Genomic DNA, 72,089 nt, shown 5'->3' with positions numbered 1-72,089 from the left:
CGCCGCGTATTGCATCTGTGTTCGATCCCCGATTTAAAAAAAGGTGAATTTGATCGCTCAATAAGGCTAAGCATGCAGTCAAAGTTGGAAATTTAATGCTGGAGCCTTCTAACGTTATTGGGAATGATCCGAGGAACAAATCCATACCTCCTTTGAAACCTGCACCAACAAAGCGTTTCTCTCTTTTGGAAACAAAATTTGAGGATAACAAAGGAAAGGTCTTGAGAAGCAAAAAGGCGTCCAAAGAGTGCCCGCTTAATTTTTTTAAGGTAAATGTTTTATTTTAGTCTATGTTCGGCCTGAAAAGGGGATAGATCAAGGAGTGGGGAATATTGCGGAAATCGAAAATATGTTAGAATGCACAAAAATTGTTTCCATTTTTAAATAAACAAATTGCACGTCAAACTTGGTGAAGTAATGTACTTATTACAGACGCCAAAAATGCAAAAAGAAATTCCAATGATTCTTCACCATTTACTTAGTTTCTTAGCACCCAAATAAAAACCAAATTAATGAAGCTGCCACAAAATGTTCAGTTAAAAACTGTCGTCCTTTTAAAATTACGCAGGAAAGGGCTAAAACAATTGTTACTTTATTCGCCAGTGTGGAGAACAATATTCCAAATATTTCAGAATATTACAGAGCAATTACAGACAACCTATTACCCCATCTTTCGACATTATCGAGAAATAAGGAAAACTAATCCAGACGAAAAACGATATCCGGAAGAAAGATGATGAATCCAACAAACTCTGGCTATTCCTTTCCATCAAAGTTCCACTAAAAGTTTAATTTCACGTTTTGAAGAGATTGAATTAAAATAAAGACCACTTTCCATTGCTTTTTAAGGTTATTTGTAGACCTTTAGATTTTCCAGACAGTGCCACTTCAGAGAGTTCTTTCTCTCCAGTCGGAATTTTACTTTCTGAAACAAGCAATATTGCCGCAAATAAGAACATGATAAATGAAACAGTGTTTCTTAATTGAAATAAAGAAAAAAAGTGTAATAATTTGAATTTGCTTATTTATTTTCTCCTTCATTAAACTTTTACATTTGTACTGTTTTATTTTAATACAACCGAGACATTAAAATGGGTATCGACCTGGGTTTTTCTTAGTACTTAAAGAATAAAGACTCGAACATCGATGTGTATCCATCTCTATAAGAAAAGTCAATCAACAGTTATAGGAACCCCCTCAAGGAGATTAAACAATTTGTTTAGTCTATCGCGATAGTTTTATATTATAAAATTTATAATAATCGACGGCGAACCTTTAACCAAGGTTTCAAATAATAACTTTACAATTCATTCGGTAAAACTGATATTTTCAATGCCATAAATAATGGCGAAAATACCTTAACGTAACCGAGTCCCAGGCTGAGTATTTGTCGACATCAGCTGTTTATTCTTATTTGCCGCTGATGTCGCTTCATTAAATGGTAGAGTTATTAAATTACCGCAGCCATCGAACCAGCCAACAGTTGGCTGCAATTTGTACAATGTGAAATATGTAATTGTCGAGGCGTTGTCCCGGTCTAACCGTCTGTCGCTCCGTCCATCTGTCTGTCCGGCAGCCCGTCCCTTGGGCATCATGTTTAATCACACAAACCAACAACAGAGCAACAGCGTGAAAAGAGGGCAGAAGAAGAAGCAACCCAAAAACCACATTCGGCAAAAGCCAGCAATGAAAATCGATGCCCGAAATGACAGTGACAATTTCATTTAATTGGTTTTAATTAAATTAATGAGTGAATTTTACAAATTGCAGCAAAATGATAAATAAGTAATTTAATATGTATTCCGAGTGCCCACTCCCCTTTATTTTAATTTAATTTTATATTCATCGAAACTGGCGCTAAAGCCTATATTTTGTTCTGAAATTTCATTATGTGAGCGGCATCAAATGTAGTTTATTTAAATGCATTAATTAGTTTAAAAAACCGTTTTTAAATCTATGCAATTCTTCAGGGGCTATATATGTATTTTTAAACTAAGCTCTGATCTGATGAGCTAAGAAGGCCGCCATACTACTCGCCGGAGACAACAAATTATTGACGGCTGAAAAATTGGATTCTAGTAGTCCTGGCAGGAAAAATATGCTGATCTACTTTCCGCAAAAAAAGGGACTAGTTTAATCTACCTAAACAGAAAATCAATGATGAAAGCAAAAAATATGAACGGATGAGTCCAAGAATTTGAAGGAAGCTACGGCAAAGTACATTTCCATTTGAACACATAAATTTTCACAACAAATTCAATTTCCTCTTTGATTTTTAGCAAACGAGCAGTGGGAAGGCTGTCGGAGCCAATGGCTGTGGCAAAGGCAGTGCCAGTGGCAGTGGCAGCAGCAGCAGGGCAGGGAAAATAAAATAAATAACTTCCCCGAGAGCGCAACAGTTGCCAATAAAGCGAACCGAACGAGGGATGAGGCTCGTCTAACAAAACGGAAGCGGAAATGCAGCGTGTGTTTGTATACGTGCTAGTGGGTGTGGGCGTGGATGGGTATGGGTATGGGTGTGTGCTAGAACAAATAGCAAATAAGTGCAAAGCAACCAATTGATAAAGTAAAAAACACTTCAAACTGCACCAGCCCCAAGCATCGCTCTTGTAACAAAAGCCCACCAACTGCGGCGATTCGGTTGCGAGTCGAGCCGAGCTGATTCGAGGTGTAGAGTGGGTGTAGAGCGGGTGTAGAGTGCTAAGTGTTCCACAACAACAGCGGCAAGGCACTGGGACTACGTATCGCAGGCACCCGCAGTTGCCAGTCGGAGGAGAAAAACCAGAGCAAGGCAACCACTTCATAAATAATTCATTTCCCGCCTGCTAACTTAACTTGAACAGCCTTTTTTGAACGGGATATCCATTGCGCTAAAAGTTGCTGAGGTGTGCTCGACGGCTGAGGGACGATGACCGTTCATGTTTCTTTTTTAGTTATTTTCCTTTATCGCCAAACCCACCTTATTAATTTAAATGTAAGCACTCAATTATTTATGAATGAGAGGAAAAAATTGCAAAAGCTATCCTTCATACTTGTTCCAGGCTTTCTGTCGTCGGGAGCATACGATCGCGGATTGGCCAACCTAATGAAATTGAAATATGTAGGTAGCTCCATGTCCAGAGAAGTACCCTGCTGGTTTTTTCATATGCACAGCATATGCAACAGTCAGGAGCATCCAGTGCCAGCGGGAATGAAAGAAGGGAGGAGAGTCGCCGCCGTAGACGCCAAACTAACGTGAAATAGACACGAACAAAGGCTTTTCATGCCTTTGCAAGCATAAAATTGCTTTTTTGCAACAAATATCCTGACAGGCGGAGGCAGGACGGCCAAGAGTCTCGGCATGTTTGTCTAGCATCCGACTCGCCCGTCCTCCAAGGCGAGTCCTCGCGGTCGGCTTCCCCCGCGCCCCCTATTTGTTTGCAATTGCATGCGTATTTGATTCAATTTCTGCAATTTATTTGCAATTTGGCAGACGCCGGCGTCTTCTGCTTTTTATCTCTTTGATGATTGAAAGCACACGCACCAGGATCAGATGCCTCCACCGCCTGCTCCGTCAGTTGATTAAATGCTTTAAATGAAAATGCCAGTTCCCACGAAACAAAAAGGCGAGTTCAGGTGCCAGCCATGGTATCTGCGCCAATTCATATCCCGCACATATGAATACATGTACATTGTTTACATTGTTGTATTGTCATCCATCCGAAATGCATAAATTTAACACCTAGTAAGCAATTCTGCCCGGCATACTGACGGAACCTAAGCGCCACGCACACATGGACACCGCTGCCACAGCCAACAATGTGCAACACCCACACTTCCGCTTCCTGAGCATCCGCCGTCGCCTCCCGCGCTGCCCTGGCCACCGCCTTTAAGTTGCAGTGCCTCTGCCGCCGGAGCGTCATGTGCATATATTAAGTGCACCTAAAGCAACACAAAGCCGCATTATAATTAAATGCAGGGGGTGGCACTTCCCATTAAATTCGAAGCGCCGCCCAGATAGAGAGGACAACGCAAGATGAACTCCTTCGCCACCCAGACGAGCGCTGGGTAAGATCCAAACCACTGAAATCGCAATCATTATAATACGCTCCGAGTTGCACATACAAACGAATGGAGCTTAAAAAAATATGGTTGTTTTCTGGCAGTGCACTCATTTTTCAGGCGCCACCGAAGAGGACAAGTTATGCGTTGACCGGAACTTCGACGACCTTAAGCCCCTCAGCGCCCTCTTCCCACCCACTCGCCCCGAGTGCGCCGGGGGCAAGTGCAGACGAGACGAGGCCAGAAGCCAGAAGCGTCGCCACCGAAGGGAGTAAACAAACCCAAAACCCAAAAGCAGCGGCATGGACTGCAAAAACAACAAAGGCTATGATAATGAAGGCATTCATTATTATTCCAATTGCTATCTCCACTCGCAGGGCCCCACTCTCCCAGTCCATGCTCCATGCCTCATGCTCCATCCTGCAGCATCCCTCCGGCTGGTTAAATCGCTGCCTGGCGCCAAAGAAGCGATTAAATGGAATTGTGTCACAAACAAAAATCGCTTAAAGACGACGCAAATAGAACCGAAATCTGGGAGTTACAAGATGGAAAGTGTTGGAATTTTAGTGCTATTCGAGGAAAAGTTTTATTGGAGTTCTTAAATTTTTCAGCGTCGGCCAAGTCTGTCAACCGAATTCAACTGGCAATCAATTTTTGAGATATGAGGGTAACTAATGTTGCATGCGGCACCTCTGATAGTCTTGTGCGCCGCCCGTGGAAAGCGGAATTGTAATTCTTGTTGTCTCATTCCAGATCCTGTGACACAAACGTCGCATAAATTGCTGCTACCCAATTACGAGGAGCAACAATGAAGGTGGGCCAGCCATTCTCGTATCGCCGCACACCCCCACCCGCTCCCTTGGTCAACACACCCAGGGCATTGTCTGGGCCGGGCGCGTTGTAGTTGCCAATTTTAGGCCAAAATGTTATCATGTCACTCGCAGTCGTCGTCATTGTGCCACTCCACTGGCATTAGCCACTCCTGGGCGGCCCTCCTCTACCCTGCGCCCTGCTACATGCAACTGCAACCGGCTTCAGGTCCAGTTGCGAGGCCCCCGTTTTTGGAGTGCGAATTTGCGTAAATATAATTTATTTACGCAATGGCCAACGAGCCATGACAGGGCTGGAAGGCTTCGCCGGACGGAGGCAGCCATGATTATATAAGCCCGGCTAACACTCACAAAAGCAGGGATTGCAATTCAGTTGCAGTCTGTGGCCATTGTCTGTTTGGTGAAGGCGTGACGTTTAAGACTCTGTCACATTGGTCACACATCCTGCGACGTGTCTAGGCCCTAAGCCAGGGCGTTTAATTACAATGAGATTGGGACTTTGGTCCGGGACCTCCGGAACTAGGGAGCAGTGAGCAGGCAGGGACTTCCGTTTTGATCCTACTGCTGGCTGCGTCAACTGCAGCACGTAAGCTCATGAATTTCGTAAAGCATTTTATATTTTACTGGCAACTGGCAACAAGCAATTGTTGTATGGATCTCTCGATTGGATTTTGCTCCGCTAACTTCAATCAAAATCACAAAATTGAAGCGCACCTCGTGTCTGGGGAATCCGCTCTGCTTACAAACAGCATGTCAACTGCGCTAATAGCAATTGCAATTGCAAAAGCATTTTCCTTTTCCACGTGTATTAACATAATCAAATTGGATTTGTGCACAGGATAATGATGAGCTTCATTATTGGTTGTATTCCTGTATATCTGTATTCCGTCCCGTGGACGTTGTTATTGCCGCCGTTCTCATCCATGTGTCTGCTGGTGTATACATTTTGTCATTTCTGTCGTCCCTGTCATCGTCGTCGCTTATTATAAATTATAATGAATTTTCTCCTTCTTTCACCAGCCACTTGTTGTCAGTGGCAACTCCACTCCGAAGCAGCTTCCCCATCCAGTCTTCGGCGCAGTCCCCTGGAAAATGAAGGCACATGGGGACGCAGTTAGTCAGCCATAATCGAAGAACTCGCCTGGCTGGGCCAGACTTCTTGCGAGGACCTGTACTGCTCCATGTGTCGCTATTTGGGAAATATTTCAGGACGTTCACTGCCGCGACATGCCTGGCAGCCACTTTTTCGGCGCCTTTGCTTATTATGCAAATTCCAGCAGCGCTCCAGCAGAAAAATACAAAACTGGCGATGATAGCCGAGGGACAATTTGCATCGTCTACAATTAAAATTTAAATCGCAAGTAATTTAATTGGGATAAACTCCTCCGGCCACTTCAATTTCGTAATGATTTCAAGGGCTGGGCCGGAGAGCAGCGCAATTAACCAGCAATTTTCGCATAAACGTCTCTTTCATAATTGAGACTGGCCGCAAAAAGGCTAAGGATAAAGAAAAATATACAGGAGGAGACTTTTCAATTGGCAGCGTCATAGTCGTCTGCTCCAGCTAAGAGCAGCATTATCTCCACCATCATTATCCTCATGATTGCCTTCATCAGCTGCCGCATTACCGTCGGTTCCACATTTTTTTGTTCGCTTTTGTTGGCAGTCGTTGCAATCATTGCAATTGTTACCGCCGGGCTGAAGACCCAGACCCAGTCAAATGTCAAGGTGGGTGGCCAACCACACAGGAATCCAAATCGTTCGCAGAAATGGCTGCCGTTTTGGCAACCTCGGAGTATCCAAAACTGTTTTTGACAGCCGGAACGGTCCTTAGGCCGTTTTCGGAAGCCCTTAAATGCACCAATTCTGCTTAGTAGCCAGTCGGAGATGTAATAAAATGGGCAATGGCTCTAAACAAGCCACCCCAGGACCAAGCATTCACAGTCATGAGTCCCGATGGGAGGGCAAGACAGTAGCCACGAAAAAACAATGTCAGGAAGGTGGTCGAGTTCGAATCCTTGGCGTAGCATGCCAAACGCCTTAGGGCCAATAAGCGGCGGACGAATAAAAGGGCCAAAGGACCTCCGCCTACCTCTACCCCACTTACGGGGAGTCCTGAAGAAGACACTTGAGGTTGGATATTAAAAATACATGAGAACAGGATGCATGCCGGCCTTGAGCACCGTTTTGGGGTCAGGGGATGTGGTTGTTCGGGTTGCCCAACATGGGATCTACTTGAGTTACAAGTGGCTTATTTACCTTTTGATAAGTGCAGTCTGGAGTGCCATGTCTTGAAAACTCATCCTTATTTTATCTGCCTCCTTAAACAGCTACCTTCTTAAAACACCAATGAGATTTTTCTTATTTGATCATAATTGTCCGAATAGCAACATGATGGCAACGTAAACTAAAAATAGCTTATTTTTTGAATTTAACTAAGATAATATTAATACGAAACCCACTGCTGTCAATGGAAAGGTAAGGCCGAAAACCATTATCTCGGAACCATGCGTACCTTGAATTCGATTCCTTCTCTATCCAGTGGATAGCATCCACCCACTGCAATGGGCCATCATCAATGATGATTTATGCCCTGAGTGCAGTGATAACTCAACCACACGGCCCTGATAAAATGACAAAATGATGAAATGAAACAGCAAGGCTGCAACACTGAGGCAACATGGCGTCCGACTCAAATTAATGGACGTGGCTTGGCCACAGGATGTTTTTTGGAAAGCCAATTTGAGTATGGTTTTCAATTAAAACGTCACTCGAGCTGTAAAACAGGTTGACGTGGCTACATTCGAGGTCCATTTGAGACAGTAATATGAGATATTGACGAAGAGCATCGATAAAATCTTATTTGTGCACTGTTAAAATTTTATTTCGTTTTAAAATGAAAGGGAGAATTTTGTAGTTTTAATTTTATTAGCTGATTTATTTGCCATTTAATGCCGACCAATAATATTTTCAGAATTTAAAAAATACAATACATTTATAGTTTAATTTTCAATTCATATTTTTTATTCGAAATATTTAATCAAAGTCACATGAAATAATGACAAAATTTATGTTGTAATTGATACGACAGTAAGAAACTTAAAAAATTTAAATTATGTCATTGGAGATAGTATTTAAATATGTGAGTAAGATATGAATGTAAGTAATATTTATATGTGTAATTTTTGGACGTTATCAACCCACTGTGTAGGTGAACTTCTTGTGCGTGTGTGCTAAAATGATCGATGTATATTTCCGATTTGATTTGATTTCCGATTTTACTTGAATTTGTTTCAAGCTTAATATATCATTATTTTAAGCTTTCTCAGGCAGCACTTGTTTAACCTCAAGTTTTTTTTTAGAAAGCTAATTAAAAAGGATTATGGTCGCAATCTCCCTCTTACATACATTTACATATTCGTTGGGAATGCATACCCACGTATCTTCATGGTTGTCGACCAAAGGAAATCCGAATTTGAAGTCTTCCCTTGCAGGTTGGGTGCCTGGCAGCTCTGCAGGCTTCGCCAGGATCGCATGCACACATATTATCCTCAATTAGCGCGCTTATTGTTGGCTCAATCCTCTCCACCCGCTTCACAATACGGTGCCATCCTGCTTTTAATTGAGAGGAGGCTTTGGTTTAAGTACCTAAAGTTGAGCTCTTGCCATGAAATACAAACTTTACATTTCGACTGCCACTATCCGCCAGTGCATTAGGGCGGTCCCTATTTTCGGCAACATTTTAGGGTCCTTTTAGTATCCAGTTTAAAAGTGCATGAAGTCGAATCCAATTAAATTTATTTGATGATATTCGGGTTGCAATTTATCACTCACAAAAAATTTTTCAAGGCTTATACAATTTTCATACAGCAACTTTTGTTCAAGAAAAGATTGTTGGACAGATATTCGCTTTCCACAACTTTTAATAAAAATTAAAAGTAATTTATGTTGGCTTAAATATATTAGGTTCACCCTACGTTCATATGCATATATCATAATACAATCGCTTATCTCCTACTCTCATCCTGCATCCCCATTCCTGGTCTCTCTGCGGTGGCTTGCGTGTTGTTGTTTTTATTTGTTATGCATTTTGCCCGGAAATTGGAGATAATAAGCATATTGTTGTGCGAAAACAATGGCAGCGCTAATGACGTACATCTGTGTGGGTAGGCACATGCACATTCGTTGCGCCATGTTTGGACATCTGTGTACGTTAATAACCCTGCACATGGGAAAATCATGGAGTTCAGCACAAAATCCGGAGCCTGTGACTTCAATCTTCAAAATAAAACAAGTACAAATTTATATACCGATTGCATATAGTAACTGCAATAGAAAACAAATTTCTTAAGGTACCTAAATCATAAAGTAAGCTTTCAAAAATCATTAGAATATATCGTATTTTATATGTATTTTTGGTTGCACAGTTTGAATGGAACCTTTAGGACCTAATAAAATTTTGGTTTTCTACACAAGTTTTGGGAAGATCCCATGTTTAGTTTCCTTAAAAAATCGTTGTTCTTTTTAAGACTTTAGCTCATACTATTTTATTCGGTAAATGGCTTCAAGCGTTTTGCATTTCCGTAGAACCCTTTACTTTTAGCATACCTTTGTCCTTAGCGAAATATACAATCGTCCTAATTGAATTAAAAGTAAATGCAACTTTTATTCATAGCAATTATGGAAGTGGAAGTGAATCGGTTTCTAATTTGGAATGAGAAAGTAGATGCATCAAAACATGTATATATGTATGTAAGTACATTTTCATTTCTATTTCATTACAATTTCATTTAAGAGAAGCTTAAAAGCTCACCAAATGGCAAATGGCTGCCATCCGCGCAATTATTTTTGTACATTTTGCCCATTCCCAGGAAGTTTCCACAATTTGTAAACAATGGTTAAAAGTACAAGGTAAAGGCACCTTAAAAACAATAGGCAGAGGAGAGTGCTAAGGATAAAAGCAACTTCAATTTAAGGAATTCCAAGGTAATGAAAATACAAGTTAAGTGCAATGAAAATGGCTGGATTATGTCTGTTAAGAGTTGAAATCTTTGAATTCTTTTTAATTTCTGTATTATTTTAAGCTGAAGTTTTTTGAGGTTGTATTTAAATTTTATCGAGGAGAATCTTACAACAGTTTTTTAACGAATACACTAATCACTAAACACTATAATAAAATCACTAAGATCCCGAAATCAGAACCCAAAATATCCTAAAATTTTAACTCAAATCGGGAGTCGGTTGTTCTTGTTTGTTGGTTAACTTAAAAATTTGGTTGGTATTTAAAATAAAAACAAATCCAAACATTATTTAATTTATAATACATAATTGTATTCAATAATAATTTTCCCGACTGTCATGCTTTAGAATGTTCCGTATTTGTATCATATTTTCTTGCTGAGAACAGTAGACTTTTGTTGCACTGAACTCTGAAAAAGGCATATAAATGGGACAGAAGCTCAATGCACAAGATAAACAACTGCAGCAGAGTATGGGTCCATGGAAATTAAGCCAAAGCCAGTGACTGGACTGCGGTTGCTGCTCGAATGAGTCCTGCAAACGTTAATTGCAACGCTTGTGAATCCTTCATGTACTTCCTTCCATCAGTGGATTCATATGCACATGCATTCACATTTTTTTGGAATGCAGGTTTTGCAGTCTGCTGAAATCCTGTCGTTCTTTAGCTTTTGTATAATAACAAAAAAGTGGCAAAATAACTATGAAGAATGCTCATACTAGATAAAAGACAACACGTTAAAACCAGACAGTAAAGGTACATAAGGGCGGAGCTGAAGTTGATATACCCTTGCAGTTAAAACCGGATATATATCGCAAACATTGGATATAGTTGGCCGATCCTTATGAGAATATAATAATATAACCCAATTTATTATAATATAAAATCTAAAATAAAAGACCCAAACTTCTATCTTCAAAAATACCAAAGTTGGTATTTCTAACCATTTCCAAAAACCATTTCCGATCGTTCAGTTATATGGCAGCTAAAAGATATAGTCAGCTGATCGTTATAAAATTTGGTAGGTCGGATTAACTGACCAAAAATTTAATCTGTACCAAGTTCCTGCTTTCTATCTTCAAAAACACGAAAGTTGGGTCATTTCCGATTTTTCAGTTATATGGCAGCTAAAGGATATAGTCGGCCGATACTTATGAAATTTGGCATGTCGTAATGTTTTGCCAAAAAAAGCTCTCATGTTAAATTTGAACTCTCTAACTCTAAAAACACCAAAGTTATACCATTTCCGATCAATCAGTTATATGGCAGCTATAGGATATAGTCCGCCGATCCGACTTATATACTGCGTGCAAAGGAAAGAAGGGTGTGTGCAAAGTTTCAAGTCGATAGCTTTAAAACTGAGAGACTAGTTCGCGTAGAAACAGACAGACAGACAGACGGACAGACAGACGGACATGCTCATATCAACTCAGGAGGTGATCCTGATCAAGAATATATATACTTTATAGGGTCGGAGATGTCTCCTTCACTGCGTTGCACACTTATGGACAAAATTATAATACCCTCTGCAAGGGTATAAAAATCGGATATAAATAGCTGAGAACTTCAACGAGTATGATTGGGTATGACCAAAGATTATAATCTTTGTACTTTATAATCTTTGGTATGACCCAAACCACATCAACAGTCGCAACAATTAAAGTCGCTTCAAGGACTACCCAACTCCAACATAGTTTTTTTGAGTCGTACCCATACATACCAGACACTGAAGTACGTCTCACCCCCGAAGAAGTGAATGAAAATAAAGCAATCAAGTTAAAAAATGTAAATGTGAAAAAAGACAACGTTAAGAAAAGAGTCGAAACCTTCGAAAAATGAAGTGGTTATCAATGATTGTTTGATAACCTTTCTTATGGCTCGCGACCTCGGCTACGCGCGCTCAGTAGACGGATCAGAAACGATCATACGAGTACAAGTTTGGATGCATTTGGGGTATTGCTTTACCGCATCAAAACAAATCATTCCCAACTGGGTTGAAAATGATTCAAAATTGTTTCAAATCAATTACTCTGAGCGATTAGATCTCTGTGTTCACATGAATCAAATTGAAAAATCCGATGGAGTTACAATAGAATAGAAGTTAGTTGTGTAATAAATAATTGCAGTTACCTATTGTTATATATATATATATTTATATTTTCAATAAAAATTGAATTTATTACAATACAAATTACAAAATGAGGATAATTTGCAACTTCGACGAAACTGTATTTATTTTTAACAGTTATGGTAACTTATATTCTCGTTCAACGGTGATATCTATAAAGTATTATGACACTTAAATTAAAACTATCCTGTGTTTCAATTTTTGCTTGTGTGTTTCTTTTGTATTTTTAATACTTTTCGTCAGTATTGTTGACTCCAGTCGTTTAATGAAATTGAAATATGTAAATACATTGGAGATAACTTATGTATATACATTGTTCACATACTATAGCGTACCATGTACACATATCAGAGAAACAATTAAAACAAAAAACTTAAAACACTCAAAAACTCTCAAGAAATTTTAACTGACATTTTTTTATAATTTAATAAAGTGTAATCATTCATACTGATGTGCACTTTTTAAATTATTTTTTTCTTAATTTCGTATATCTTTAAATTATGTATTTTTTATCATCAGAAATCTCTTGTATTGGATTTAATTTAAAAATTTTAATTCATCATAGCAAATAATAAATGTTTTTTGTTTACCTCCAAAATCGGTGTTATCTGATTTGAAAAATCTGTAATCTGATTTGAAAAAATTTTTTTTCTTCTCAAGCTTTTAACACTAATATGGTTTCAATGAGTTCTGAAATTCCACACAGATTTTTGTGTAAAATTTTAGAATCAATTGGGAAAGGAATCACTACAGCCAGAATTGTATGCCCACCTTTGCAGCAGTATTTCAGCCTTTAAACCACAAAAAGTCAGAGTGCTACAGAACAGGCAAAACTTTACCAATGCAAAACTGGACAAATATTTGCCATTCGACTTTGGCAAGAGAAACAGAAGTACGTGAAGGTCCAAAACTGAGCTCTTCTCCTCGCAGACCGCAACCGCATTTACTTCAAGGTGCGCCAAGGCTTGTCCATGCAACCAGGAGGATGAAGGAGAAATCCGGGCACCAAACAAAAGGTAAAATGCAGAAAATATTTCACTTGGCTTTTGTTATTAAAAAATACCTAAAATTACCAAAGATAAATATTAATAACAAGCCGCAGCTAACAGTTGCTACTTCATCCTGGCAATGGTCCTTGGTCTGGAGTTGTTGTTTTTACCAGCAATTTTTTAATTTGAATTGTGCGGCGAGAAGTACAACACGGGGAGTGGGCGTGCCGGGAAAGCAAACTCAAACAATTTGCGGTTTTCATTAAGTCATCTTTCTCCTTTCCCCCTCTGCCTCTCCGGGCCCCCTCCCACAGACAGCCCGGGAGTTTATTATACAAAATAAATTATCCGAGTCGAATGCCAGGGGCCCAGGCCAAAGCACGGCGAGCGACATGCAGGGACAGCTGTCATTAAGTGCAGGAGCAAGCATTTGAATAAACTTACTATATTCACGCTCTGGCCCGGAAGCGCCTTCGTTTTAATGCTCCGATTCGCCCACGGATAATTTGAAGGCATTCCGCAGGAAGCAGTCTCTAAGGCGTCTGTTGTTTATGGAATTAAATAATTTTGGCAAGCCAAGTCCCAGGGAGGGTATTCTCAGTTCGTTGTCAGCGCATTCCTCCGCCATTTGGACTGATGCATTAGGGCGGGGTGACCCTGCCCACGGAGAATACCTGTGCAAAGGCGTAGATGCGGGACTGTCTTTCAGGCCAGCTGAAAATCTGAGCTCCAGTGCATTTAATAGTTTCCATTTTGTAGAAATTCTGCTACCTGCGGCTTTTGACGTCGCCACATCCGTTTCCGCTTGAATTATCGCGCACAGCAGGCGACGGCAAAGTCGACGGTTTGGGGCAACGGGAAATTGCATTAACTGTGGCAAAAGTCGCTGGCAGCCATTGGGCTGCTGTGTGCATTTAATATGCAACTTTTCACTCCACATACACACCACCAAGAGCACCTTAACCAACACCCACCCTGACACCCCTGGCTGTCTTGAGTCATTTTAAAATATTCGTGGCATCAAATGCAGTCGTCAACTTGATTAAATGTCATACATAAAGCAGCAGCCAGCTGCAGTTCAAAATGGAGATGGCAATGGAATCTGCGGATGGGGCTGCCGCCTGGAAGAAAGAAGCTGCAATGCGTTTGCGTAAAAGGACAGGCAACCGTTAGAAGACTGTATAGTCATCTAAAAGCCACCGCCACATGATTGGAACTAAAGTATAACATGGGGTCGCCCGAACATGACACACATATTTCTGATGCCTCAATGTTTTATATTACCCACGACTTTATAAAACATTTTTTAAATTCTTTTCAGTCCCAAATATAATTATACCAGAGAGGAAAGACTGATTCGTTAAACACGCTTTTTTATCATTTGACTTTTGGTCTTTAAATTTAAATGAATTTACTGATATTTTTTGTTATTTTCAACAGGAATTTAAGCATAAAAACATAAAAAGAAATAAACTGAATATTTTTGTTCATCAATATTGTCCTCAAAAATTATTTAAGCAGCGATGCAAAAAAAAGTAGCGAATTAGAGAATAAAAATGAAAAAGCAAAGCTACGTGGGAGATGCAAACTTTTTATGATTTCAATAAACTTTTTAACTTTATTAAAATTTTTGCTCAGCCGAAGAAAAGTTGTCTAAAAGCCAGCCGACCATAGAATTACTAAGAGAAAATACTTTCGCCGACAAAGTCGTCCATAAATTGACAATTTAAGTTCGAACGCAGACGGGAACACAAAAACTGTGAGAAAGCAAGAGTAACTATGGAAAAAGTTGCAAAGAAAGTGCGCATCAATGGAGCATTAATGCATTATGCCAAAGGCAAGTCGAACTAATAAATGTTCAACAATAAAAGGGCCAAAATTCAGCGGCAGGACAATCGTTTTCGTCCCGAGTGCTTTCGCCATCTTTACATGCTGAATTACACGCCAAATTGCGCACAACCAACCAGCTTACTGGCTTATTGATTTCGAGTAAAATTCTGATTTCGAGCAAATCTAAATCGAAATGAGAACCCAAACAAAATCCAAGCCACTTGTGCCGTAAACAAATCATAACGTGTACATATTTCTGTACAGTTTCACGCATAGCTGCATCAGCAAAGGATTGCAAGCCGTTTTAAGTGACTCCATATGGAAGCCCCCTGGGGGGGTCAGGTGAGCGAAGCCCTGAACTCTTTTTCCGAGTGAAAGTCGAATGCATAGTTAAAGTTTCTTTTTCCATGTCTTTGATGCAAGTTTTTTGGGCTGTACTCATAAATTTATCATTTAATCAGCCGAGAGGGGGAGGCAAAGTCATCGAGCATCGAGAATCGTTTTACGGCTCACTAGCCAGCAGATTTATTGAGAGCGCTTGTAAGTCCTGTATCCTGGATTTGGCGCAAGGATTCTTTTTGCCTCCACCAAAATGTGCTGATGTAAATTGAAAGCACTAGTAAGTGCAATGAACTAGGGAGTAGTGCCAGTGCCAGCGGTAGTACTTGCTCAACAAGAAAATAATTTTCTTTCGAATCCTTACTTGATTAGGGGAAGCCGTGTTGCCTTGCCGTCTTAATTAGCAGGCAAGTTGAATGCACACGGAGTTGCAATCCACTTGGCCATAAATTAAAGACAAGTACCAGTGAAATCTTAAAATAAAAATGTATGAAAATATTTTTTTCTTTTTGTATCCCCAATCACAGCATCCGATTGTTTTGGTTTTCTACAAAAAGTCAAACCGAAATGGAGGCCCTGAGTTCCAGCAATCAACACAAAACGACCTCGTCAACAACTCTTGCCGAAAAGCAAAAACATCAAAAGTGGGTGGATAAATGGGTCTAGCAGCACTGTTCAGAACGGGGCGAGGGCGGTGGCGATGGTGGAGCCGGGGCGTGGCCAGCCTCACCATCAGCCACATCGCCCATGGCAACTTTGTTGCCGCCAGCACAGTTGGCAGCATAAAAAGTTCTTTTCGGATAACTTTGCAGGAGTGGTGAACTGTGAAGGAGGTGGAGAGTGCTTTTTTCCGATTGCTAAGCAACGCAACAGTTTGCCATGGCTATAATACGTTATAATTTGTTATAGAGTTCTTTTCAGAGCAGCTACAAAAATGCAGGAATAGGGAGGGAAAAGGGAAGCTTCCCGTGAAGAGCTGGGCCTGGAAAAGTAATCATCTATTAGAAGCCAAGTGTTTGCGGTCCTTTCCAAAGAACATTACACTCCTAGTTTTAGTTATTAAAAATATATTTTAATTTTAATATTTTACTGTCAAACCTGACTAACTGACAAATTCCTTTCATAATTTCATATTTATACACATAATCCAACTTATGAAATTAATAAAAGAAATATTCCTTTCAGGGTCCATATACATCCATATATGTTTTTTCGTTGCTATTTGCATAAAATATAGTAAATATATAACATAGAAAACTAATTGAAATATTCAAATAAGTTATATAATATTTTCACGTTTTAGAAAAGATCTAACAATAAATGTAAGCGTGCGCTGTGTGATCCATGAATACTAAAAAGAACGAATTTCTAACTCAAATATCTTGAGGGCTTGAATATCTTACCCCATAATTACTTGCATATACAGTGTATATTATACACATTAACATTTTTATGAAAACTAAGATTTTTGTCTGGATCTTTTCATTATTAATAATTAGAGGGTATTATAATTTTGGTCAAAAGTGTGCATCGCAGTTAAGAAGGCATCTCTGTAACGACCCTAAAAAGGGTTTTTACCCAGACAGTACCTGAACATTTTGAATTTCCGGCGTTAGTTTGGCAAATGAGCGTAAGTCGCTCTCTTAAGCCTCACTGCGAACAATGAAAAATGAACTAAAAATTATTGAGTAACAAGAAAGGAAAGCTAACTTCGGGCGGAGCCGAAGTTTATATACCCTTGCAGTTAAAACCGGATATATATCGCAAACATCGGATATAGTTGGCCGATCCTTATGAACACATCATAATAAAACCAATTAACTAAAATAAAAAATGTAAAACAAGTCCCAAGCTTCTATCTTCAAAAATAAGAAAGTCGATATTTCTACCAAATACTATTTCCGATCGTTCAGTTATATGGCAGCTATAGGATATAGTCGGCCGATCCTTATGAGAATATAATAATATAACCCAATTTATTATAATATAAAATCTAAAATAAAAGACCCAAACTTCTATCTTCAAAAATACCAAAGTTGGTATTTCTAACCATTTCCAAAAACCATTTCCGATCGTTCAGTTATATGGCAGCTAAAAGATATAGTCAGCTGATCGTTATAAAATTTGGTAGGTTGGATCAACTGGCCAAAAATATAATCTGTACCAAGTTTCAGCTTTCTATCTTCAAAAACACGAAAGTTGGGTCATTTCCGATCGTTCAGTTATATGGCAGCTATAAGATATAGTCGGCCGATCCTTATGAAATTTGGCATGTCGTAATGGTTTGCCAAAAATAGCTCTCGTGTCAAATTTGAACTTTGTAACTCTAAAAACACCAAAGTTATACCATTTCCAATCAATCAGTTATATGGCAGTTATAGGATATAGTCGGCCGATCCGGCCGTTCCGGCTGGAATTGTGAAGACCTGGCTCGTCTGGAACTGTCCACACGTTGTGGAAACACCAGCACAATCACCAGATTTTGGACTTGGCTATTCGGAATAGAAAGATTTCGAATAAAAACGATTTAAAATCTGCTTTGCTTGAAGAATGGCAAAAATTCCAGTCGAAACTACCAAAAAATTGGTGTCCTCAATAATATAATATTTATAATATTTAATAATATAATATAATATAAGTTTTAATATAAAATTCTTGAATTGCACAAAATAAGCTGCTGCGTGAAAACTTTATATATTTTTGTTTTTCTTCTTTTATTGTGTAAGTTTCATTAATATGAAGTTTGTTTATTAAATATGCTATTAGTAAAAGTTAGAAAATTAAGTTTAAATTTTTGAAATATCTTGATGGTTTAAGAGCAGTGGAGGTTTAAGCTTTTAATTTGCAAATGCACGAAATAGACTGCGATCCACTGTATATAACATTTACCCTACAAACGGCATCAAATTTTCACCGCTTGGATCATGAAGATAAGAGATAGAATTATCCGATTGGAACTTTGAGTTGAACGTTCTCCGCGCAGCACAGTGGATCCAATGAGAAATCTGGCGGAATAAAAGTCGATTTTTAACTTTTGAAAAATACGTTAAGTTTTGATTTTATTTGATTAATAATACTCTGCAAAGCTCAAAAAAGCTTTTTAATGAGCTTTTCAGTGCATCTCTGATCGGCTGCAAGCTTTGATTTGAGGTTATTTGTGATTCGTTTTAAATTATCAAAACAAGTGATATATTTTGAGTATTTTGATATAAATAACTTTTGTTTCCCTTAAAATAAGGTATGTACTAAATATAAATTGTATGTTCATGAACTGTCTTTCCATGTACATCTAAAAAATGTGTAATTTGTAAGTTGCTTTTGCAAGATTTGGCTTTGAGCAGTTTACTAACTTCATTGGACTATAACTAACTTTATTCAATCGTATTCAAGCTAATTTTAGTATTTATGTAAAGTGTGAGTTCTTGTGATGTGAAAATGTCCAAAATGATAACCAACTACGTCCAACTCTTAAGATTATTGCACTTTTTAGGTGAAATGTCAGTCCCGAAGCGTGATCTGTTTTGCAGGTGGCTTGGCGAAAATGACGCATCAAGAAAATTGTTGGAGCTAAATGAATATGTATTTGGCACAATTTTGAAGAACACAAACATATCTGACAACGACATTAAAGAAATTAATAAAAAATTGGCTAATTTTGTAAGCAGGCTTGCACTGAAATGGAAGGATTTCCATTACAACACTAAGTTTTTTGAGAAGAAAAATCAGAAATGGCTTGATATGCCGCTCATTTCATATAATTTCACGTCATCAGATATTGGTTGGCCCAAAAAGGATTTTGGTGATTTGTGCCCTAAGGCGCAGATCAAACAAGTGTCTACTCTTATGGAACAAGCAACTTGTGAACAATTGATGGTGGCTACAAGCTCCAGTTTGTATAAATCTGGAAAGCGAACGGCTTCAAAAATTGTTGCCACACTTAATACAGATGAGAGTGCTGGACAACAAATAAAGAAGTCATTGGACACACCAGTGAAATTACCTGTTCCCTTCTCACCTGATGAAGCGCTTGCACTGTATGTAGATGTTGGGCACACAAAACATACATACCAGCTAACGCGAATAAGTGCCAAGGAGAGGAATGCAGATATATACCCCAACTACCATAGGCTGCAAAAAGCAAAGATTATGTGTTACCCAGACGGACTAAAAGTAACCGATTATTCTGCTGAAATAACTCTACAGAATTTAGTAGACCATACGGTAAGCCGTATCATAAATGCGCACTCGCAGGTTGTTGAAAATCATGTTGCAGGGGAAAATAATAACATAAGTCTGACTGCAATTTACAAATGGGGGTGCGATGGAAGCAGTGGCCACGCGACCTATCGCCAAAAGTTTCAAGATGGTGAAACAAGTATGGTCGATCAGCATTTATTTACTGTTTGCCTTGTACCATTACAAGTTCAGCTTGGTTCGAAAATATTGTGGAAGAACACGCGACCTTCATCAACCCGCTATTGTCGTCCCATAAAACTCATTTGTCAGAAAGAGATAAGTGAATTAATAACTTTGGAGACTGACAATGTTAAAAGCCAAATAACGTCGATCAAGCCAACACTGACAAGCTCATATACCATACACCATGAATTTCATCTGACGATGGTGGATGGTAAAACATTTGGTGTTCTGGCAGAAGCATCCACACAGACATGTGGAATTTGTAGAGCAGTGCCAAAAGACATGAACAATTTTGATCTGGTGAAGCGTTACCCGATTGACTCAGATCTATTAAAATATGGCTTATCTAGTCTTCATGCGTGGATTAGATTCTTTGAATGTGTTTTACATTTTATCATTAAAAAATGGCAAGTTCGCGGCACAGATAAGTCAGAGATGGAAGCTAAAAAATTAAAAATACAGTCTGAACTAAGGAAAGAAATGGGCATTTTAGTGGACATACCAATGGCTGGTAGTGGCAATACCAACAATGGTAATAAAGCTAGACGATTTTTCAGTCAACCTGATTTGGTATCACGCATCACAGGAGTTAGCGAGGCACTCATTTATAATTTTAGTGTTATTCTACGTGCATTAACTTGTGGCTACGAAATCAATATTGATGCATTTAGTTCATATGCCATGAAATCAGCTGAAATGTATGTCGAATTGTATCCATGGTTTTATATGCCATCATCTGTCCATAAGATTTTAATTCATGGTGCAGACATCATAAAGCATGTGGGTCTTCCTATTGGCATGATGTCTGAAGAAGCCCTGGAAGCCAGGAATAAGGATTTCCGGAATATACGGGAGAATCATTCTCGAAAGAATAATAGATCTAATACAATGGAAGATGTTATGCACGTGTCTTCTGATCCACCAATAACATCATTGTCTAAACTGTCAACAAATTCGGTTAAATCTTTTAAATTTGATAAAGTTGTTGCTGGTCTTCTAATAAATTTCCCACATTTAACTAATGATTCTGAATCTTCAGATTCCGAATAACAGTAGCGAATAATGTATAGAAAATAAACTTATTAGTTAAAATGTAAATTTAAAAATAAAACACTTAAAAATTAAAAAAAAAAAAGTGAACATTTATATTGTTGAATATGGTTTTTTTTACATTTGTATGGGAGCTATGATAAATACCTAACGTAGGACATTGAAATTTGGAGAATATACGTAAAATGAATTAAAAACTGTTAGTACAAAGTTTCATTAAAATATCTATTAATTTACTAAAGTTATTAATTTAATTCTGCTCGCAGAGCTATTGGACCCACTGTGCGCAGGTCAGGTTTGTATAAAAACGAGAAATCTCGTTTTAGCGTCAGTTTATTTATGTTTTTGGGTTATAAATTCTTTTAAAATCCTTAAAAATAGACTGGTTAAGGAAAACTTCTCTCGGAGAACATTTTATCGACAAAAGGGAAGCCAAACCTATCAAACAGAGATTTAATTCGATGTATCCTGCCATGGAAAAACTTTTATCTAAAGAAATCTATTAAATGATAACGCTCATCACCAGTAACGCTGTTAGCAAACCCAAAAAAGGTTCCATCAATTTTGAACGCATGGAAGCTCAATTCAGTCACCGTAATAGATGCATATCCGATTCCCATGTTGGAAGGTTACTTGAGTCGACTGGCCAAAACTCATTTTTTGGCGAGTATGTAAATTTCACTTATTTTAATGTAACCATACACGAGAGCGGTTTTTGGCAAAATAATACCACGTGCCAAATTTCATAAGGATCGTCCGACTATATCCTATAGCTGCCATATAACTGAACGATCGGAAATGACCCAACTTTCGTGTTTTTGAAGATAGAAAGCTGGAACTTGGTACAGAGTATATTTTTGGTCAGTTAATCCAACCTACCAAATTACGATCGGTCGACTATATCTTATAGCTGCCATATAACTGAACGATCGGAAATGTTTTTTGGTAGAAATACCAACTTTGGTATTTTTGAAGATAGAAGCTTGGGACTTTTTTTTTAGATATTTTATTGTAATTAATTGGTTATATTATGATATTTTCATAAGGATCGGCCAACTACATATATCCGATGTTTGCGATACATATCCGGTTTTAAATACCCTTGATATAAGGGTATATCAACTTCAGCTCCTCCCGAAGTTAGCTTTCCTTTCTTGTTTAGAAATGTTTCTCTTATTTTTAGTGCATTTTGCCTTAGATTTTAGAAAGGTTTTATGGTGCGGTGCCATTGAAGTCGAAAATGGGGCAAATTTCTAAATCTTAGAGTTAATTTTATTTAGATAGGTATTTTCGGTATTTTTATCATACTAAATGACTTCTTAGTGTAAGAACTTTTGCGCGTTTCGGAGTGCCTGAATCCATTGTAAGCGACCATAGATCCCAATTCTAAAGTCATGATTTCGAAGCGTTTCTTACTAATTATGGCATAAAGCTGGGGCCTAAGGCCTCTAAGCTTAAGTTTTAATCGCTTCAATAAGGCAGCTCTTGGAAGTCAAAGAGAGTGGGATATCATCCTGTCCAGTATAAAATGCGAGTTAAGCAACTCAATGCATAATGGGTCAAAGCTGACTCTTATTGTATTTTCTTTGGTCAACACATCATAATGCATGAAAGTATTATACATTGCTTAGGAACTTGGAATTAGAGACGACGAATATACAAACATTCTTGCTAATATTGGTAAATACTTAGAAAAGGCATTTAAGAAAAATCAAAGGATGTACAATCTGAAAGCAAGACCAAAACAGTTTGAAATAGGCCAACTGACATTTTGTTTACGATACAAGTTTAAATTTAATTTTTAGCGGTGTGAAACGCCAAAAGGCCGATAGTAGCCAATCATCGATAGGGTCGATAGTATTTCTTAAATTTTACTCTGTTCAGATTCTTCTTGAGATATATCGATAGAGTCAAAAAAAATAAAGTCAGTCTTGAGAAGCCCGCATAGCTGGTTCTAAGACTGGATATGTTTCAAAAAGGCTGTACCATTTATTTTAACGAAATGTAGGTTAAGCTTTGGGAAGACCCTCAATGAGCTTACATTCTAAAAAGTAGTATGTGCATAGGGTAAAGATAGTCCTTGTAGAAAGCTGTCAAAAATACATTGGCTAAAAGCTTCAGTCCAGTAAACTAAAACTCTGACTGTGAAGCTTACTTTATACATGAGCTTTCAGGTCACTAGTGCTACAAATAGGCAATAAGCTTTCAAGTGTTCCAAAAAGGTCATTGTCATAGAATATTTTTTTGGCCATTTACTATAACAAATTCAACTTCATACTTTCATTAAAAAATAAATTCATATATTTAAAATCTTTTGAATGTATAAATTTTAACTTGTTTGTATAAAATGTAAAATAAAATAAAATTTTTATAAGATTATAAATGATGTATTCTTTATCATAAGGTAAAAATGAGTATTAAATGCTTCTTTGAGATTATTAATTACTGACTTTGTAATTCGGTGCGTTTAATGTATTCTTTATACTATTGTAGGGGTTTTAATTCGACATATGAATTTTACCAATAGATCGAATGTGAAATTTAAGAATTAATTGCTTGTCAGCTAGTGAATTTAAATTTAACTGCCCTGTATACCACAGACAGCTAACATTGCGATTTCGATTTTGTTGAGCTCGCCATGTCCAGTCGCCGTCAGCGTCCACAAGACCCGATGTGCGTGGGTGTTTCTCCTGAAAGTAAAGGATTTTGGATTTTTCGTAGCTTCCTAGCCCCCATAGTGCAAGGGTGTCTGGGTACCTATGAAAACTGGCCTAGACGGCGGCAATTTGGCTAAAACGGTGAGCGCACGCCTACCTGTGCCCGCAAAAACGCACTACACAAATTGCTATTTATGTGAGCGTCCGACAGGATCCTTCCACTCCTGCCCCTTGTCAGACTAGCGGCCTTCAATTTCGACTACGTCGAAATGAGCAATTTGTATACGATTGCTGCAACCGCAAAAAGAGGGCACAACATCAGAGCCATGTAGTTTACAATTTTAGAATGGTCGTACATAATGAAGTTTGGGCTGCGGTGATAGCCTTGTAACTTGCCATAAATAAGTTGATAATTTAGTTAAACGAAAAATAGCACGAATAATTGAACGTATGGTTGTCCAAAACAAATCTTAGCAGTACAAAAAAATTTAAAAATACTTTGTACTTCCTTTCCTTTTTTACTTCCATACTTCCTTTTTTTTAATATGTAGGTACATACATATGTATATTCATACAAAGCTCGGCAGACAATTTAAAATCTGATATGAACTGAAATGTTTTTTCACTACAGTTTAAGAAAGTTAATTTCGTTTATTGCTTTTAAAAATGAATGGAAACGTTACGATAACTATGAGTAACAAAAATTTAATTAAAGGGCCTCACTAAAGGGTAAATAAAATATAGCTCACGTCGTAACAAAAATCAAAATATTCCTGAAAAATCGCTCACACAAGCAATGACACACAAGTTAAAATGTTCGGATGCAGTTGAACAATCCCAAACCAATGTGTTGGATGCACAAATCCCTCAACTGAAATAGATTTACGTCACTGACAGACATCGGCGCTTTTAGAGGGAATGATTTTCAAGGGACGAAAACTATAAATGCAATTGGGTTGGCTGACCATTTTCAGACGTTCTATTTCTCTCCCCCTTTTGAACTTTAAACTCGACAATTTATTTGCAAATAAGTAAAAGTAAATATAAAACACCATATGGAAAATTTTATATTTTTATTTTTATTTATACTATTTTATACTACTATGTTTCTATATTCATATTTATGCTTGCTTATAATTTTTAGTTTGTTTTCTTAAAGTATTATTAGTAATTGTATATTTATGGGGAAAAGGGGCAAAAAACAATCAGCTTCTGTCAGGCCAAATTTAGGCTGTAGTAATTAAATTTTCTGCGGTCCCCGCTACAATCATGCATGGTAGGAGTCAACCATTAAATCGTTAGAAAAAGCGAGTAACTAAACAACACCCTCATCTAAATTGACGGACTTTATTGACGGATTGTTATGAGTTACGATAATTGACGGATATTATGAATGGATCTGATGAAATAAATACCCACTCATAACATCTTGTCTCGTATTAGTTCTCTTGTCTTCTCTAGAGTGGTTTAGTCGTTTTTTTTTGAAAAACCTTTTTTTGAAATAAAAAAAACTGACCAAAAATGGAATCTGTACGAGAAAGAAAGCTCCAACTTTCTATCTTCAAACACGAAAGTTTAGGTTTGGGAGTGAATGAATCATGGTTTGGGGGTGCATTCATTCAAATTAAGTTGGTCCCTTGGTGTTAATTGTTCAGTTATACGGGCGATCCTTATGAAATTTTGCATTTCAAATTATAGCATTTTTGCACCTCTAACTTAAGTTACATATAAACCAAGTTTTCTGCCACAATATTTAATGGTTGTCCCTGTTGGACAGTTTTAAATAAAACCACACCTGTCATAATAAAAAATAAAAAATATTATAGCATATGGTAACCAAAAATAACATTTATACAAAATTCAAACTCTCTAACTTTAAAAACACTGAAGCATTTCCGATCAATCAGTTATATGGCAACTATAGGATATAGTTCAGACATATATAGTGCGTGCAAAGGAAGGAAGGGTGGATAAAAAGTTTCAAGTCGATAGCTGTAAAACTGAGAGACTAGTTCGCGTAGAAACATACATACAAACGGACATGCTCATATCAACTCAGGAGGTAATCCTGATCAAGAATATGTATACTTTAAACTTTAAAGGGTCGAAGATGTCTCCTTCACTGGGTTGCACACTTTTGACCAAAATTATAATACCCTCTACAAGGGATTAAAAAACGTTTCAACGGATTTTGCAAATTGATCCAATGCACATATAATTACGTTGCTTCGTTTTTCGAAGCTGTACAATTTCCGTTAATCTTGCAACAGGCATATTGAATTAAAAACGCAGTGTACCGTTTTAAACCTTCGTTTTCTTAAAAGAATTCGATTTTATGCTAACTTAAAGGTCAATTTTTTAACATTGTCAATTTTTATACCCTTGCAGAGGGTATCATAATTTTGGTCAAAAGTGTGCAACGCAGTGAAGGAGACATCTCCGACCCTATAAAGTATATATATTCTTGATCAGGATCACCTCCTGAGTTGATATGAGCATGTCCGTCTGTCTGTCCGTTTCTACGCGAACTAGTCTCTCCGTTTTGAAGCTATCGTCTTGAAACTTTGCACACACCCTTCTTTCCTTTGCACGCAGTATATAAGTCGGAACGGCCGGGATCGGCCGACTATATCCTATAGCTGCCATATAACTGATTGATCGGAAATGGTATAACTTTGGTGTTTTTAGAGTTAGAGAGTTCAAATTTGACATGAGAGCTATTTTTGGCAACAAATTACGACATGCCAAATTTTATAAGGATCGGCCGACTATATCTTATAGCTGCCATATAACTGAACGATCGGAAATGACCCAACTTTCGTGTTTTTGAAGATAGAAAGCTGGAATTTAGTACAGATTATATTTTTGGTATTGTTAAAGATAGAAGTTTGGGACTTGTTTTAAATTTTATATTATAATAAATTGGGTTATATTATCATATTCTCATAAGGATCGGCCAACTATATCCGATGTTTGCGATATATATCCGGTTTTAACTGCAAGGGTATATCAACTTCGGTTCCGCCCGAAGTTAGCTTTTCTTTCTTGTTATTAATCTTTTTATTAATTAATCTTTTTTCTGTTTTTCAGTCTTTGAAAGGAGCACCATGAAGATGGTTGGTTTTCGCCTCGGTTGATCTCTGTATGTATGACTGTCACAGATTCACATACACGGGTGCATGTGTGCGCGCGATTTCGTTTCGAAGCCGGCGCACACAATTTTTGATTTTCTGAACATTTTAAGATTGAGAGCCTAAAAAAAATTCGGGTATTTGTTATTGGGTGAAAAATTTTATTATTTGTTTGTTAGAGCACAATACAAAATTATTTTTGTTTGGAATATAACCTTGGAACATGGTCGGATGAAACAAAAATTAATCGCTTCGAGACAGCTGGACGCTCTTGGTATTGGACTTGGAATTGGTATTGGAATTTCAAAACAGAAATTTCAATCTATGAAGTGGCCTTAATCCTTAATCTCCCGACATGAATCCAATAGAAAACTTGTGAAGTCATGTGAAATCGGAACTGGCGAAATATGCAGTTTCTCCAAATGGAATGAATGAGTACAACGGTATACCTAAAATATGCTTTATCGCACGGAAAAGCTGAAAAAGTCCAAAGCTGGAAAAGTCCTTAATGAAAATATTTGTTTAAAAAATAACCGGAGTGCAAAAATGTAACATTTGACTTTTTTAAAGTTTGGTGTGTCATTTTCTTTAACTGCTATCAAATGGCATGTAGCTTTTCTAAATAAACTTGGCCCTTGCTTAATACGGATTCTTTTTTCACGAACTCTGTCTTACACGGTTACAAATTTTCTGCCATCCGGATGGGGATGCATGACTGATTTTTTTTTATAACAAGAAAGAAAAGCTAACTTCGGGCAGAGCCGAAGTGTATATACCCTTGCAGTTAAAACCGGATATATATCGCAAAAATCGGATATAGTTGGCCGCTCCTTATGGGAATATGAATATATAATCCAATTTATTACAATACAAAATCTAAAAAAAGTCCCAAACTTCTATCTTCAAACATACCAAAGTTGGTATTTCTACCAAAATAGAAAAAAATGTTTGGCAAAACATTACGACATGCCAAATTTCATATGGATCGGCCGACTATATCCTATAGCTGCCATATCACTGAACGATCGGAAATGACCCAACTTTCGTGTTTTTGAAGATAGAAAGCTGGAATTTAATACAGATTCTATTTTTGGTCAGTTGATCCAACCTACCAAATTTCATAAGGATCGGCCGACTATATCCTATAGCTGCCATATAACTGAACGATCGGAAATGACCCAACTTTCGTGTTTTTGAAGATAGAAAGCTGGAACTTGGTACAGATTCTATTCTATATTCCGGTTTTAACTGCAAGGGTATATCAACCTCGGCTCCGCCCAAAGTTAGCTTTCCTTTCTTGTTTTTTTCTTCCAATACAACAAAAATTTGTTGCTGAAAATCCGTACCTTTCAACTTTAAAGGTTACATAAAGTGTGGGTGGAAGAGATGAGTACCGGGTATAATATAGTCGGGAAACTCGACTATAGTCCTTTCTTGTTAAAAAGTGTAACCTACAAAAATTTACCAATAAGTCTGCACATACACAAATAAAAAGTTACATACATACATAAGTATGTACATACGTTTTATTTCGCAGCTATGTAAATTCATTCTGGTTTGTTCCTTTTTTTATTCGGAAAAAGGGAAAAAATTACTATTTCCCACGATTTTCTACCTTACTAGAGTTGGGCCAGTTTTAATGCGAAGGTGGTAAAAAAAGTAATCAATCGTTTCCAAAACATTCGGATTTAAAAGTACATAGATACCTACATATGTGCAGAGAAATAGCTCCTTAAACTTTTTTGAGAGATCTATAATAGAATTGGTCAACGCAGTGTTTCCAAAATTCCTTAAAAATAAAGTCTTTGATTTTTGGTATCCCTAAAATTTGAATCTTTTAAGCCTTCCCTCGCTAGCGTATTGCATTCGTACCCTCTTTGGTCGCTTGATTGATATGCCAATGAAGCAAGCGGCATGCTAAACTATACATGAAAAAATTCACAAAAAACGTTCGTTAACTGTTATGCAAAACTGGCTGAGGTACGCTGCGGCGAGTAACCGGCGAAGTAAACAAATGCAGATGGGGGCCAGATAAATTGGCAAAGAAAAGCCCACCCGCTGCTTTGCTCCCTCTTGAATTCCTCAGGGTGCAATTTGAATTGTTTCACTTTTTTAAATTTTTCTGGGAAAAATAGTAATAGTTCGGCGCCAAATAAAATTACCTAAATACTTTGTAAAACTACCTATCAACTTTGGATGAAATCTGACCCCGTAGATTTTTGTACTTTCTGCAAAGGTATAAGAAAATATTCGAATCGGAACATACGAACAGCTTTTCTAATTACATACATCTGACTACTTGTAGAGTGAAGGGATCTATTGTTTCGAATATTTTGTGATAAGCATCACATGCATATATGTATTATTGATCAGGATAACTTTTTGATTGGATATTATTCGCGGTTTTAAGTCTTAAAGACTTGAGCAAACGTCCTTAAACACCGAATAGGAACAAACTCAAACAACAAAGTGCTTAAAAAATAATGTAAATAGTCTTTATTATTGAAAAAAAATGTATTTCTCGTGCGTTGTTCTCAAGATACCACATATTCCGGCTTTTACGCCCAAACTCATGTGGTAACACGGAGCTAGACACTACTGGACAAAGCTATTGGGAAAATCAATTAAGAACGTTAAACTTTTAAAGATCTGTGCTGATTAAATCTAGTGTTTTATATCAACATAAAGTTCAAATGTACTTTATAGGGTCCAACAGTATTTCCTCAAAGCTTTAAGATGGAATTTCCCGCATTTTTAGAAGAAAACCCAAGGTAAAGAATTGGGATTTCTGCAGTTTTTTTTTTTAAATTTGTTTGACTAAATATCAAATTTAGACTTACCCCAGTCAAAAATTGCTTATCATTGTACAGCGATGTATGAGATGTCAACGTGGGAGATATGGCAGGAGTGACAGAACTTTCTGTACTAAAATAAGCAAGAAATGAACTACCTGAAAATACAAAAGTTCTTTCTTTGTTAAAATTTGCACTCAATAATACTTTTTCAGTATATTAATAATATATGTACATGCATATATAAATACAATTATTTCTTACAACACTAATTCACTAAAAATTTTCAAAATAACCTAAAAATTATATTATTTTATATAACATATTTCCATCCAACAGTACTTAAATTCGTGTCACCACCCTTTCAGGGCCATTGCAACACCCCAACAAACTACCGAACCAATTCTCTATGTTACATACATTCGCACGACTACAATATACCCTTGAGTACCGGGTATAATTATGATTTTGAAAAAATTAGAGGGCATTATAAATTTATTCAAAAGTATGCAGCGCAGTGAAGAAGACATCTCCGACCCTATAAAGTATATATATTCTTGATCAGGATCACCTTCTGATGAGCATGTCCGTCGGTCCGTCTGTTTCTACGAGAGTCACAGTCTTAAAGCGTTCCGGAGCAATAGTGTGCCCTTCCCTTGCGTTTATATATTTACACACTGTTACTCCCAAGCGCTGGTAAAATTGCACTGACTTGTTTTGGGAAAAACGTTATGACTTTAACAATTTTCATATAATACCCTTGCAGAGGGTCATATAACTGAACCCATTTTGTTTTTGAAGATAGAAAGCTGGAACTTGGTACAGATTATATTTTTGGTCAGTTAATCCGATCTACCAAATTTCATAACGATCGGTTAACTATATCTTATAACTGAAATATATCTGAATGATCGGAAATGGTTTTTGGTAGAAATACCAACTTTGATATTTTTGAAGATAGAAGCTTGGGACTTTTTTTTATATATTTTATTGTAATTGATTGGTTTTATGATGATATTCTCATAAGGACCGGCAACCTTTATCCGATGTTTGCGATTTATATCGGCTTTTAACTGCAAGGGTATATCAACTTCGGCTCCACCCGAAGTTAGCTTTCCTTTCTTGTTCAGTGCTATTTTTGGCAAAATAATACGCCGTGCCAAATTTCATAAGGATCGGCCAACTATATCCTATATCCCATATAACTGAACCATCGGAAATGACCCATTTTCCGTTTTCGGTTTTAAAGATAGAAAACTGGAACTTAGTACATATTATATTGGTCAATTAATCCGAGCTACCAAATTTCATAACGATCGGCCGACTATATCTTATAGCTGCCAAATTACTGAACGACTGGCCACGATCGTTAGGGCCGAGCATGGCTGATCGTTGGGCCAGAATTGGCAGGCGCAACTCGGCACGGTAGTTGTGGCCGCGGGTGGCTGGGTTCTTCTAACAATTGTCAGGTTGATGGATCCACAAAAATTTTATTGTAATTAGTACCTTACATCGATTTTTTAATAGAAATTCTGAAACGTTAACCACGACTCTTTCACCGGATTGACAAATGAATCACAGCGGAATCATGGAGCTGAAAATTTGAAGGCAGTAACGCAGTTGAATGAAAATAGTAAATTTTGAGCTCATTCGAGCGATTTCTTTGGCACTCCTGATTGTTTAATAATTTCGAAAAATGCCCTACATGGTATGTAGTACATAGACTTCTGCATGAATGTATCCAAAATGACAAATGAATCATTTATTCTAAAAGTGGGCACACTTTTTTTTCAGCACAGTATATTTGGGTATGAATGAGTAGGGTAGTATTTTTTGTTTTATTTGACAGTTTTCACACTCATTCCATAGTTGTACAGCTATTAATGAGTACAGGTAAATTAGTGTGCCGTAGTCAACTCACTGTACAGTGTTTTGGTGTTCAGTTGACTTACTGTACAGTGAGAGAAACTTCATGACTGGAACATACACATAAATATTTCTCGTGTTTATGTAATGTCTGATTAAAAAATTTATTTGTATTTTCGTTTCAAATGTATTTATTATAAAATAGTGTATTTACAAATTATTAATATTAAAATGAATGCTTATTACAATAATTATTTTATGTTATTAAATTATCTTTATTTAAATTATTAATGTTGTAATGAAGAAACATTATTTTATTGACCATGTCCTCAGATGTGGCAATTTTGGCCCGTTTTTCGCAAATTAAATTTTTGGCAACAGAAAATGCCCTTTCCGATGCTGCACTGCTCGCGGGAGCTGCTAGTATCTTGCAGCTAATTTGATAAAGCAGCGGAAAACGGTCTTTATTTATTGACCACCACTGCAGAACATCAAAATCTTCCCTATGCGCTTTATTAACATTTTTATAAGTTTGAAGCTCATCCTGAATATCCGATAAAATATTGGTGCTTTGAATGGGTTCTGAATAGTCTGCAAATATGTTGTCTATGACTTCCGTAGGTTGAATTAATTTTTCAATGTCATCGTTTTGGCTATTAATATGAATATTAATCATCATTTCTTCTACTTGATTAAAAGTTTGGTCCTTTTCTAATTGTGAAAATTTAGCTAATTTGTTGGTGGGTGGAAACAAAAACAGGGCAATGTTGTGAAACTTTTTAAGATTTTGTATAACTATCGAGTCTATGTACTCTATGGTAAAAGCTTTAGTTTGCATTTTTTGACTATTTCCAAATCATTTTGTATTGGTGAGGATATTTTTTTTGAATTATTGATGTGTGGAACAGTTAAGTGCAATGTTGGATAATTGCTTCCCTCCAGCTTTTTGGAACACATTTCAAACGGAGCAAGAAGCTTGACCATTCCGCTAATATTGTTTAAATTTATGTCTTGGATTCTTGAAATTTCATTTTTATCCACCAAAATCTGCGAAATTTTCATCCAGTTTTGCTCAACCGACTTCAAATATTTTATTCCAACGAGTTGGACAGTAGCTTTTTAAGGTGCTTGTTAAGTTTTGTCCAGACTTTTTAAAATATTTAACAAGCTTGCTGCAGCGATTAATCAAATGCAGCAATTCTGGTACTTCATTCGCAATTTTGCAAATCACATTGTGGATTAAGTGATTTGCACAGTGTATTGAGCTCAGTCCGTTGAAAGCTGCTTTCTATACTGCGTGCAAAGGAAAGTATAAAAATGAATTTATTGTTTTACCTATATGTACCAGTTATAGGTTATACCTATGATATGTATAACCAGTTCTGGCTGAAGCTTTATAAAGAGGGCAAGTTGTTTGGAAAATTAAATTTTCTTTTAATTTATAAAACCAAAGATCTCGATCGAACAGTCATTGCGGTTTTCGGAATCGGGTCGACGATACCCTCCGATGCTATGGTATCCGAAGCTCTGGTCACGTGCCCCGTATTCATGGTGGGATTCGGATTACGAACCGGTCCCATCAGAGAGGCATTACGGACTGGGACTATTACATTCCAGATTTTGCGGCGGTGGCTGTAGGGTTCCTGAAGGACGAATACTCCAGTCGCTGTAGTTCTCGGTAAAGGTGCGTCTGATCAAGGGTTCCATTCCCAGACTTTCACGAAAATCGCGTGAAAATCCTCCGGCTTGCGGTAATCTCTACCAAAATTAAATCAGAAATCATTAAAATTCTGAAGTGCCCTTACAGTCAGTCTCAAAGTCAGTAAGAATGTGCAATAAAAGATTTGAGGCACCGTTTTCATTGAAAAATTTTTATAAAAATTACCGACCTTTTTACCGACCATTATCGACCTTAAATGCCTAACAATAGTAGGCGATGAAAACAATTTAAAACCAATCGCCCCAAACTCAACTCCATTTTTAAAAAGAGCTCCTACTGCTCAGTTGTGCTATAAATTTTAGTAAGCTTTTAAACATATCTAATACATTTGATTTTACAAATAATTTAAGGTTCTATCGAGAAGTAAGTAACTTAATATACAAAAAATAATAAGAATAATACATATAGCTATTTTTAGTTGGACAACATGGATGAAGTCTATATCATTGCAATGATGATTTCCCTTTTTTGCCATATGAATAATCTCTTCTACAATCTCACCGAGGGCACCATGGAGTCGATTGTGTTCATATTCCTCACTGTGCTGGCTTTGAAAAAAATCTTTAGCCAAGATGTGGACTACAATCCAAATGTTTTGGAGAAGATTGCGCAAGTCCTGATCCTCTGCATAGTGGTCCAAGTCCTTTTGGTCGTAGCGTGGTTTCCCCTCAGCGTAACTGTTCATTACCTCGTTAAAATGGCATGCCATTATTGGCTCTGGGGACGAGGCTGGATGTTCAAGCGAGTCAAGGATAATGCAGCGTCCCTTATCCTAGTGGCTTTGGAGTTGGTTGCTCTCTTCAGGGGCTTCGAGATCGACGATATGCAGCGACTTTTTGGTTCAAAGGATGACTTAATCTCAAGAAGTGTCATTGCGATAGTGGAAGAACAGAAAAAAAGGGTTTGGAAGCGGATGAAGCGAAATTCGCGCAACGGAAGGAGTACCATCAGATCCAAGATCAGAGATAACCACATACTTGGAGAAATTGAGTCACGTTAGGACTAGTTTACCAGAAACCATTTTGTACAAGCTTTTGAAATAAAAATACATCCGATATATGTAAAACTAATATCGCTGAAAAAGCCACCTTTTAGTTTCAATCTTTTAACATCATAAAGTGGAAATTCTCCAGAAGGAGCTGCAAGGAACGCAATTTCGGTTCCATTTGGATTGGTATCTGCTCCAAATTTTGACAAAATAATAATAGTACCCTCTGCGAGGGTATAAAAACCTCAGGTTTATACTTTGTGGGGTCGGAGATGATTTATTCTCTATGTTACATTGTACATTCACAAGACTACATACCATATGCAGTTCCTTTGTTTAAAATATAAAATATTTTATTATACCTTAATACCTCTCTTACTACTTGGTTACCACATTATAAAACAAGAAAGGAAAGCTAACTTCGGGCGGAGCGAAAGTTGATAGTATACCCTTGCAGATTACTTATTGCATTTTTAAAGTGGTGGTTAGGGTGACTTTTTTGTCGGTAAGTGTGTATGCGAATTTCCAAAAAATATGTTAACCATGACTGGGTGACATCGATTTTTTATTTGTGTGTTTTAGAAGTATAAGTATTACACATAATATAAGTTTTTATACTTGTTGTATTTTGTATTAGTTTAGTTTTTACACAAAATCTATATATAATGTGCCAAAGAAGATACAAGTTATGAAAGAAAATAAATAGCAAAATAAATTATTCAGTTAAAAAATAATTGACATTTTCTATGAATGTACATAGTAATTATACTTTAGTTACATTATACTTTAGTTACATTTAGTTACAGCTAAAAGACAGCTATTAGAAATCGTCCAGTAATCTAAAAGTTAAGAGTTCTTAAGACTCTTCAAAAAATAAGGGTGTAAGCGGAATTCGAAAGCGATAGCTTTTCCTTAATTTGCGCAGAGCAGTCGACTCCACGAGTACAAAATCTCGTAAAAATGGAAGTACATAGTATGTACTTAGACTTCTGCATGAATGTACTCATTTGTGACATAACAGATCTGTACAGTAGTGTAGTGTTTTAAAAACACTGCACTCATTCTATACTGTACAGTGTACTCTATAGGTCGGAACAAAGTAGCACAACATTTTCAGTGTACTCACTTCGAGTGAGTACAGTATATCGTTGTACTTGTCGTTAGTGAGTACTAAATTTGTGCCTTTTCCAACACACTGTACAGTTTTTATGTCGACGTGTACAACTATTTGACGTGTACAAATATTTTTTCAAAAAGTTCATAAATATGGATTTTAAGGAGAACGACGCTCATGCAATGAACTCTCAAGATAGCGTAAGTTTTTGTCCAAATATATATGTTTTGTAACATAGTCTATGTGTTGTTTTATTTGTTTGTGATTGTCTTTTGTATGTTTGTGGCTATTTAGTGCCAGAGAACCAGGTTTTAACACATGTATTAAAACCTAATTATTTGCAATCAGGACAAAACAACGGAATCCTCTTTTAAAGAGTACGCTGCCACGCTAAAATCCAAATTATTAGCTGGTGAGGTTAAGCCTATTGGTTCACGTGGTCGGAGCAAAGTGTGGGACACATTTTCTAGACTAGATGCAGTAGTGTGCAACATATGCAAAAACATTTACAAATTTGAAAAAAGCACATCAAATTTAGTAAAACACAAGTGCTACATTATGGCCAAAAGCCGAAAGCGCAGTAATCCAGTCGTTGATGTACCCACAGACACCAAAAAGAAGTGCACAAATCTGGCAACGGAGTGGACAATAAAGAATTGTCGACCGTTTAATTTAATTTCGGATTCTGGTTTAAAAACTTTGGCACAGTTTTTTATTTCTGTCGGTGCGAAACTAGGAGAAAACGTCAATATTGACTCCTTATTGCCGCATCCCACAACTATATCGCGAAACATTTGTGCGCTTTATGATTTTCACTTTAATGAAGTGAAAATCGAAATTAACGAGCATAAACAATACGGATATAGTATTACTTCGGATATCTGGACGGACGATTTCTTTAAGGAATCTTACATTTCATTAACAATGCATTATGTCAAAGAAGGCACTCTTAAAAACCGCCTGCTAGCAGTAAAATCAATGGGTGGAGCCTCTTGTACCGGTAAGAAGTATAACATTGGAAAATATAATAACAAACTATTTATATATGTATATATGCATATATTCTAAAATACCCAAATTTCTTAGGTAATGAAATAAAAAACAAAATAAAGCGAATCTTACGTGATTTTGGATGTCATTTATTGATGGACGATCCAATAATTGTAACCGACCGAGGAGCTAATATGAAAGCAGCTTTCAACGGACTGAGCTCAATACACTGTGCAAATCACTTAATCCACAATGTGATTTGCAAAATTGCGAATGAAGTACCAGAATTGCTGCATTTGATTAATCGCTGCAGCAAGCTTGTTAAATATTTTAAAAAGTCTGGACAAAACTTAACAAGCACCTTAAAAAGCTACTGTCCAACTCGTTGGAATACAATTGAATACAATCTGCGATGGAAATTTCGCAGATTTCCATCCAGTTTTGCTCAACCGACTTCAAATATTGTATTCCAACGAGTTGGACAGTAGCTTTTTAAGGTGCTTGTTAAGTTTTGTCCAGACTTTTTAAAATATTTAACAAGCTTGCTGCAGCGATTAATCAAATGCAGCAATTCTGGTACTTCATTCGCAATTTTGCAAATCACATTGTGGATTAAGTGATTTGCACAGTGTATTGAGCTCAGTCCGTTGAAAGCTGCTTTCTATACTGCGTGCAAAGGAAAGTATAAAAATGAATTTATTTTTTTACCTATATGTACCAGTTATAGGTTATACCTATGATATGTATAACCAGTTCTGGCTGAAGCTTTATAAAGAGGGCAAGTTGTTTGGAAAATTAAATTTTCTTTTAATTTATAAAACCAAAGATCTCGATCGAACAGTCATTGCGGTTTTCGGAATCGGGTCGACGATACCCTTCGAAGCTATGGTATCCGAAGCTCTGGTCACGAAAATCACGTGAAAATCCTCCGGCTTGAGGTAATCTCTACCAAAATCGAATCCGATCAGAACCAGATAGCCCACCAAAAAAGAACACTTACATGCAGTAGCTGCGGCTTGAAATTAAATAAGAAAACATTAAAATTCCCAAGTGCTCTTACAGTCAGTCTCAAAGTCAGTAAGAATTTGCAATATAAGATTTGAGGCACCGTTTTCATTGAAAAATTAAACTTTTATAAAAATGACCGACCTTTCGACCATTATCGACCTTAAATGCCTAACAATAGTAGGCGATGAAAACAATTTAAAACAAATCGCCCCAAACTCAACTCTATTTTTAAAAAGAGCTCCTACTGCTCAGTTGTGCTATAAATTTTAGTAAGCTTTTAAACATATCTAATACATTTGATTTTACAAATAATTTAAGGTTCTATCGAGAAGTAAGTAACTTAATATACAAAAAATAATAATAATAATACATATAGCTATTTTTAGTTGGACAACATGGATGAAGTCTATATCATTGCAATGATGGTTTCCCTTTTTTGCCATATGAATAATCTCTTCTACAATCTCACCGAGGGCACCATGGAGTCGATTGTGTTCATATTCCTCACTGTGCTGGCTTTGAAAAAAATCTTTAGCCAAGATGTGGACTACAATCCAAATGTTTTGGAGAAGATTGCGCAAGTCCTGATCCTCTGCATAGTGGTCCAAGTCCTTTTGGTCGTAGCGTGGTTTCCCCTCAGCGTAACTGTTCATTACCTCGTTAAAATGGCATGCCATTATTGGCTCTGGGGACGAGGCTGGATGTTCAAGCGAGTCAAGGATAATGCAGCGTCCCTTATCCTAGTGGCTTTGGAGTTGGTTGCTCTCTTCAGGGGCTTCGAGATCGACGATATGCAGCGACTTTTTGGTTCAAAGGATGACTTAATCTCAAGAAGTGTCATTGCGATAGTGGAAGAACAGAAAAAAAGGGTTTGGAAGCGGATGAAGCGAAATTCGCGCAACGGAAGGAGTACCATCAGATCCAAGATCAGAGATAACCACATACTTGGAGAAATTGAGTCACGTTAGGACTAGTTTACCAGAAACCATTTTGTACAAGCTTTTGAAATAAAAATACATCCGATATATGTAAAACTAATATCGCTGAAAAAGCCACCTTTTAGTTTCAATCTTTTAACATCATAAAGTGGAAATTCTCCAGAAGGAGCTGCAAGGAACGCAATTTCGGTTCCATTTGGATTGGTATCTGCTCCAAATTTTGACAAAATAATAATAGTACCCTCTGCGAGGGTATAAAAACCTCAGGTTTATACTTTGTGGGGTCGGAGATGATTTATTCTCTATGTTACATTGTACATTCACAAGACTACATACCATATGCAGTTCCTTTGTTTAAAATATAAAATATTTTATTATACCTTAATACCTCTCTTACTACTTGGTTACCACATTATAAAACAAGAAAGGAAAGCTAACTTCGGGCGGAGCGAAAGTTGATAGTATACCCTTGCAGATTACTTATTGCATTTTTAAAGTGGTGGTTAGGGTGACTTTTTTGTCGGTAAGTGTGTATGCGAATTTCCAAAAAATATGTTAACCATGACTGGGTGACATCGATTTTTTATTTGTGTGTTTTAGAAGTATAAGTATTACACATAATATAAGTTTTTATACTTGTTGTATTTTGTATTAGTTTAGTTTTTACACAAAATCTATATATAATGTGCCAAAGAAGATACAAGTTATGAAAGAAAATAAATAGCAAAATAAATTATTCAGTTAAAAAATAATTGACATTTTCTATGAATGTACATAGTAATTATACTTTAGTTACATTATACTTTAGTTACATTTAGTTACAGCTAAAAGACAGCTATTAGAAATCGTCCAGTAATCTAAAAGTTAAGAGTTCTTAAGACTCTTCAAAAAATAAGGGTGTAAGCGGAATTCGAAAGCGATAGCTTTTCCTTAATTTGCGCAGAGCAGTCGACTCCACGAGTACAAAATCTCGTAAAAATGGAAGTACATAGTATGTACTTAGACTTCTGCATGAATGTACTCATTTGTGACATAACAGATCTGTACAGTAGTGTAGTGTTTTAAAAACACTGCACTCATTCTATACTGTACAGTGTACTCTATAGGTCGGAACAAAGTAGCACAACATTTTCAGTGTACTCACTTCGAGTGAGTACAGTATATCGTTGTACTTGTCGTTAGTGAGTACTAAATTTGTGCCTTTTCCAACACACTGTACAGTTTTTATGTCGACGTGTACAACTATTTGACGTGTACAAATATTTTTTCAAAAAGTTCATAAATATGGATTTTAAGGAGAACGACGCTCATGCAATGAACTCTCAAGATAGCGTAAGTTTTTGTCCAAATATATATGTTTTGTAACATAGTCTATGTGTTGTTTTATTTGTTTGTGATTGTCTTTTGTATGTTTGTGGCTATTTAGTGCCAGAGAACCAGGTTTTAACACATGTATTAAAACCTAATTATTTGCAATCAGGACAAAACAACGGAATCCTCTTTTAAAGAGTACGCTGCCACGCTAAAATCCAAATTATTAGCTGGTGAGGTTAAGCCTATTGGTTCACGTGGTCGGAGCAAAGTGTGGGACACATTTTCTAGACTAGATGCAGTAGTGTGCAACATATGCAAAAACATTTACAAATTTGAAAAAAGCACATCAAATTTAGTAAAACACAAGTGCTACATTATGGCCAAAAGCCGAAAGCGCAGTAATCCAGTCGTTGATGTACCCACAGACACCAAAAAGAAGTGCACAAATCTGGCAACGGAGTGGACAATAAAGAATTGTCGACCGTTTAATTTAATTTCGGATTCTGGTTTAAAAACTTTGGCACAGTTTTTTATTTCTGTCGGTGCGAAACTAGGAGAAAACGTCAATATTGACTCCTTATTGCCGCATCCCACAACTATATCGCGAAACATTTGTGCGCTTTATGATTTTCACTTTAATGAAGTGAAAATCGAAATTAACGAGCATAAACAATACGGATATAGTATTACTTCGGATATCTGGACGGACGATTTCTTTAAGGAATCTTACATTTCATTAACAATGCATTATGTCAAAGAAGGCACTCTTAAAAACCGCCTGCTAGCAGTAAAATCAATGGGTGGAGCCTCTTGTACCGGTAAGAAGTATAACATTGGAAAATATAATAACAAACTATTTATATATGTATATATGCATATATTCTAAAATACCCAAATTTCTTAGGTAATGAAATAAAAAACAAAATAAAGCGAATCTTACGTGATTTTGGATGTCATTTATTGATGGACGATCCAATAATTGTAACCGACCGAGGAGCTAATATGAAAGCAGCTTTCAACGGACTGAGCTCAATACACTGTGCAAATCACTTAATCCACAATGTGATTTGCAAAATTGCGAATGAAGTACCAGAATTGCTGCATTTGATTAATCGCTGCAGCAAGCTTGTTAAATATTTTAAAAAGTCTGGACAAAACTTAACAAGCACCTTAAAAAGCTACTGTCCAACTCGTTGGAATACAATTGAATACAATCTGCGATGGAAATTTCGCAGATTTCCATCCAGTTTTGCTCAACCGACTTCAAATATTGTATTCCAACGAGTTGGACAGTAGCTTTTTAAGGTGCTTGTTAAGTTTTGTCCAGACTTTTTAAAATATTTAACAAGCTTGCTGCAGCGATTAATCAAATGCAGCAATTCTGGTACTTCATTCGCAATTTTGCAAATCACATTGTGGATTAAGTGATTTGCACAGTGTATTGAGCTCAGTCCGTTGAAAGCTGCTTTCTATACTGCGTGCAAAGGAAAGTATAAAAATGAATTTATTTTTTTACCTATATGTACCAGTTATAGGTTATACCTATGATATGTATAACCAGTTCTGGCTGAAGCTTTATAAAGAGGGCAAGTTGTTTGGAAAATTAAATTTTCTTTTAATTTATAAAACCAAAGATCTCGATCGAACAGTCATTGCGGTTTTCGGAATCGGGTCGACGATACCCTTCGAAGCTATGGTATCCGAAGCTCTGGTCACGAAAATCACGTGAAAATCCTCCGGCTTGAGGTAATCTCTACCAAAATCGAATCCGATCAGAACCAGATAGCCCACCAAAAAAGAACACTTACATGCAGTAGCTGCGGCTTGAAATTAAATAAGAAAACATTAAAATTCCCAAGTGCTCTTACAGTCAGTCTCAAAGTCAGTAAGAATTTGCAATATAAGATTTGAGGCACCGTTTTCATTGAAAAATTAAACTTTTATAAAAATGACCGACCTTTCGACCATTATCGACCTTAAATGCCTAACAATAGTAGGCGATGAAAACAATTTAAAACAAATCGCCCCAAACTCAACTCTATTTTTAAAAAGAGCTCCTACTGCTCAGTTGTGCTATAAATTTTAGTAAGCTTTTAAACATATCTAATACATTTGATTTTACAAATAATTTAAGGTTCTATCGAGAAGTAAGTAACTTAATATACAAAAAATAATAATAATAATACATATAGCTATTTTTAGTTGGACAACATGGATGAAGTCTATATCATTGCAATGATGATTTCCCTTTTTTGCCATATGAATAATCTCTTCTACAATCTCACCGAGGGCACCATGGAGTCGATTGTGTTCATATTCCTCACTGTGCTGGCTTTGAAAAAAATCTTTAGCCAAGATGTGGACTACAATCCAAATGTTTTGGAGAAGATTGCGCAAGTCCTGATCCTCTGCATAGTGGTCCAAGTCCTTTTGGTCGTAGCGTGGTTTCCCCTCAGCGTAACTGTTCATTACCTCGTTAAAATGGCATGCCATTATTGGCTCTGGGGACGAGGCTGGATGTTCAAGCGAGTCAAGGATAATGCAGCGTCCCTTATCCTAGTGGCTTTGGAGTTGGTTGCTCTCTTCAGGGGCTTCGAGATCGACGATATGCAGCGACTTTTTGGTTCAAAGGATGACTTAATCTCAAGAAGTGTCATTGCGATAGTGGAAGAACAGAAAAAAAGGGTTTGGAAGCGGATGAAGCGAAATTCGCGCAACGGAAGGAGTACCATCAGATCCAAGATCAAGGATAACCACATACTTGGAGAAATTGAGTCACGTTACGACTAGTTTACCAGAAACCATTTTGTAAAAGCTTTTGAAATAAATTTTGGATTGGAATCTGCTCCAAATTTCTGCCTTCAATTTCAGCTCCATGATTCCGCTGTGATTCATTTCAATCCGGTGAAAGAGTCGTTTCTATCTTTAGGATACAGTCGGCCGATCCCTTTGAAATATGGTACAAAAATAAAGTGTCCCAATATCTATTATATTTCGACCAGGTAGTATGAGCTACGTGCGCCCCAAATGCGACAAACGCTTTAAAAATACTTACTTACGGCAAACGGACAGGCAAGGAGTATGCCGAATGGTCCGGAGAGACTTTTCTTACTATGGCGTTGGTGATCTGGCATTGGCGAAAGTTCTTGAACCTGTGAATGCCGATGGTTTTAATTTTCTAGTATTTTTTTTTTTTAATTTAGGTAATAAATTATTTGCAGAAAAATGGAATATCAACATTAGACTGGCCAGGCAGTAGTCCTGAATTCTATCCGATTCAAAATCTTTGGCATATTTTAAAAGTTAAAGTACATTAAAAGAAACCCAAAAAAAATAAGAGAATTTAATTTGACAGTGGAAGGTGTTAGTTACAAAAACATAATTAAGGAAACTATCGAACACTATCGTAGATTTTATGCCATTAAGAATAAAGGCCGTATTAAAAACTCAAGGAAGATAAACTAAATACTAAAGAACTAAAACAAAATTATTTTTGAATGCTTTAAGTACTAATATATTAAAAAATAGTTTTCAAAAATTTTGGTTGCCTTGGAATTGTTAAAAAAAAAACCATGTTTGTTTGCCTATATTTATGTTAATTTCATGGAGTATTGAAGTATACGTTTAATATCCAAATAAAACAAAATGATATTTAAAAAAACACGTTTTTGATTAACATTTATATGGATTTCATCGATTTAAAACAAATTTACTCAATAAATTAAACGCTGGCTGAAAAAAAAACTAAAAAAATATTATTTTCTGCCTGTCCGGATTTTATTGTCCGCTACTGTATTTATAGAAGATCAGAAAATAAAAATTGAAAATTCTTTGCAACTCACGATAATTGATGGAAAAATATGTAGTGCTTAATGCACTGCGAAACATCCTCAGCAAAATACTACATATGTGAAGCAACTCTAACTCAAACTCTAACTTATATGTATACTTAGAATAACTTAGATGTATGCCATACGATTCTTTGAGTATTTCCTTCATATATCTAAAAAACTGGACCAAAAAATTTGGCAAATACGCTCTGAAGAAGCTAGGAGGAAATTCTTAATTCTTAAAAAATTTATTCAATCAGAGTTCCGAGCAAAAATGGTCTTAATTGTCGACAATCCCGAGGCAGGCGGAAGCGGAACGTCTAACGATGGCAATACTGACAGGGCATATTTTAATAATCCTGATATGTCTGCTATTATAACAGGTGTTGAAAAGAATTTGATAAGATGCTCAACAATTTTTCAAGCCATGTCATCAGGCTACAATAAAAATTCTGCAATATTCGTAGAGTATGCATTAGAAACAGCAAAACTTCTTATCATTAAATATCCGTGGTACTTCCTTTCTGCATCGGTCCATAAAGTGTTATTACTGGACCTGCCATTACAAAAAATTGTTTAGTCTTAATTGGAGAGCTTTCTGAGGAAGCTGCAGAGCCAAAAAATAAAGTCATAATTGTTTAGTCCTGACGAATACCGATTTATTAAACAGCTTACTTTTAAGTTCTGATCCTTTTATTGCCGGTCAAAGAAAACTTCAATGCAAACCAAAGTCCAAGCTTCTTAAATCAGCTATTGATTTACTAGGCGAAACTATGTAAAACATGATTTTTGTTAAACATTCATGTGTATGTTTGTCGAATTGTTCCTACACATATCTATATATGTATATAAAATATTCGTGTCACAGTTTTTGTTACCATACCCCTTCGCAACGGCTATACGATTCTCATGAAATTTTGTGAGCTTATTGAGTAGGTCTGAGAATTCGCCAGCATCTATTTTTCATCATCTTAAATCCTGTTCGACATACCAAAAATCGCATATAAAGTGAGTTACTACCTCATCACACTGACAAACTCACGCTACCATAGCATCTTAACTCAATTTAAACTGGGGCAAAAATCCTTCATCATACAGCTCTGGGGCACTGCTTTCGAAAATAGAGCCCTTCGAATCGCCACTGGGGCCCACGTCTATCATGACAATCGCACCATCCACGAGGTTCTCAATTTCCCTTGGGTCAAGGACGAGATCCAAAGAAGCAGCGCACGTTACATGCAGAGGCTTCATAATCACCCGAACCTGTTGGCCAGCTCCCTGCTGGACAACAGCGAGCAGCCCAGAAGACCAAAAAGGACACATCCGCTGGACCTCCCCTTACTACTCTAATTTATTTCTACCATATTAATATTTAAAATTATCTATAAGTGAAGTTTATGTGATAACATTTAATGGTTGTCCCTAAGGGACAGTTCCTAAAGGAAAAGAAAAAAAAAAAATTCAGTAAATAATGAAAAGTGGGTCACTTACGATAACGTAAAGCGCAAACGGTCGTGGTCGAAAAGCGGTGAAGCGGCCCAGACGGTGGCCAAGCCTGGATTGAGGTTCTTCTAAGTGTTTGGTGGGATTGGGAGGGAATAATCCAAACGCTCAATTTGGACCTGTACTGCCAACAACTGGACCGCTTGAAGACAGCACTCATGCAGAAGAGGCCATCTTTGATCAACAGAGGCCGAATTGTCTTCCACCAGGACAACGCCAGGCCACACACATCTTTAGTGACGCGCCAGAAGCTCCGGGAGCTCAGATGGGACGTTCTTTTGCATCCACCGTATAGTCCGGATCTCGCACCAAGTGATCACCCTGTTTCTGTCTATGGCGAACGCGCTGGGTAGTCTGAAGTTGGCCACAAGAGAGTCGAGCTTTTATGAGAGGGGCATTATGAAGTTGGCATCTTGTTGGGAACTCGTCATCGAATAAAACAGCGCATATTTGACTTGAATCGCATTATTGTAACCAATTTTATGAAGAATTGAAAATTTAATAAAAATACCGCAAGACTTTTTTAACTACCTAATACATTATTTCTATTTATGAGTGTTTTGTACAGTGAGCATTGCCAAGAAAACACAAAGGGGGTGATTTGAGCCGTGATATGTACAATTAGACCTCGAAACATGCAAAATAGAAGATCCGAAAGAACCGAAGAACAAATCCAGAAACAAAATACTGATGTACGTGTTAGAATAGCGCAATTGCCTCAAGAAGAGCCAGAAGATACACGAGCTGAACGCAATAAAGTCAGGAGATTAGCACCGAAGAACGGAAGAACAAATCCAGAAACAAAATACTGATGTACGTGTTAGAATAGCGCAATTGCCTCAAGAAGAGCCAGAAGATACACGAGCTGAACGCAATAAAGTCAGGAGATTAGCACCACGACAATGACGTCGTTTCACAGTCAATAGACGCAAAACATATGACCAACAACGACAACATTTATATTTGATTCATTCCTGCGTCTAGCATTCTAGTACGAGCCTGATATTGGGTATTATGCTCACTCAAAAGTGGTAATTGGTGCTATGGACAAGGAGTATCCGCATTGTCATGCTCTGAAATTTCAAAAATGAGCCAACTGGCCCAGTGGGATGTGTTGCGCGTCAGGAAAAGTGCTACTACCAGAAATTGAAACACCACCTTAACCATTGAACGGCTTACTTATCGGCACGAATCGGTATAGCCGTGTCGGAGGAGTATGGTAACAAAAACTGTGACACGAAAATATTATATATATAATTATAAGTCTAGAACTGAGTAAATTTTGTACAGAAATTATAAAATCATCTGGTGGCAAAAAAACGTTTGCCGAGTCAGCTAGTATGTAAATATTAAAGGATAATCATGTAAATATAGAAAATTTATTTATTTTATGTTCGTTTTTGTTAAATACATTTATAATTTATGTCATTATTATTTTAAGGCGAATTAGTTTGCCGGCAAAAACGAGTTTGCTCGTTTTACACTGTTTGCCAGGTTATATACGAAAATTTCCAAAGTATTTTTGCATCAAAATGAAAAAAAAAAAAGTTTTTTTTTATATAAAAACTGAATATTAGACCGATTGTTTATTTGGCATTTATATGATATAGTGGTCCGATCTGCCTGATTTTAACATATTATTTTAGGATAAATAGAAGTCAACTAGAAGTTTATATGGCCGCTCTCCCCATACAAGCCCCATACACACACTGTGTGATGTTAAGGTAGTTTTTTGCTGCATAGCATCTTCACTTAATAAATAAATAAATCAAAATAAAATATAAAAAATAAACTGTTGGTGAAAGAGATGAGTACCGGGTATAATATAGACTATAAACTCGACTATACCCGTCCTTTCTGTTTTGAATTGCTTCTAGGAAAACTATTCTTTAATTTTGTATGCTTTCGATTTTAAACGGGGCGAACTCTTTGGTCGACTATACCGGTCGACTATGCTAAATACATGAACGCTCGCGAATTTCAGAACTTTCGTATAATTCAAGAAAGATGCCTGTTTTAAAAATTCGTATTAAATAAAATTGGTACTAGAAGAAGAAACATCAGGTCAGCTCCAGTGTTCCCTTTTAATTACTTTAGGTTATATGTTACCTTTTATGCCCAGACATCGCCACATTCTGTTGGCCACACCCTGGGGCTCTACATAATTTCCCAAATTTCAACAGTGGGCTGCCCACTTAGCAACTAGACAATACTGACGTTGACTTATGGCAAGTGGTTCTGTTTTTGCTTTAGCCTTTGTTGCCCGCCAGTCCACAAATTGACGTTTCCCAAATTTTAAGAGGCAGGCCAAAGGCCGCAGAAAAACAAGAGTACGGGTTGTAGTCACTCAAACCTATTCACTCATGCATTCTTTGTCGCTAAAAGTTTAATGTTTTTTTTGCTGCCTTCATTACACTGAGACCTCCTGGAAAACGACTTCGACATTTGTAAATAACTTCAATTATGTCCTCGATTTAGATCAGTGGTCAGTGGCCAATATCAATACAATCATTGATATGATTTTGATAATGATTTTAAATTTGAATTCATTACTATTAGTAACGAATAGAATAGAAAGTACGCAGGGAGCATGACGTTTCATACGTTTATACTGTGAATGAGTGGCAGAGCTCGGACACAGAAATTTCCTATGTCCCTTCAATAGGCCCTGCCGACCACTGATTTAGATGGTCACTCCATCTAGATGTCATATTAGATACTACGAAACACTACTCAATTTTTGGATACGGCCATGCCATAGAATTTGTTTGGCATGAAAACATTTTATACCTGATATTCGTAGAGACAAGAGTACATTGTAGTCGTGTGAATGTATGTAAAATAGAAAAGAAATCGTCTCCGACCCTAAAAAAAATATAAAATTCTTGATCAGCATCTACAGCTGACTTGACATAGCCATGCTTGTGTGTCTGAATGAACGCGTGGATCTCAGAGACTGTAAGAGATAGCTATAGACTAAAATTATGAAACAAAAAACAAAAAGTTTTAGAGGGCCACCGGCGCCGGTACAGGAAGGTTTTTTTCTTGAAACTTTTGATGCTAAACTATTTCTATAGTTAATATAAGTCTGAAAAACAAATCGTCTGATTCTTGGAGGAGATACCCATATACATACATACCCATACCCATATAGATACCCATATACCCATATATAAAATATCTCTTACAAACGGGATACAATTTGGAACGCGTGAATCTCGAAGACTAAAAAATAGAACTATCAAAACTTAGGAACTTGAGATCGTATGATATCCGCGCAGATCAAGCTTGTGTCAAAATTTTGCCAATGCCACTCTTGCCCACGAAACAGAATTCTGATGTTAGCACAAGTTCATTAATGTTTTTGGAAAATGTTTTGCTGCCAAGCTGTTCCAATAGATTAGGTGTAGATAAGCACACCTACAAATTAAAATGCAGCCAAATCGGATAATTTTTAGGGGAGCTATAGACTTTTTAGTCTGTTTTCCCTACTGAATCGGTAGTATGACCGTAGTGGGGCTGAAGTTGTTATTTTGCCAAAGCGCAAGAGTATGGAAAAAAAATATTTTCGGTTAAAGTTTAAACTATAAAGGTTAGGTAAATTGTGGGTGGAAGAGATGAGTACCGAGTAATTTGATGAGAGATGAGATGAGTAAAATTTAGTGTCAAAATGTCTAAGCTTACATTCCTTTTTTCTTTCATTAAAAGTAAATTTTCTAAAAATATATACAGAAAAAAGTGACCAAATAATATAATCTGTAGGAGGATTTTTTTTTGAGTGTACCAATCTGTTCTTCCACAGCATGGAAAGTGGAACACCGCACGTACCTCGGACATCCTGTTATAGTTCTAAGTACGCGATTCTGCAACACCTGGATGCGTTTACAATTTTATTTGGCTGCGATCCCTCCAATTAGTTTTCCCTAAAGCCAAATTGGCAGGATGCTATGCGCATGTTTCGCCCTTTTCCGGCAAGAAGCTTCTTCTATTGAATAGCCAACGGAGCTGTGTATTTATGATATTACATTTTTATACCCTTGCAGAGGGTATTATAATTTTGTCCAAAAAGTGTGCAACCCAGTGAAGGAGACATCTCCGACCCTATAAAGTATATATATTCTTGATCAGGATCACCTCCTGAGTTGATATGAGCATGTCCGTCTCTCCGTCTGTCCGTCTGTCTGTCTGTTTCTACGCGAACTAGTCTCTTAGTTTTAAATCTATCGACTTGAAACTTTGCACACACCCTTCTTTCCTTTGCACGCAGAATATAAGTCGGAACGACCGGGATCGGCCGACTATCGGGATCCTATAGCTGCCATATAAATGATTGATCGGAAATGGTATAACTTTGGTGTTTTTAAAGTTAGAGAGTTCAAATTTGACATGAGAGCTAATTTTACGACAGCAAAACATTACGACATGCCAAATTTCATAAGGATCAGCCGACTATATCCTATAGCTGCCATATAACTGAACGATCGGAAATGACCCAACTTTCGTGTTTTTGAAGATACAAAGCTGGAATTTAGTACATATTCTATGTGTAAGGATCGGCCGACTATATCCTATAGCTGCCATATAACTGAACGATCGGAATTGACCCAACTTTTGTGTTTTTGAAGATAGAAAGCTGGAACTTGGTACAGATTATATTTTTGGTCAGTTAATCCGACCTACTAACTTTTATAACGACCGGCTGACTATATCTTATAGCTGCAATATAACTGAACGATCGAAAATGATTTTTGGTAGAAATACCAACTTTGGTATTTTTGAAAATAGACGTTTGGGACTTTTTTTTAGATTTTATATTATAATAAATTGGGTTATATTATCGTATTCTCATAAGGATCAGCCAACTATATCCGATGTTTGCGATATATATCCGGTTTTAACTGCAAGGGTATATCAACTTCGCTTCCGCCCGAAATTAGCTTTCTTTTCTTGTTAACAATGAACTTGAGATGTGACTCAAAAGTAAGTCGCTCATCCAAAGTAATGCCAAGATATTTTGCTTCCTTTGGCTGCTCTGTAGTAACTTCCTCTAGCAGAACTTGAGGAGTTTTAATTATGTACCTATTCACTGTGAAACAACGGTTCGTTGTTTTCAGCTGGTCGATCTTCAAATTTGCACTTGAATGAAATCCAAATTTCAAACACCGTTTGCCCCAAGCTTCAAGAGTAACAAGATACCTTGAAGTCCATTAGAAGCTTCTCTGTGTCAGCTGGAATTGTAGAGTAAGCTGACTGTTAGGGCTGGGTATGTCGGCAGAACACAGTGATTAGAGCAACGGTCCAAGCTCACTACCCTGTGAAACTCTCCCGATCAAAATATATTCGAGTGTCTATCTCTGCATTTGACCGGTTCGGTTAGTTCTATCTTTTATAGTCTTCGAACACGCGTTCAAAATTTTAGCCCGTTTTTATGGGAAATGGTGTCTATATAGGTATATCTCCTCTAAAAATCTGTCGATTTGGCTGAAATTTGTTTTTAGATATTAATTAACTTTAGAAATTGTTTGGCATCTAACGTTTTTTGGTGAAAATACTTTCCTGTACTGGCGCTATAGAAATTCGCGATTGACTAAGGGGGCGTGGAAATTTGAAACTAATTTAAAAGTCGTGTATTATAGGAGTCTTCAAACAAAATTCTATAGCTCTATGTATTTCTTATATTCTCTGAGTTCAACGCGTTCATACGGAAATGGCTGCATCGACTCGGCTTTGAGCTATATAGTTGCATTAAAACTCCTCTGATAAAAGCGCAGATCAAGCGTTTGTTGCCACACTATTTCTATAGTTAATTTATATCTAGAAATCAAAGTTCAGCCGATTCTAGGAATTTTCTTAAAATAAAAACGGACTTTTGTGATTATAATGCTATTTATTGAGTTGTGGTTACTGTTGGTTAGGAATACAAGTTGCAGTGCAAGCTCTATCGTCAATCCAGGGGGAGGAGGTTTTTGTTTAGTTTCGCTGAGCCGGGCAGTTCAGCACAAGGCTTCGGGCGCGGCACTCACCGGCCTCCGAGTCGAACCACAGACCAGCGCGGCACTTTCGGAGCAGGCGGCGACCCTCACGGCACTCGTAGAACCGCCTGCAGTGGTTGGGGTCCTGGACCAGACTGCCCTCAGCACGACCAACGCACATGGCACTGGTGCCCACAGAACTGCTGCTGGTGCCGGCAAGGAGATTCCTCAAAGGTTTGGGAATCAAATTAATTAGTCCCTCACTGGCTGTCTTCTTGATTTTAGACGTCTCAGCGGTGCAGGGTGGGGTAGTGGGCTGAAGACAGGCGGTAGTAGTGGGCTCGGAGCAGGGGGGTGGTGGTGTCGTTGTAAGAGGTGGAGAGGGGGTTGTGCCCTTGCATGGTGGACGTGGAGTTGTTACATCATCTGGACGAGGTGTCGTGGAGTCCGATTGACCATTGCAGGGAGGACGTGGAGTTGTTGCATCATCTGGACGAGGAGTCGTAGAGTCTGACTGACCATTGCAAGGTGGTCGTGGAGTTGTTACATCATCACTAGGAGGAGCAGATGTGGTTGATGAAATTATGGGAGCGCATGGTGCTTTCGTTGTCGTTGTTGTTGTGGTGGTTGTTGTTGTTGTCGTTGTGGTGGTTGTTGTTGTAGTGGTGGTTGTTGTTGTAGTGGTGGTTGTTGTTGTAGTGGTGGTGGTTGTTGTAGTTGTAGGGGCGCAAGTTGTTGTTGTGGTTGTTGCATCATCTGGACGAGGAGTCGTAGAGTCTGCCTGACCATTGCAAGGTGGTCGTGGAGTTGTTACATCATCTGGACGAGGTGTGGTGGAGTCCGATGGACCATTGCAAGGAGGACGTGGAGTTGTAACATCATCACTAGGAGGAGCAGATGTGGTTGATGAAACTATGGGAGCGCATGGTGCTTTCGTTGTCGTTGTTGTTGTGGTGGTTGTTGTTGTTGTCGTTGTGGTGGTTGTTGTTGTAGTGGTGGTTGTTGTTGTAGTGGTGGTTGTTGTTGTAGTGGTGGTTGTTGTTGTAGTGGTGGTGGTTGTTGTAGTTGTAGGGGCGCAAGTTGTTGTTGTGGTTGTCGTTGTAGTAGTGGTGGTGGTTGTTGTTGTTGTGGTGGTTGTGGTTGTGGTGGTTGTTGTTGTGGTGGTGGTCGTTGAAGTGGTAGTGGTTGTTGTAGTTGTAGGGGCGCAAGTTGGTGTTGTTGTGGTTGTCGTTGTAGTGGTGGTGGTTGTTGTTGTTGTGGTGGTGGTTGTTGTTGTGGTGGTGGTTGTTGTGGTGGTGGTCGTTGTAGTGGTAGTGGTTGTTGTAGTTGTAGGGGCGCAAGTTGTTGTTGTGGTTGTCGTTGTAGTGGTGGTGGTGGTTGTTGTTGTTGTGGTGGTGGTTGTTGTTGTGGTGGTCGTTGTAGTGGTGGTGGTTGTTGTAGTTGTAGGGGCGCAAGTTGTTGTTGTGGTTGTCGTTGTAGTGGTGGTGGTGGTTGTTGTTGTTGTGGTGGTCGTTGTAGTGGTGGTGGTTGTTGTTGTTGTGGTGGTCGTTGTAGTGGTGGTGGTTGTTGTAGTTGTAGGGGCGCAAGTTGGTGTTGTTGTGGTTGTCGTTGTAGTGGTGGTGGTGGTTGTTGTTGTTGTGGTGGGGGTTGTTGTTGTGGTGGTCGTTGTAGTGGTGGTGGTTGTTGTTGTGGTGGTCGTTGTAGTGGTGGTGGTTGTTGTAGTTGTAGGGGCGCAAGTTGGTGTTGTTGTGGTTGTCGTTGTAGTGGTGGTGGTTGTTGTTGTTGTGGTGGTGGTTGTTGTTGTGGTGGTGGTTGTAGTGGTGGTGGTTGTTGTAGTGGTAGTGGTTGTTGTAGTTGTAGGGGCGCAAGTTGTTGTTGTGGTGGTTGTAGTCGTGGTGGTTGTTGTAGTAGTTGTGGTTGTAGTTGATGTTGTAGTTGTAGTTGTAGGAGCACAAGTTGTTGTTGTTGTTGTTTGGGCGGAAGGTTCAATTGTTGTTGTAGTAGCGACAACACTTGGTGGTTTAGTGGTCGTTTCACATGGTGGTGGTGGTGGAGTGGTTGTCAGTTTACAGGGAGGTGTCGGAGTAGTGGTGACACCATTGCACAACTCCTGTGGAGGCTTGGGTCTAATGATTCTGTGGCCAGATCCGACGCAGATAGCCGCAGATGCCACAAGGGCCAGCAAAAGGAGATTTGCTGTAAGGAAACATGTTAGCCAGAGCCAACACCTATGTTACTCGCTATTCCACGGTACTTACACAGATTCATCGAAAACTTCGGGCGGCGCAAAAGGATAACTAACTGCTGTTGGTTACTTTACCGCTTTCGCTTCGGTGCTCTAAGAACTGAAATTTGCACTTCACTTTTATAGTCGTGCGGTGGACTTTCCTTCGTGTTTTGGACTACAAAGTTACAAGCATGTTACGACTTTTTTCCTGATAACTAAGGGCCAATTTACAAAGTGCAGAAGTCTGATAACGAGCTTTTTTTTAAAAAAAAACATATCTTACTTCCTATAACAGTTAGTCCAACGCAAATTTATTTTTAGAAGAAAAAAATTTTTCTTTTTTTCTTCAATGTTGCTTAATAAGTTGTTTGTTAGTGATCTGTAACTACTTGCAAGTGTAATAATGGCCTTGGCTTTTTGAGGATAAATTAATTTGTTTTACTTCTATCACAAATTCCACCTTTTTCTCTCAGATGGATGGCTACGACCTTGGGAGCCAACATACCATATGTATCCATATCAACAAAATACAAGGGAAATCAAGTTCGGATCTGCCCAAGCAAACTTTTTATACCCTTGCAGAGGGTATTATAATTTTGTCCAAGATTGTGCAACTCAGTGAAGGAGACATCTCCGACCCTATAAAGCATATATATTCTTGATCAGGATCACCTCCTGAGTTGATATGAGCATGTCCGTCTGTCCGTCTGTCTGTCTGTTTCTACGCGAACTAGTCTCTCAGTTTTGAAGCTATCGTCTTAAAACTTTGCACACACCCTTCCTTTCCTTTGCACGCAGTATATAAGTCGGAACGGCCGGGATCGGCCGACTATATCCTATAGCTGCCATATAACTGATTGATCGGAAATGGTATAACTTTGGTGTTTTTAGAGTTAGAGAGTTCAATTTGACATGAGAGCTATTTTTGGCAACAAATTACGACATGCCAAATTTCATAAGGATCGGCCGACTATATCTTATAGCTGCCATATAACTGAACGATCGGAAATGACCCAACTTTCGTGTTTTTGAAGATAAAAAGCTGGAACTTGGTACAGATTATATTTTTGGTCTGTTAATCCGACCTACAAAATTTCATTAGGATCGGCCGACTATATCCTATAGCTGCCATATAACTGAACGATCGGAAATGACCCAACTTTCGTGTTTTTGATGATAGAAAGCTGGCACTTGGTACACATTCTATTTTTGGTCAGTTAATCCGATCTTACAAATTTCGTAACGATCGGTTGACTATATCTTTTAGCTGACATATAACTGAACGATCGGAAATGGTATTTGGTAGAAATATCAACTTTCGTATTTTTGAAGATAGAAGCTTGGGACTTTTTTTTAGATTTTTTATTGTAATTAATTGGTTTTATTATGATGTAATCATAAGGATCGGCCAACTATATCCGATGTTTGCGATATATATCCGGTTTTAGCTGCAAGGGTATATCAACTTCGGCTCCGCCCGAAGTTAGCTTTGCTTTCTTGTTTTATCTAACTTTAAGCTTAACTTGTTATATTGAATATTATACTTACTACCAATACTTTCGTTATGGAAGGCCAACATTTTTCCGATTGTTTTTCTTTTATGTTTTTAATTCACCACAATAATGGATCCGGTTTTTATTTTATTTCCTGTAAGAACAGAACGAAAACGAAAAAAATTTAAAACTACATTCATATGTACATAGTTACATAATTACACTATTTATTACATTTTTATACCCTTGTAGAGGGTATTATAATTTTGTCCAAAAGTGTGCAACGCAGTGAAGGAGACATTTCCGACCCTAAAAAGTATATACATTCTTGATCAGGATCACTTTATGAGTTGATATTATATAAGCATGTCCGTCCGTCCGTCCGTCCGTCCGTCTGTCCGTCTGTCTGTTTCTACGCAAACTAGTCTCTCAGTTTTAAAGCTATCGTCTTGAAACTTTGCACACACCCTTCTTTCCTTTGCACGCAGTATATAAGTCGGAACGGCCGACCCAACTTTCGTGTTTTTGAAGATAGAAAGCTGGAATTTAGTGTAGATTCTATTTTTGGTCGGATTAACTGCTACCTGATTTAACTGATTAACCAAGCTACCAAATTTCATTAGGATCGGCCGACTATATCCTATAGCTGCCATATAACTGAACGATCGGAAATGACCCAACTTTCGTGTTTTTGATGATAGAAAGCTGGCACTTGGTACACATTCTATTTTTGGTCAGTTAATCCGATCTTACAAATTTCGTAACGATCGGTTGACTATATCTTTTAGCTGACATATAACTGAACGATCGGAAATGGTATTTGGTAGAAATATCAACTTTCGTATTTTTGAAGATAGAAGCTTGGGACTTTTTTTTAGATTTTTTATTGTAATTAATTGGTTTTATTATGATGTAATCATAAGGATCGGCCAACTATATCCGATGTTTGCGATATATATCCGGTTTTAGCTGCAAGGGTATATCAACTTCGGCTCCGCCCGAAGTTAGCTTTGCTTTCTTGTTTTATCTAACTTTAAGCTTAACTTGTTATATTGAATATTATACTTACTACCAATACTTTCGTTATGGAAGGCCAACATTTTTCCGATTGTTATACCCTTGCAGAGGGTATTATAATTTTGGTCAAAAGTGTGCAACGCAGTGAAGGAGACATCTCCGACCCTATAAAGTATATATATTCTTGATCAGGATCACCTCCTGAGTTGATATGAGCATGTCCGTCTGTCCGTCTGTCCGTCTGTCCGTCTGTCTGTCCGTCTGTCTGTCCGTCTGTCTGTTTCTACGCAAACTAGTCTCTCAGTTTTAAAGCTATCGTCTTGAAACTTTGCACACACCCTTCTTTCCTTTGCACGCAGTATATAAGTCGGAACGGCCCGGATCGGCCGACTATATCCTATAGCTGCCATATAACTGATTGATCGGAAATGGTATAACTTTGGTGTTTTTAGAGTTAGAGAGTTCAAATTTGACGTGAGAGCTATTTTTGGCAAAATAATACGACATGCCAAATTTCGTAAGGATCGGCCGACTATATCCTATAGCTGCCATATAACTGAACGATCGGAAATGACCCAACTTTGACCCAACTCGTGTTTTTGAAGATAGAAAGCTGGAACTTGGTACAGATTATATATTTGGTCAGTTGATCCGACCTACCAAATTTCATTAGGATCGGCCGACTATATCCTATAGCTGCCATATAACTGAACGATCGGAAATGGTACTTGGTAGAAATATCAACTTTCGTATTTTTGAAGATAGAAGTTTGGGATTTTTTTTAGATTTTGTATTGTAAAATATTGGATTATATATTCCTATTCCCATAAGGATCGGCCAACTATATCCGATGTTTGCGATATATATCCGGTTTTAACTGCAAGGGTATATAAACTTCGGCTCCGCCCGAAGTTAGCTTTCCTTTCTTGTTTTTCTTTTATGTTTTTAATTCACCACAATAATGGATCCGGTTTTTATTTTATTTCCTGTAAGAACAGAACGAAAACGAAAAAAATTTAAAACTACATTCATATGTACATAGTTACATAATTACACTATTTATTACATTTTTATACCCTTGTAGAGGGTATTATAATTTTGTCCAAAAGTGTGCAACGCAGTGAAGGAGACATTTCCGACCCTAAAAAGTATATACATTCTTGATCAGGATCACTTTATGAGTTGATATAAGCATGTCCGTCCGTCCGTCCGTCTGTCCGTCTGTCTGTTTCTACGCAAACTAGTCTCTCAGTTTTAAAGCTATCGTCTTGAAACTTTGCACACACCCTTCTTTCCTTTGCACGCAGTATATAAGTCGGAACGGCCGACCCAACTTTCGTGTTTTTGAAGATAGAAAGCTGGAATTTAGTGTAGATTCTATTTTTGGTCAGTTGATCCAAGCTACCAAATTTCATTAGGATCGGCCGACTATATCCTATAGCTGCCATATAACTGAACGATCGGAAATAGTATTTGGTAGAAATATCAACTTTCGCATATTTGAAGATATAAGCTTGGGACTTTTTTTAGATTTTTTATTTTAGTTAATTGGTTTTATTATGATCTAATCATAAGGATCGGCCAACTGTATCCGATGTTTGCGATATATATCCGGGTTTAACTGCAAGGGTATATCAACTTCGGCTCCGCCTGAAGTTAGCTTTCCTTTCTTGTTATGTTGGTTATTGGTCTTTTGAATTCCTAGTATGAGGCAATGATCGAGTGACTTAAAGACTTAAGTGACCGAGCTCAAAGACTATTTTAAATAAGATTTTTAGCCTCTTATTATTTTGGTTTAAATATACATATTTCAAACCTTTCTGCTGAGACTCTGCACCGAAAAGTTTGGGACTTTCATACTTGATACTCGCCAAATACTGCCAAAATATTCTTACCTAAATGAGAATATATGGGAATGTCCCTATAATGGAATATTTTTTTGAAACAATTTTTTTTCGCGCGGCTCTTGCTGCAAACGTACAGCTTACCCGCCCAACGGACCGTGGAGCGCTGCCGCATAACGTAAATCTCAAATTGCAGGAATAGATCCGAGAAAAAGAGTTTCTAGTTCTTTTACTATAAATTTAACATTTTTTAGCGTGCTTTTAGATACATATTATCTGCCTCAGTATTATTAATAATTAATATTTTTAAGACGCTCCCAAAGAGAGGCATTGTTCTAATTCTATGTTATATTTAACAACTTATTGTATTTATTTATTTATTTTTGGAAAGAAATTGTAAATAATATTTTATAGTTGGAGCTTTTAAATTTGAAACATTTAATGGTTCAGATGATTCATGAAAACCCTTCTTTAATTAACTGTGGGCCACAAACAGCCCACTTTCCGATGCATCCCATTGCGAACGCATTCACTTTGAGTATTTTTTTATTTCAACCATCAGGACTGTTTTGGTTGAATGGCTCGAAAAGTTTTAGACAACACAAACAGAGGCAGAAAAACAAAAAGCGAATAAAAGAAAATTTGCTGAGTTAAAAAAAGTGAAGTGTGGAAAGTTTTTTAAAGCAAACGTGCCTACCTTTTCTCTTTGAAAGAACCGAAACAGAAACATATTAAAATAGGGGCATCCATATTTAAAAGTCTTGACATTTTTATATTTATACCTTATTTACTTGTTTAAAACTTATTCGGTTAAACATAATTCAAAAATGTCTACTCCCAAAAAGATTAAAATTTTTCGAAATAAATTTAAAATATATACGTATACCACTTATCCATCAAAACTAGATGAAAATTTTAAATTTTTGAAAATTTATTTTAATTCAGTTATAACTTTTGTTTTATTTAAAACGACACTAAATTACTAATTTTTTGGCAATCAATTGCTGGCTGGCTGGCTATGAAATTTGTTCGATTTTAATTGATAATTTTTTGAAAAGGAGTTTTTTCTTAATTTTCGTTTGTATAAGCTTTAGAGTATATTTTTATATTTGGTTAAGACTTTTTTAAGTGTTTCCATTTTCGCTCAAACGAAAAGTCGTAACCCATATTCGCCCTCGTAGATGGGACGAGTTGCTGTAGCGTTTTACTTGTGTGGGAATGTTTGTTCGAATTCACCAACTTAGCCTTTAGTTTCAAGTGCACGGCCCTTATAGCCACCAGCTTGTCGCAGCTCCTCGGTTCCCATCATCCACTTAACAGTCCCGTAGGGCAGGTGCTCAAGCGATGCCACCCACATAAATAAATTTATTAATGTTTCTGTGTGAAAGTTCTGTGCTCTGGCTGTTTGGTTTTTGTTGTGTATCCGTCCCGCACTGCATAACGTCCTGGATCCTTGTCCGCAAACGTCCGCGAGGCGTAACTGACTTTCCATGTGCATTTCCCCCCAAACATACTTCTTTGACTTAAAAAGTCGTTGGAAAACGAGTAATTATGAAAATTCTCAGAATGAGCTTTTGCCCCGCAGGTGCGCGAGTAATTAATGCTTAGTTTCCTGTACTTAGTATATCAGAGTCTACTTCATTCCTGACTCTATGTCTGACCTTTATTTGACTGAAGAGTGTAAATGAATTCGGTCGATTTATTTCGAAAATGCATTATACCATTTACATATGAATTTTCTTTCTAATTGGTGTATTGGTATAGTTACTATAATTGGTATAGTTATTGAAAGTATAATTTAATGCTACCAATTTTAAATAGAGCTGTTTTCATATATATGATAGGTTTTTTTTTACATTCTTTTAAATTATAGTTTATATTGTAAAATATCTATCAAATCGGAGAAACAAGTAAAATTTAAGTATAGTAAGGATTGGCCTTAAAAAATTCAGACTGGCTGTATAATAAGTTCAATACAAGCTATTTAAAAAAATAGGGAAATACAATCAACTTCTTGTTTCTCAGAGACCTTGTTTAATTTACAAATAAAAGTAGAAAGTAATTAGTTCAACTGTTGCTAACGGTAGAAGCCTATTCAAACTATGTATGAACATCGAAAATCGTTCAAAAAGTTATAACTTATTGGTTCCAGATACATGTAAAAGATAAAAATAAGTTAGTGTACCCACAATTGAAATAAATGTTAAGTGGCTACAAGCCTGACAGAACAAACATTAAAAAGGTTACGGAAATCTGAAGATAACATCGCCCATCCAGTGAACCTGTTGTAATATATTAACGCATAATTTATATGAAATATTAATTATACCCTAGCAGAAGGTATTATAATTTTGTCCGTCTGTCTGTTTCTACACAAACTAGTATTTTTAAAAAGTTTTTAGTCTCAGTTTTAAAGCTATCAACTTGAAACTTTGCACACACCCTTCTTTCCTTTGAACGCAGTATATAAGTCGGAACGACCGGGATCGGCGGACTATATCCTGTAACTGCCATATAAGTGATTTATCGGAAATGGTATTTTTTTTTGTAATGTAATGAAAAAATTTTCAACATTTTTCCACGTCCACTAATTTGTTAATGTTCTTATACCCTTGCAGAGGGTATTATAGCGGCCATCTACATAAGTGAACGATCGGAAGTGGTATTTGGTAGATACCAACTTTGGTATTTTTGAAGATAGAAGCTTGGGACTCGTTTTAGATTTGGTATTGTAATAAATTGATTTTATTATGATATTCTCATAAGGATTGACCAACTATATCCGATGTTTGCGATACATATCCGGCTTTTACTGCAAGTGTATATCTAGCTTTCCTTTCTTGTTGGAAAATTTTTTAATGCCACAATGTTCCAGTGGCTAATCTACATCTACAAATCAAGCAGCCCAATCGGTTAGTTTTTAGAGAAGTTATAGACTGTTTAGTCTGCTTTCCTACTGAATCGGTAGTATGGCCGTTTGTTTGTTGATGTGTGTTATGTTTTTATCCAATCTGGACAAATTTTGTAGGGCATCTTGAAAATATGGAAAACAAATAATAGGTCAAAATTTCTTTAAAAAAAAATTTCAGTCATGATCTTTAAAATTTTTTCTCCATATTTAATTTTTGTTAATTTTTGGAGGCGGGATTTATTTAATTATTTTCCTGTAACGTAAACGCTTATTGATGATTTTATTTGAAAGGTGTAGCTTTAAAAACTCAGAAATATTCCGTGTTTTGTGGGCGGTGAGGTCGCCGGTGACACGCTCACTTGTGAAAAACACTGTGAAATAAATAAACTCTGTGAAAAATCACTTCCGATTTACTTGTATTATTTAAGACCACAAAAAGTGGTCGGTTGGCCCCATAGTGGGACGTAGGGAATAGTAGCGCAATGTATGCAACAAAAATTAAATGCTTAGAGCCCATACCTTTAAACTTTAAAGCTTGGTTAAAGGTGGTTGGAAGTGATGAGTACCGGGTATATACATAGTATAATACAGTCGGAAAACTCGACTATAGCCGTGCCTTCTTGGTTTATTTGGCCCAAGTTATTAAGTTTGTGTATATGGCTTATGTGATTTTTTGCCTCCATTAACTTTATATAAAATTAGATGTGAATTTTTAGCAAAACTAAAACCGGCTGAGGGCTACTGCTTTTTATTTTGGCAACTATATTAGAGACAATGAGAGCGCACGATCCCCTACATTTGGGGATTGTTTTCCTTTTTCCTTTAAAACATGTAGAATTAATGCCTACAGCCATAACAAACATATTTATGGCTAAGCAGGTTTTTTTTTTTCTCCGTCTACATGTATAATACATTAGAAAAAAAGTCCTGCTAGAAAGAAATTAGGAACACAATTTATGTAGAAACACATACCTATTACTTTTGTCTGTATGTACAATATGTAGGAATATGTGAATACCCACGCTAGGCATTTTATTCTCTCCATTGAAGGGTATATTTCCTTGTTTGTTGGTGTGGTTTCAAATATTTAGTTAATCAAATTAAAATAGCCTCGCTCAACTTTTATAGTTATAAAATTATAATTCTAAATTCCGTAATAGAAGAATTTTCAGATTAGGTATACTGGTGCTGCCATATTGAGGTTTTGGGTATTTTTTTATTGGGGTAATCTTGAAACTAACCGAGAAGGGGAGAATGGAAGTGCATGTTCGGATGAATCCTGCACTTGTCACGCCTTGGCCTCCTCATTCCCCACGCACTCCCCCTCGTGCGCGATATTATTTGCATGTAAAATGCGTGTGTGCGGTTTGACCTCGTTGCAAATGCAAAACAAAAACTGAAAATGAGCAAGCGGCATAAATAAAAGGACAACAAACTTATCTATGGGTCTAGGCGAATATGCTACACACTTTTAAATGTAATTTAAAATTTGGAGTTGAATAAAGGGAAATAAAATAAATATTAGAGTTAAAAACTTATCAAGAATTATGAAGAAATAGTAGGTCTATAAAACTTAAAAAATTGTAAGCTTTTGAATGAAGCCATTAAGCATACGTTGTTCAAGTTTTGTCTTTCCCGAGAAAAATCACAAAAAACTACCAACGAATCATAAATCTAAAGCATCCATCAGTTCTTGCAAAAATCAATAAATATACGAATCGAGTTTCCATTACTCAGATGTAAAGGCAGTGTCGTTGTGAGCACAACGTTCATGTCTGAATGCAACAGGTGGTGGAGTTGGAGACAAAAGACTCCTCTTTGCTCCGCTTAAATACTAGCGGAGCGTTTATTTGACATGTGTATTTGTCTTTACCAATGAAAACTATTGTATTAATCCCATCCAATTTATATAGAGGTATAGCTACATGGATTAACAATAAGAGTAAATGTATGCAACAGTTGAAAACCCAATGACTGCGTTTAAATCGTGCAAATTCGACCGATTTAATATTAAGGTGTTCCGTCTATGGAAGGGCCGTCCTGCTCCATTTAGCGCTCCTTACATATACAGGATATTGAACTCTATGCAAGCTATGTGCCTGGAGACAGGGTAGGAGTGGGAGAAGGAAGAAGCTAAGAAAATATTCCAGTGGCTTTTCACACTCTCATAATGCTGTGGGGTAGTGGGCTGTGGGGTAGCCAACCATTACGGTTAGACACATATCACACGATTCAGGGTCAGGAAAAGGTTCGAGCTAAACGGGAGAAGAATGCAGTGCAATCCAGAATAGGGAGAGTGTACTTATCGGATGCCTTTTTGGGAACTCCTGATTAACAGGTGGTGCTTCCCTCGCAGCGAAACGGTATCTGATTTGGCCCAGTTTTGGTAAGAAAATCTCTATTTTGTTTGCTTAGCTAGTCAATATTGGGACTTACAATTGTTATCACTAATCAGCTATTGATTATATCAGCTACAAATAGTGGCAAAATTTTGCGTCATATATGCATATTTTCACAAAATCACTTTTCGGTGGTTGTATTTAAACTCCTAAATACTTTTGCTTTTCATCAAAAATATACTTGGCTTTTCGGGGCGCAACTTTCACTGAATTCACAAGCACTTGGGGCCGATTCTCTTCTCTTCGACTATCGTCGAAGTTGTGGGCCAAATATATCAACACTTGATTCTACGGATGAGAGACGGGCGATGCAAAACTTGCGGACGCGTCGACGGCAGCGGTGGGCAGGAGTTCGCAGCAGTACGCAGGGCGGCGATGGAAAAACTCGTAACACCGACACCGGCAGTACAGAGAAAGGCGCGCGTTGTGAAGAACAGAAATGTTCGCCAAGCGGCTACTGCCACACAACTGAAGGGCCAGGATGCACTCGCTGGCAGTGGCGGACGACTGGGGAACGAATGGAAATGAAGCAGTCAAAACACGACTTCGGTTCCGAGCGACTGCTCTGGGCCAGGAGCAGGGTCCTGGGGTCCGTAGCCACTCGGCAGAAATCGAAAATACACGGCCGGGAATACGGAACGGGTTAGGGTTCGGGCCTGAGTGCGGGTGTGAATGTGGGCTCTGGTTCAGGAAAGGAGAAGCGAATTCGCCGTCAGAGCGATGGTGCTCGGGATTAGATTATCGCCATTAGAGGACGGGTAGGTCGGGCTGGGGGAGGGTTCGGCTTGGGGGCCAATCTGCCCACCTCAAAATAGAACCTGCAACCTGACAGGTTTACGATGGCAAAATAGTCAAATAAACTATTCAAATCTACACGAAAATAGGCGCTTGCTGCTGACGCCTGCGCCCCACCCCGTTGCCGTTGTCGCTGCCGCAGAGCTGCCTTTGAACGAGAGGCCCGGACTGGAAAACAGGCCTAAGCGAATGCGACTGCACATTAGGCCACACGGCCGAAAGCGGCCCACACACACCGTTCGAGTCGTTGACAAAAAGACGAGAAGCGGCGAAACAAACGACTGGGGCTGCCGTGGTGGGGCTGAGTAGGGCCGTGTGGGAGGCCGCTGATGGGGCGAATGCGAAATTCAAAGCATTTCACTGAATATGTAAAAACATCAGATGCAAGCCAAGGCAAAAGCACAGTCACCGCTAAAACAAAATGACGCCTACCCTTTCGCCTCTCCTTTATTGGCTCGCTGGGATATGTACGTACACATGTTAAGTTGCACAGAACAGAAACAATTAAACAATTTTATATTGTCTAAAATGTGTAAACTTAATTTCTAATAACTTCTAATGATTGTACGAGATAAGTCAAGTCCTTTGTAGAAGGTTCAGGATCCAAACAGTCAAAAAAATGATGGTTTTGTAAACTTTTTGCAATACAGGCTTGTAATACTGACAATTATTTGTTGACTTTGGTAAAAATAAGAGCTCCGTAGAGCTTTAAATTGTATATAATAAAAAAATTCTTTAAAAAAATTGTGTTATACCCAGAATTTTTTTTTTTAAACACCGTAGAGTTTTGCGTTTTTTGAATCCTTTCTTAACAATAACGTCAAAAACAATATTAGATTTATTTTTTTAAGCTTTTTATATCTCTTAAAAGATATCTTTAAGAAAAATGTATACTTTTAAACTTCATATCGTAAAAGATTAGTTCGGGATTGGTTAGGTGCAGATTGGACGGACGGCTACGAAATTCCTCAAAAAACAGAAAGCGAAAAATGACGAATAAATAAAATGTTTTATTAGCTTTATTTGCATTACATCGGCTTTAACAAGTTTTTTAAGGTTTCATCAATTAAATCATAGGTTTTGGTTTTTATGAATTATAAGTTAATAAAAATAATAATAAAATTTCTTTTTTTCTTATTTGTTATCTATGTGTTATTATATATACATATACAACGATATAGAGTTCTAAAAGGTTTCTCTTTAATAAAAATATCATAGAATGATCTAAAAGGAAAAACCAGAAATGACAGCTGGTGAAATCGTTGATACAGTTTTCAGATTATTGGCGGTTTCTATTAATAATTATAAACATATATTAATATGTTATGTGTAAAACATATTGAATAATTTTAATTATTTAGTGTAATATTGATATGACATTTCAATCAAAGTCAAAGTTTTGGTTATGTGTAGATAGTGGTGGATTCTGAACCCATCTAGATATGTCACTGCTCCTAAAATTATGAGTCAAGAGCAGCTTTGGGCTCCTAAATCTGACCAGTTCGCTTTCGCTGTGATGGTTTCTGTATTTGACAGAAATGCTAACCCGTAACTTTTGTCGACTGCAGCGAAACTAGCCAACCCTTTCCATTTCCTTTAAGGGTTTCCAGCATTTTGGCCAACCAACCAAAAATATTTTCTGTGCGGAACATTTAAATTTTCTTGTGCCTGAGTCTTGTGCAACTCGTAGCTGGGGTTCTGAACTGCGGACTCCGGACTACGGAGTGGCAGGGTTAAAAGTGCAAGAATGAAGAGACTCAGGACTGGAGGCGGCTTAACGTGTTGCAGCCACCACACGAAGCAGCCATGTTAGATGGCGGAGTAACGAAATTAAGAATTAGTATTCATGCTTCGCAGTGTCATTTCCGCGGATGCGTGCAAGCGCTGAAACCAAAAAAAAACTTTTGCACAACATTTTCCCAAGTTGCCTGCAGGGATCTGGCAGTGAGGCAACGATTGATATGCATACCACCAATGAAATGAAAAAGATAGGGAAGATGGAAGAAAAGTTCAAGCTGTGTGAACAGAATACCCCTTTATAAAGAGCTTATTGCCCAACTTATCGCATAAATTCATAATTATTGTTCTTTGCATTATTCAAAGTTCCTACACGTCCTTAAAGGTCCTTCCAGAACGCGGATGCGAGGGTATTAATTGGCGCTTGGGACAAAGTCTCTTCCCAGCTCCCTTCAAGCCGTCTTCCCAATCAGCCCGAAATATGGGCAATAAAGTCGGATGCCACATCGAATTTCGCACACCAGTTCTTTTGCTCGTGCTGCGAGTGTCAAGCGGACAGAATTAAGCCTCAAATGGTAGGACCCTGGGAGCCGAGGGGCGCAGGACTTTAGCACCAGCAGGGGAAACAGGTCGCCAATAGTCAGGCACTTTGAAATATTTTGTACATTATGCCACAAAAATTGTGTTCTGGCCAAGTGCCAAGTTTGCCACCAACGCTGCTACAAGCCTTGTGTGCACCAGCCCAGCATCCAGCCTATTGGCGGCGGGGAAGGGATTTCCGATTTTGGGCTTAACATGGCCGAGCGCAGAGCACAGTTTGCGAACTACCAGCCTGAGTACTGTCCTCGTCCTGCCTGACATTTAAACTGATGCAAATGTACGCTTCAGGACACAGCCGAGAGTGCTAGTGCTTGCTTTTGTTTCTCTGCCAGAGTTTATTTCGATGATAGGTGTCGCAAATTTTCTCAGCCAGTAGCAAACAGGCTGCCACAATGATTTTAAAACTACATTATTTTTTATTAAAAATTTAAAACTAACGGATGAGTTTAGAAATTAATTATTATCCTAACTTGTTTCTGTTTTTAACATTGTAAAAAACATACCAATGAAAAACAAAGAACTTAATGAAGATACTGATAATATTAATCGTTATCTGGATTAGAGTTTCTATATCGTTTGAGCTGTGGCCTTTGAAACGAAATGAAAATATTTACATTCGTATATGCATGTAAGTATTTAGATAAATATGTATGAACAACCCAATATACATACGTTAGCCAGACATTTTCAATGATGCTTTTCGACCGAAGATGTAAACAAATTTAAATATTGTAAAAAACAAGAAAGAAAAGCTAACTTCGGACGGAGCCGAAGTTGATATACCCTTGCAGAAAAAATATTATTTGTACAAAGTTCCAGCTATCTATCTTCAAAAACACAAAATTTGGGTCATTTTCGATCGTTCAGTTATATGGCAGCTATAGGATATAGGAATAGGATATAGGAAAATTTTGCATGTCGTATTCTTTTGCCAAAAATAGCTCTTATGTAAAATTGGAACTCTCTAACTCTAAAAACACCGCAGTTATACCATATCCAATCAATCAGTTATATGGCAGCTATAGGATAAAGTCGGCCGATCTCGGTCGTTCCGACTTACATATATACTGCGTGCAAAGGAAAAAAGGGTGTCTCCTTCACAGCGTTGCACACTTTGGACAAAAATTATAATGCCCTCTGCAAGGGTATAATAAACAATTGTACTTCCAACAAATATTGAAAGCCAACACGAATATGACCAACCCAATATTTTTTAATTGGATACTGGCAGGCCAAGCCTGTCCAATTAAATTATCTTTAAATATGTCAACCAAGTGAAATGCACATTTAAAATAATTCCACCTAGATGAACATTTAATTATTGCATATGTTTTTCTTATTTGTATATAAATATTTCACAATTGGAAACACGTATTCCTGGATATTTATTTATCTGGAAAGTACCATCAGAAACATTTTTTGAAAACTGGGATAAAAAGGAATTACAATTTCATACCTAAAACTAATAAATAGGTCAGATTAGGAATTTGGTGGTTTTCGTTTATTGGTTCCTTTTTATACCCTTCCGGAGGGAATTATAATTTCTTTCGGGTAAACAACTCCAACTCTATATCGTATACACATACATACGTGAATTATTGATCTATCACTTAAATATTGATCGATCTCTTTATAAGGTTATAAGGTTATGTGGTTTCATGCTGCATACATAAATGTAAGGCGGAACCGCCTTACTGAAAAGTCGAAAATGCCATAACATAACCTGTTCATAACAGGTCCGTTCTACACCATTACAACATAATGATGGCCGACTGTCGTATTTCCTTTCGCTTTCATATAACTGGACGATCGGACATGCCAATAATTTGGTTTTGTGAAGAAAAAAACTTTGAGCTTTTTAATTCAATTGGGTCCGGTAGATAGCTTTACTTTTTTTTTTTTAGATTTCATCCCATTTGGATAAAAAAATGTATAATTTGGAAAATATATCTGGGTTTCCGGGGTGAAAATTATAGGTCAAACTTACATACAATATACCTTTTACCCTCCACTGACAACAAGAGACAATTTTTCTGCCTCTCTTTTTAGCTTTTAAATCCTGCTTTCAGTTTTGCAGGCAATTTCAATCATGTATTTATAGCTTTAACGTAACGAAATAGGGAAACTTAAAAAATGCTGCGGAAACGCTGGCAAAGCAATTGCACGGAGTTTATTGTTGCGCATTTGTAAGCGCAGCTGTTGCAGCAAAATTTCTCCACAGGCACCCGGTGGAGCTGGGCTTGTGGAGCAGCTGTTCCTGGCGGCGAAGACTTAAGGGGACGCTTTACATAAATCCATCTGGAACCTGGGTACCCTGGAGGAACTTTTAGCCCACTCCGAAGCGCATTTGTATTAAATCGAACGTTTCCTGCAGCCACCCGTCTCCATTTCTGCTCCAAGCGTGGCTTTTTGAGGAAAAACTGCACAACTGTTTTATTTATTGACTGCACGTTTCACATATCCTTATAATTTTTGTATGTGAGCTCTACATATGTTTGTCTGGGAGAATGTCTTGAAAAGATAGGCGGAGGGCTTGTGTTCTTTTTTGCGCTCCACTGCACGTCCAAATATCACCAACAACTTCTTCATCTTCGGCCCGTGCCCCTCAAGCCCATCTACGTAAGCAATCTACTGAAATTGGACCTGCAACAAATGGCTATGTTTGCGTTGGCCGAGCCAGGCTGTTTCTACATCATTTCATTCCCCTTGCGGCCCATCCGCACGGCGAATACCGTTTCGACATTTTAACGGCTTTTAAGCAAATAAACGATTTTTGCATTTTAAAATTTTTGAGACACTACTTTGATAATGTCTGATACTTAGCCAAATGGGTATCGATTGAATGGTATGTACAAACATATATGTGCTCAAGTTCACACAGTCGTACATATGTATGTATGTATGTATTTACATTTAAGTAGAGCGCATCAGATCACATAGGCGCTTAATAAGCTGCCCCACAACGCCCTGTAAAGAATCAACTTCGAAAACCCGCTCAATGAAGTTCCAAAACTATGTATATACCGATTTGACTAAAAATTACATAACATACAAATTTTTGGGTTCTATTACGGGACTAAAAGTAGTTGGTTACAGACAAATTACATTTTCTGGGAAAGCTTGGGACGTTTTTTTTTAATTTTGTATTCTAAAAAATTTTAAGGCCATTTATATCCGTTATTTTCGATACATATCCAATCTTAACTGCAAGAGTATATCAACATCAGCTCCTCCGGAATTTAGCTTTTTGTTTTGGAATTAACAAGCAAGGAGAGACATGCGACACGTTAAAAGATTTCCATCTCTAAATCTAAACCACACAGTTCCCAAGACTAGGAACAGGGCAGAACCCAGGGAAACATTGGGTTAAAATTTGAGCTCAATCGGTAAAGTTCTTTGGATGTTTTTCAATCTTCTTTGGACGATCGTCCAATTTTTGAACTTCTATCTTCTGAAGAACTAAAGCTCACCCAATTTCGGTCCTTTAGTTATGTGGCAACTTGAAGCTGGTAGATTCAATATTCAATTGACCACATTGACTGGTTTTTAAGAGTAGATTGTTATTAAAAAAATATGTTTTAGTTTTCCAGTGCCACCTGGTACGTAGAAAACAAAAAATATTTAATGGCACCCCATTGAGGCGCACTATTATTTAATATCATTACGGCAATCTTTAAGTTATTTAATAAAGAATTTTGTAAACTATTCAAAATGAAATTTTTAAGTCTCGCCATAAAACAACACTCATATATAAAACTTACTATTTCCGAACGCCAATTAACCAATCTTGGTGATTGCCACAAGCGTATCCTTGCAAATAGTAGATGAAACAAAGAGCGCCCGAAATGGGCAAAATCGTGGTGTGCGCTCTTAGTTGTAGTGCTTTTTAAGAGTGCGTCGCAACGAATGTCCAGAACGAACGCTTTTATGACCGATTCGTTTTCCTTGTTACTAGACTTTCATGTCTCCTATTCTATCCACCTTAGTTACACGGACGCCGCCGTTCTCTCCACATATGGCGGATGAAAACATCTACAATTGTTATATAGTTAAGACAAACTCAAAGACTAAAATTAAAAGTTTTAACCTTAAAATTGGTTACAACCTGTAAAACCTGTACATATATCTAGTTGTGGAAAGCGGAAATTTTTGAATTATTTTATTCAACTACATGATTAGTCAACTTTATCCGTTTCTAAATGCAGGTAAATGATTATACGAACTTAAACAAACATGCTGGATAAATCATATTTGTGATTCACATAAAGTTCAGATTTTAAAAACGGTAAACAAGACAAGGCCTTTAAAACTTGAAAATACTGGATCGTGTAATTTATAAATTCCGAAACCCCTCTAACGTCCTTAGTAGTACATATAAAGATCATATTCAACATGTGCCCTCGGTTCCGGGCTAAGATTTATCGAGACTAGTCTTTCAACTTCGAAGCTAATTTTAGAAAATGAGTACGTAATAAATATAAGTATTTATGGTCAAGTTTTTGAAGGTTTTTCCCATAACCAGATAATTTTAATAGAGGGTGTGACACAAAATCCAAATGATATATCCCCCCATGAGTGACGTTATGAAGCAAGCTACAGGAAGTGGTATTATCAGTCAAACCTCAACTTGGCACAGTTTGAAAACATTCGCGATGCTAATTTAAGTTCAGCCTAGGCGATATCTTTAAGAAAAGTGAATTTTTTTGCGAAGCTTGACCCTTTTCATTCTGTAGCTGTAGATAAAAGCTTGATTTCGTTAGGAACTGCGACTGAATGGAGGCTATAAAAGCAACCTCGTTCATAGTTTTATTCAGTTGTGTTTTCACAGTCGCTTAGAAAACGTCAATAGCCGCAAATTACCCCTTTTTTGTGAATCGGAAATTAAAAACAATTTAAGTCCTTTTATAATGGACATTTAGTGCTAAATTTGTATTTTTGTACCTTATACACAAATACCTCTGTTAAAATGAATAAGAAAACTATTTTCTTGACACTGTACTTTCTCCTTATCTGTCATGTGTATGCCGAGGATGGAGACGTCATCATGAACGATGAAGATGATGAGGATATTAAGTAATTTATCAGCTAAAAAAATATTTCAATACTTTTTTCCAAACTCAATCAATACAAAAATGTATTTTAACAAGAATTTTCTTCGAAAAAAGTAGTTAACCATCTAACCAAATCCAAAAGTTAACCAAATTGTTAAAATAAAAATAGTCTAACTGTAAATATTATTTAATAAACATTTTGATTTTTGGTGAATCCTCCGAGAATTTCCTAATCCGTTGTAGTGAATACAATTTAAAGTTCACAAATTAACTATATTTTTTAAAGGAGCATGTATAGGCAAATTTTAATTAACTTATAATAGGGGATATTTTAAAGGTGGAATTTATTTACAAGTCTTGAAAGTTTTTTCTTTTCATGCCTTTCATTATAGTTTATGTCAATTGTTAAGCTATTAGTTGCATTTAATTTTAATAAAATTTAAATTCAATTTTAATTAGACCTATTTAACAATCAGACTGATTTAACAAGTATTTCGAAATATTTATTGTTTCTAAAATAATATGAAAAAGGCCCGTGTTTCAAAATCATTGCAGAGAGGATCGAATTTGGGGAAACTCGATGTTATCCGCTTTCATGTAGTATGCCAATTCTCAATACAATTTTTAAAAGCCAACTGCTTAGTATTGTATATTAACTTCGGTTTCACTCGAAGTTGTCTTTCCTTTATTGTATTATTTAAAATGTACATTAATAATTAAATTGATTGTTTTAAAATTTATAAATGGTAGCAAAAAAATTAAATTAATTTCCTTTGGGAACTTTAATACGAATTTGTACATTTAGTACAGAATTCACTGTTAAATTATGATATATAATATAATTATATAATTATAACTATAATTATACTATATTATACTATTAATATAGTATTATAATATATAATTATATAATATATTTTGAAATTTAAGCTTGAGCTGGTTTTAAATTAAAAAAATTCGAATAAATAACATAATTTTGTTAAAAACATAGAACAAATATTATATATATTAACAACCTTTCACAAGAAGTAAAAATATGAGTTCTTTAAAGAAATATAAGTTATGGTAATATTTTTAGGAAATTAGGTTTAATATATTAGAAATTTAACTTTTCAGATATAAAACTGACTTTTAAAGAGGGTGGTAATTTTAGCGACCGTAGTGTCAAAATACATATTTATATCAGCTTTATAAAATTTAAAAATGTGCATAAAAACTTTGCAAATTTAGCCCACTGGTCCAAGCCGCACCGGAACTGGCCGATAACGAGAGTGACCGTCCCGAGCGCCATATTAGCTTCAACATCCAGAGCGCGCCCGCTGTTAGGTAACGATAAGTCGAAAGGAAGCGCGATAAGCGCTCAAGTTCAGAGTGGGTTACGTAACCTAAGCATTTGCATTGTTCCAGTGCCAGATACACTTATGGCGGAGGAGCAGGAGGCGGTGGAGGATACGGGAGCAGCATTAAGACGTCTTCATTTAAAACTGGATTCGGGTGAGTAGCTGTGGAGGTCACTTTCCACTTTAGCCTTCAATGTCTTCTTCCGTTA

At 37.2% G+C, this 72,089-nt stretch overlaps 5 protein-coding genes across 5 annotated transcripts in view; 4 read left to right on the top strand and 1 right to left on the bottom strand.

Moving 5' to 3' along the window:
- Positions 1 to 33,014: 33,014 nt before the first annotated feature.
- LOC122322305 (uncharacterized) lies at positions 33,015 to 33,879 on the top strand. Its single transcript, XM_043214037.2, has 2 exons — positions 33,015 to 33,172; positions 33,228 to 33,879. The coding sequence occupies exon 2, from the start codon at positions 33,237 to 33,239 to the stop codon at positions 33,807 to 33,809; it is 573 nt and encodes a 190-aa protein (XP_043069972.1). The 5' UTR covers positions 33,015 to 33,172; positions 33,228 to 33,236; the 3' UTR covers positions 33,810 to 33,879.
- Positions 33,880 to 37,094: 3,215 nt separating this feature from the next.
- On the top strand, positions 37,095 to 37,947 carry LOC108131520 (uncharacterized). Its single transcript, XM_043214060.2, has 2 exons — positions 37,095 to 37,240; positions 37,296 to 37,947. Exon 2 carries the CDS (start codon positions 37,305 to 37,307, stop codon positions 37,875 to 37,877), a length of 573 nt encoding a protein of 190 aa, XP_043069995.1. The 5' UTR covers positions 37,095 to 37,240; positions 37,296 to 37,304; the 3' UTR covers positions 37,878 to 37,947.
- Positions 37,948 to 41,150: 3,203 nt separating this feature from the next.
- On the top strand, positions 41,151 to 42,013 carry LOC108131523 (uncharacterized). Its single transcript, XM_017250422.3, has 2 exons — positions 41,151 to 41,308; positions 41,364 to 42,013. Exon 2 carries the CDS (start codon positions 41,373 to 41,375, stop codon positions 41,949 to 41,951), a length of 579 nt encoding a protein of 192 aa, XP_017105911.2. The 5' UTR covers positions 41,151 to 41,308; positions 41,364 to 41,372; the 3' UTR covers positions 41,952 to 42,013.
- Positions 42,014 to 50,361: 8,348 nt separating this feature from the next.
- LOC108131481 (mucin-2-like) lies at positions 50,362 to 52,818 on the bottom strand. Its single transcript, XM_017250361.3, has 2 exons — positions 52,725 to 52,818; positions 50,362 to 52,662 (listed from the first exon to the last, which is right to left on the bottom strand). Exons 1-2 carry the CDS (start codon positions 52,732 to 52,734, stop codon positions 50,465 to 50,467), a joined length of 2,208 nt encoding a protein of 735 aa, XP_017105850.2. The 5' UTR covers positions 52,735 to 52,818; the 3' UTR covers positions 50,362 to 50,464.
- Positions 52,819 to 70,322: 17,504 nt separating this feature from the next.
- Hml (hemolectin) overlaps positions 70,323 to 72,089 on the top strand; it is a 20,424-nt gene continuing 18,657 nt past the window's right edge. The window contains exons 1-3 of the mRNA XM_017250723.3: positions 70,323 to 70,562; positions 71,771 to 71,866; positions 71,948 to 72,034. Coding sequence (XP_017106212.2) covers positions 70,456 to 70,562; positions 71,771 to 71,866; positions 71,948 to 72,034 — 290 coding nt within the window. The 5' untranslated portion in view covers positions 70,323 to 70,455. The remainder of the gene's footprint in view (positions 70,563 to 71,770; positions 71,867 to 71,947; positions 72,035 to 72,089) is intronic.

Source organism: Drosophila bipectinata, chromosome 3L, assembly GCF_030179905.1.
Source record: "Drosophila bipectinata strain 14024-0381.07 chromosome 3L, DbipHiC1v2, whole genome shotgun sequence".
Classification (NCBI taxonomy): Eukaryota; Metazoa; Arthropoda; class Insecta; order Diptera; family Drosophilidae; genus Drosophila; species Drosophila bipectinata.
This window is presented reverse-complemented; position numbering and strand designations above follow the sequence as displayed.

What these genes read in the sequence shown, in the direction of transcription:
- LOC122322305 (XM_043214037.2), top strand. Translation starts at nt 33,237, where the DNA reads ATGGATGAAGTCTATATCATTGCAATGATGATTTCCCTTTTTTGCCAT.
- LOC108131520 (XM_043214060.2), top strand. Translation starts at nt 37,305, where the DNA reads ATGGATGAAGTCTATATCATTGCAATGATGGTTTCCCTTTTTTGCCAT.
- LOC108131523 (XM_017250422.3), top strand. Translation starts at nt 41,373, where the DNA reads ATGGATGAAGTCTATATCATTGCAATGATGATTTCCCTTTTTTGCCAT.